This window comes from Barbus barbus (assembly GCF_936440315.1).
Source record: "Barbus barbus genome assembly, chromosome: 36".
NCBI classification, from domain to species: Eukaryota; Metazoa; Chordata; class Actinopteri; order Cypriniformes; family Cyprinidae; genus Barbus; species Barbus barbus.
In genome coordinates, this window is record NC_136714.1 from 27,418,720 (window position 1) to 27,490,808 (window position 72,089).

A 72,089-nucleotide genomic window follows, 5' to 3' on the forward strand; every position below is an offset into this window, starting at 1 on the left:
TTTTGCTAAGTCATGCCGGTGTTGGTCCAGTTCTTGTCCCCTGTTCACTCAGGTTTCTAGCGGGTCGGTCTGTGCCCCGTCAGGTGGGTGTGTGTGTGTGTATGTGTGTGTGTTCTCGGTTCTGTTGGGTTCGGCTGCAGCGGCCTCACACACACTCACTCACCCGCTCATGGTGAACTTCACCACGGCCAGCCTTGATCCGGCGCCGCTCAGCTCCGCCTGGAACTCGGAGTCATTCCCGATCACCTTCACCCCGACCATGACTCAAACACACGGGGAACGAATCGCTGATTAGCGCTATTAATCGCTTCTTATCGCTCAGATTGATCCAAAATCACTTGAGGGTCTCGGCGCGGCACGACGCTCCTCCCGGATCACACTTCCTGTGATGACGACGGTAGTCAGGCTGACCAATCACAGACGACTCTTCCCGTTTGTGATTGGTCAACCGGCCTGTTTTCGTCAAAAGGGGCGGTGCCTGGGAACCGTTCACGAAGTGTCGCAAAGCAACTGTCGTGAGGTCCAAATAACTTCAATTCGAAACGCATTTTATGTTTATTTATTTAAATCATTGTATGTGAATATTTTATGAATGTTTTTTATGAAAAGGATTAAAAAATATTATTATGATATTCATACTGTCGAGTGAAATGAACAAGCGCACTCAAAAACGGAGTGGACGACAAAAACAAAAGTAAACAAAATAAATAAAACTAAAGTAAAATAATAAATCTCACATTCTCCTGTTCCAGAACCATTTTTATTATTTTTCTTCTGGGTTGCCATGGTGACGGGCCGATTTAACGCGACCAAAACATGAGCAGGATCCGAACTTGGATGGTTTTATTCCTGATTTCATTATTTGCTCTGAAGCAGACGAGCGCTGAGCACGGTGTGTTTTATAGCAGATAACAGATTAAAAATCAGCTCATTTGGCTGATCTATCAACAATAGCATAATTAGGATGATTGTGTGTTTCTCTGCTATGAAACAGTATGTATATGTGAAAATAAAACTGACTTGAAGTGTTTATTTTTTGTTTGTTTGTTTGTTTTTCAGAGAAGAAAGCACAAAAAAGGAGATTTGACGTGGCCTGCTTACCTAAGAAAAATAAGGAGCTCACAAAGCTTTCTTCCTTGAAGGGAAGACAGGAGCAGGTATATTCATAACTGAAGATCAGATCATTTAATTGTTAATTAATGGCGTCATGTGTCCTGGAGTAATGCAGTCACTGTAAAAAATGTGTGTGTATATATATATATATATATATATATATATATATAAAATGGACTTTAAATATTAATAAGTAGATCATCTAAAAATTTATTTTATCCTATTATTATTATTATTAATATATATAATTTTAAATTAATAAACAATACATACAAATAAATAATAGCTAAATAAACTACATATAAAAATTAAAAAATAGTATAATATTTTTTTTTTTAAATATTACAAAATATTTTAATTGTACACTATTAAATACACAAATCTCATTTTGAATTATTAATAAAATAAGATTAAATTAAATTAAAATATTACAAATAAATAATATTTATTCAATCCAACTATTTAAAAAACTAAATATTTTACTATTATTATAATTTGATGTATGTTTAATTTATAACAATTTAATAAAAATGTAATTAATAATTAATAAATGCATACATACTACTAAACAATACCTACAGCACCCCACAAATATTATGGTAGTGAGATTTACACAGGTATTTCCTACAGAAAAAAATTAAAGATTGACTGTTTTACTGTGATTTTCTGTTGTTGAATAGTGCAATATGACTTGTTGAATGCATTGCTGGTGTTGTTTCAGCGCTTGGATGAGGATTTTTCAGTGCTTTTCGAAAGCACCTTTTCCTTGGAAATGAGCCTGTACTGTACTGTGCTGCTGTATGCCATCTGTCAGCTGCACTGCTGCCAACGTGTAAGACTTGACACAAAATAACCCTATAAAAATAAACGGTTTGACTGTTTGTAGTGAATCAAGTCTATTAATGAATGCATTTTCTGTTTTTGCCGAATCACAGATCTGCACGCGGAGGAAAGAAAAGCCGTGGTCTGCTTATGTGGAGCTGGAGATGGTTGAGATGGGATGAGGAAAGTTCACTTTTGTGATGAAGAGATGTAGATTGAATACATTCAGTACTGAATGAACACATCTGCACATTTGTTTAATAAATACTTTGGTGTTTTATAGTACCTAAAGTTTTCTAATTATGTATTTGATGTTTTATCATACAGACTTTTATGGAACATATCCTACATTTTTACTAAAATATTAAAGGATTTAAGGATTTTCAGTAGCAACCTGCATGCGTGTTGCTCATTTTTGTTATATTACTATTTTCCTCTTGCTCTGTAGTTCTTATTGCTCTTTAATCTCATGATTGTGAGGTTTCGAGGGATATCGTCTCCATTTTAAAGGTGGATTTTAACATCACAATGTTGTGAAGCAGTGATTTTGCTTTGGTATAATAGCACTAGTTGAATTTGGACTGGTCAGATGAAGTACGGGAGAAGTCCAGACAAAGTCTGAGCATTGAAACGTAGCTAAAATGATTAAATAAACCCTGCTCATTTTTTATAATCATCACATTTTCTCCTGCTTTTTCCTCTATAAGACAATTAAGGGTACAAGACAGTTTTTTAATGGTTTTGGGTATCAGCAAAACTCTTCTGACAGGTTTGGATACCCATACAGCCAAAAAAATAAATATATATATATATATATTTTATATACAAAAATTGACAAAACAAAAAAAGTTTTCTAAAATATGTTTCTAAATATTTATATATTTTTCCATTATATTTTAGCCATTTTATAGAATATTTTTGTTGTATATATATATATATATATATATATATATATATTATTTATTTATTATAAATAAATATAAACAAATATTTTTAAAGCATTATATATTTCAAGAAAATACATTTTTCTTCAAAAACTTAATTTACTTTATTGTTGTGTGTGTATATATATATATATATAATGTAAAAATCATTATAAATGCTGTTTTGATCTGTAGTAGGCTATCCACATTTGGATTTGCTTAAAGGGTTAGTTCACCCAAAAATGAAAATTCTTTCATTAATTACTCACCCTCATGTCGTTCCAGCATATATTCATTTATATTTTAAATTATGAAAAAAAAAACTGTCTGATTATTATATAATGTTTGTGCAGAAACAGGTTTAGTGACTGACGGACGTCCGAAAACAACCAACCCTACTCGCCCTTATTCAAACTCCCGCCCCCTCGCCTCACCCCAACCAATCAGCTTCCCCGAAAAAGCGTCATGTTGCGAACGGGCCAATCCCCGGCTGAAGCGACAGCGCAGAACGGCTCGCACCTGCGCATGCGTCTCCGGCGACTCGTGCGCGTGTGTGTGTAGTGACGGGACGGGAAGCGAAGCGACGGAACCGTTTAACGGAGCGTTTACCTCAAAACATCTTCCGAACCGAACCGGACTCCACTCCTCAGCGGTCTACAGCGTGATATGGCGGACGAGGGCGTCGCTCAGATGTCGATCAGTGAGTTTGAGGATGATTATGGTGATGATGATGAAGATGATGCTGTATATTGCGTCAGATCTTATTATTACTCTATACTATACTACACATACTATATTTATACATACTGCAGTACACACCGCATACTTTATTTATATGTGTGTTATTCAATAATGTTTTTATATAGATCGATATACTACATAAAACCCCAATGTTACACTACCGCAGTATTCATTTATATTAGCATGTAACAAACTACCATACTCATATACGTCATTATATTTATACTCTAGTGTTTAGATTTACACAATCTCTGCAGAGGGTTGCATCAGAATGTGCTGATTAATGACACCTTATTATTTTAAATATAACTTTGTTTATAAGCAATCAACTGAGTCAGACTAATTAAAGAAGAGTTTCAGTGCCCTAGCTAGCACACTAAAGAGTGGCTTCCAGAAGTGAAGTGGGATCTGGATCTGCATGTAATGTAAACGCTGCTGTTATTTCTCCTACAGAAGAGCTGTATGTGTCTGATAAACAGGGCAGTGATGTGGATGGAGACGGATCGGAGCAGAAGCCCTTTAAAACGCCTCTCAAGGTGCCTCGTCCTGGATTATGCAGATATCACTTTCATATGTTCATACTTGGGATGTCATTCCATAATGTTCTCTGTAATCTTTCCAGGCGCTGTTGTTTGTTGGAAAAGAACCTTTTCCGGTGATCAATGTGGACTCACAGAAGGAAGGAGAGGTGTGAAACGAACCAGCAACTAACTAACAGTAGCAAAAATAATCATATAGATCTATTGATTTGAAAGATTCCTGACATAAGTGTATACTTTTCATCATCAATCAGGGAAAAATGACAAGTATATAGAATTAAATAATCTATAAAATATTCCATTTAAAACTGATACAGTAACTGATAAGTGGTATTTTCAGAATTAGTTTTATTTTTGTATGCACATTATATACTGTTATATTTTTTAATTCATATTTTGAAATAACTTTTCTTTATTTCTTTCCATTTTTAAGGATTTAGTCATTTTATTTATTTATGTTTATTTTTTGTAAATATGTAATTTTTACTTTTAATTTCAATTATTTTAGTACATAAAGTTAAAATAAATGAAAGTTTAGTTTTTTATTTTATTCTATTATAGTTTATGGTTATTTTATTTCAAGTAACAAGTAAAAGTTTTTTTATTTATAGTTTTAGTAAATTAAAATAACTTAAAAAATTAACTAAATTATTTGTTTACTTAATATTTAAACTAAAATAACTAAAAATGTTATAATTATATGTAGTGTATATAAATTCACATTGCCTAAATTTAACAGCTTTTTTGTCAATTTAAATTAAATATCATATACAAATATTGTAATAAAGTCGTTATTTTTGTTTTCGTTACTGTTACAATTCCTAGCGATTTTAAGGGGTATAGGGAATAACATTAATTGCTGATCTCGACCCGATACCAGCATAAGAAATAAAAACCAAAGCGCTAAAGGCAACAAACCGGTGATTATTTACAATGTTTACAGTGGGAAAGCTCATTCAATATAATAACCATTCAATATAATATTTACATAAAAAAAACTAGAAAGAAATCAGCCCAAATAATTAGGGAAAAAGACGAAGGGAACTGGGCGGCAGTCAAATAAAATAAATAATCAAAACATAACCCTCTAACTCCGTTATCAAATCTAAACTTAACTAAAGAGAAACAAAAAGAAAAGAAAATCTTCAGTATCCAAAGATACCCTAAACTAAGCTACTCTCACTAGCAAAAACAAAAAGTACAACAAGTGAGCCTTACCTAGTGTATTTAACTAGACAGATGACATCATCTCCTCCAACGATGATTGGCAGGGAGCAGGACCAATGGCGTAGCACTAAAAAAGTAAAAACAACAGAGAAACAAAAAGACGAGAAAAAACAACAGACAACAACACCAAAAGGCACCAGCCGTAACACTCTTCCCCTTAAGAGTAAAAATATAATAAAAAAATATATGTTTGCATTCTTAACCTTTCCTAAACGCATCTGCTATTCTCCTGACCTCTTTTGTGCCTAATCTCCAAATCATAATTCTGTACCACCAGAGCCCACCGCATAAGCCGTTGATTCTGATTATACATACGGGACAAAAAAATGAGAGGATTATGCTCAGTAAAGACAACAATAGGTAGATTAGTAGAGCCAATATAAACTTCGAAATGCTGCAATGCAAGGAGAAGTGATAGAGCCGCCTCCTCAATAGTGGAATAATTAAGTTGATGTTTGTTAAAGTTCTGAGAAAAATAACAAACCGGATGATCAACGTCACATCCTCCTGTAACAAAACAGCTCCAGCCCCCACCGCAATGTTATATTAGCTATATCTTCTGTTCTGGAAAAACAGAATGTCTCACATGTACATTTTTGTTTTCATGGTGCATATACAATTTGTCCCTATTTCACTATTTTTAATATCATGCATTATTTGACAATAACATGTTAGAAGGTAGTAAATAATTTATCAAAGTTCATAGAAATAGAAATGTACCTGTAGTGTATCCTGTTAATAGCTGAACCTTTTATTTTAATGTTGTGGTGTGTGTGTGTGCTGTCAGCGTTGGGCCGTCATCTCTAAGACTCAGATGAAGAACGCGAAGAAGCTCTTCAATCGAGAGCAAATGAAGAATGAGGGCAAAGAGAAGAAGGAGGTTTGTGATTCTCATCCGGTAAACTGATCTCCACGTCAGCGTCCTGTATGTCTGTTTTAACCTCTGTCCTTCTGATCTCATGATTGACAGACTGAAGATGCTGATCGCAGAGAGAAGAATCTGGAAGAAGCTAAAAAGCTTGTCATCGAGAATGACCCCAGCCTTCCTGAACCCAAAACCGTGAGAGTTTTCTGAATTATGGACAGAATATATAATATATTGACTGTATAATGGCATTATTATGCTTTTAAGTAAAGCATTTTGAGCTGCATTATACATGAAAGGTGCAAAATAAATAGTTTTCATTATTATTTTTACAGTGTGAGGATGGGTAGGTTTACATTTATGCATTTAGCAGACGCTTTTATTCAAATCGTGAAAAGAAGAATGAAGCAATTCAGCAAAAACAAAAGTTTTGGCACACAAAATTCATCATTTCAAATGAGTTTGATTCGATTTCAGATTCTCAAAATTCTGTTTAAACGCACTGAAATACTCACATCTGCACCACGGCACATCCAGTATTTTTCACATCAGGTTGAGAAAGTAGTCGAATATAAAGGTTTATGGTTGCATGATAGCCAGTGAAGCTGAAATGAAATTGAAAGTGTTCCTCTTAATCTTGAAGTCAGTTTTTGTGGTTTATTTTCTGTCACGCTCAGGTGAAGATTGATAAACTGGAGGCTCTGAGAGAGCAGAGGGTGAAGGTGTTCGGTTGGGTCCATCGGATACGCAGACAAGGTGAGCAGATTTAGTTTTCTTCTACCGAACGAGCCTGAAATGAGCACCTAGGATCCTCAGCAGTCTTACTCTACTACGCGAACATGCATTCATAAAGCATAGTTTCAATGAAAATATAGTTTGTTTTAAAATATGTTTGCTTGTGTTTTCTCAGGGAAGAACCTCCTGTTTATTGTGCTGCGTGATGGAACCGGTTTCCTGCAGTGTGTTCTTACGGACAAACTGGTACTGTCTGTTTGCTGATATTTTACACAATTAAAAATGGGTAAATTAATTCTGTCAACCCTGTTAGTTATCAGAGCTGCTGGTTATTAGGATATTTTAAAATAAAATAAAAATAGAACCGAAACTGATATATGATTAAGGCTAAACGATGCCCTAATTACAGTAAATAAATAAATGCAAATATTATATAGGATTAAGGTTGAGTGATGCCCTAATTAAAATAAAAAAAATTAAAGCAAGGATGATATAGGATTAAGGTCACTACTTAAAAAATAAATATAGAAGAAGAAAATATATGGGAGTAAGGCGAGGCAATGCCCTAATTAAAAATAAAAAAAATGATCTGAAAAATATATAAAATATTGTATAAAAATATGTATACAATTTTACAAAAATAAAATAAATATGAAAATATATTTGATAAATTATGTATTAATGTACAACAATATATTGTATAAATTATATATTATATAATAATTAAATATTTCAGAATTTTAATGATATTTTTTGCATTTCTCAATATGATCTATTGTTATTTGGGTCATGTTGATGAATGTGTGTGCAGTGTCAGTGTTATAATGGCCTGGTGTTGTCTACGGAGAGCACCGTCGCTCTGTATGGAACCGTGAAACCTGTTCCTGAGGGCAAGCAGGTGAGACAATTACCCAGATAAATTAATTAATATAATATTACTTCCCTATATTAGTTCATCTAAGAATGAAAGTTCTGTCTTGATTTCTAAAATGTAGTTCATGGTTTTGTTCTGAAAGGCTCCGGGCGGCCATGAGCTGCACTGTGATTTCTGGGAGCTGATCGGTCTCGCTCCGGCCGGCGGCGCCGATAACCTGCTGAACGAGGAGTCTGACGTGGACGTGCAGCTCAACAACAGGCACATGATGATCCGTGGAGAAAACGTCTCCAAGATCCTGAAAGTCCGGTCCACCGTCACGCAGTGTTTCCGGGATCATTTCTTCAGCCGGGGCTACTACGAGGTCATTCCCTGAACCATGCGTTAGAGGATTGGTTCCCCCGAAAATGAAAATGTCCTCACTCTAAATTCATCCCAGATTAGGATTAGTTTGTTTCTTCATCAGATTTAGAAAAATATGTCATTCCATCACTTGCTCAGCAATGGATGCTCTGCAGTGAATGGGTGCCGTCAGAATGAGAGTCCAAACAGCTGATAAAAACATCACAATAATCCACACCACTCCAGTCCATCTGTTAACATCTGGAGAACACATAAGATGAAACAAATCCATCATTAAGACACTTTAAACTTCAAACAGTTCCTTCTGGCCAAAATATGAGTCCATAATCCATAATAACGCTTCCTCCATTGAAAAAGTGCACCTCCTGTTGTCTCTCACATCTAAATCCAGCCACATACAGTATTAGTTTAGAGCTGTTTTGTACTTTAGTTTTGGCTCGTAAGCGGTGCTTGATCTGTGCAGATTTCTCTCTGGTTTAGACCAGACCACTTTTTCACTGGAGGAAGCATTATTATGGATTATGGACTCTATTTTAGTTAAAAATGATGGATTTGTTTCATCTTTTGTCTTCTCAAGAAGTTAACTGATGGACTGGAGTGGTGTGGATTACTTGTTATTGTCATGTTTTTATCAGCTGTTTGGACTCTCTTGCTGATCAAGTGATGGAATGCTACATTTCTCCAGATCTGATGAAGAAACAAACTCATCCTAATCTTGAATGGCCTGAGAGTGAGGACACGTTCAGCTAATATAAATTTTTGGGTCAACTATATGCGTAATTGTGCAAAATCTCGTTTTGAGGCACAGGATGTTGTTTTAGTAAACACAGATGCTTGTTTGTTGTCGTTCTCAGATAACTCCGCCCACTCTGGTGCAGACGCAGGTGGAGGGCGGCTCCACGCTCTTCGGTCTCAACTACTTCGGAGAGAATGCGTACCTGACGCAGTCGTCTCAGCTCTACCTGGAGACCTGCATCCCTGCGCTGGGCGACACCTTCTGCATCGCGCAGTCGTACCGTGCCGAGCAGTCGCGCACACGCAGACACCTGGCCGAGTGAGTCTGGGAGCCTTCAGCATTCATTCAGTGAAACTCTTACATCCCTTCTTTAGCTATTAAAGGGGTCATCGGATGCAAAATTCACTTTTACATGTTGTTAGAACATAACTGTGTGTTGGCAGTGTGTGTACACTTCTACCCTATAATGATAAAAATACACCCAGCTGTTTTTTTTTTTTTAATCCCCCAAAATAATAACCCCTTTCTCGTGCAAGGACATAACAGAAACATACAGAAGCATGTCAGTGTAATGTGTGTGTGTTCAGGTACACCCACATCGAGGCTGAGTGTCCCTTCATGTCCTATGAAGACCTTCTGAACCGGTTGGAGGATCTGGTGTGTGACGTGGTCGACAGGGTCCTGAAGTCTCCTGCTGCGCAGCTGCTCTATGACATTAACCCGGTACGACCCCTGACCTCACACTGAGCTTCACAGTCACAGATAAAACCTGGAAATGTCATAATATTTTACATTTTAGGCCTGGATTATGTTATTCAGGCATATAAAATTTATGGAAATTAACTTCATCTTTGTAGAAGATTTATTTAAATATTTGTTATGAGTGTTTGTTTTTAAAAACTATTTCATTTTTATTTATTTTTATTCCAGTTTTAGTCATTTTAGCACTTAAAATTGGCGACGTTTTTTTTAAACTTATTCTATTTCAGTTAAGATTAATTTTAATTTCAGTTAACATAAATATTATTTTTAGTTGATGATAACAACATTGTCAGAAACTGGAAGCGTTATGGAAATTTATCCCAAAAAAAAAAAAATTAGAATTTTTTTTTTTTTTTCAGTTTTAGTCATTTTAGCATTTCAGTTTTAAATGAAAATGAGAAATGTTGCCTTGGCAGCTGACCAAAAATAAAATATTTGTGTTTTTTTTAGGTTTTGTTAGCAATAACAACATTGTTACAAATGACTGGAAGGGTCATAGAAAATTGATTCAAATCAAAAACTATGGAAGCTCTTAAGTCTGTGCAGTAAATCTTTTTTTCCTCCTCTCTCTCTTGCAGGACTTTAAGCCTCCCAAAAGGCCATTCAAGAGGATGAACTACACCGAAGCCATTGAGTGGCTCAAAGAGCACAACATCAAGAAGGATGATGGGACGTTTTATGAGTTTGGAGAGGTGTGTTTTATTGAGTTTCATTATTTCCAAGAGTGCTCAACTGCAAAAGCTTGGATATTTGACTGATGGTGTGTGATTTCTGCAGGATATCCCAGAAGCCCCTGAGCGACTGATGACCGACTCTATTAACGAGACCATCCTGCTGTGTCGCTTCCCAGCCGAGATCAAATCCTTCTACATGCAGCGCTGCGCTGAGGACCACCGACTCACTGAATCGGTCAGGATCCTCCTTAACAATTAGGCTTGCGTATCGAAAACCGGTTCCATTATAGAACCAGTTCCAAATTCCTAAGAGCTGGGTATTCAATAAGACGATTCTGTTTAATGATTCCTGGATTTTAAATGATTTAAGTGCAGGAACAGAAAGAACTTGCAGGTTCCCGGGTTTGTTTCCGTTCTCGAACCGTTCTGTGCATTTCACTGCAGAAAAGGTTGTTCCGGACCAGAACTGACGACTTTCATATTTATCATATTTATCGGCCAGTATGCAGAAAACTACGTCAGTATATCATCATAAACACGTGATAAATAAGTGAACGTAAACAGATGAGAAAGAAAACGCACAGTATTTTTAGATCTGCGTGCATCAGCCTAATAAACGCGCTGCCCGTCATTAACATTAATCAAAGAAAATCATGCACTGATCTTGACTGAGTATATTTAATAACTTTAATTCATCTATATTTTATTTTTAAAAGAAAGTATTTTTTAACTTTTAATTAGTTTCTGTACCTGAAATTTGGTTTAGTTGTATTTATTTATGCTATTGCTAATTGATTTGTTTGTTCCTATTTTATTACTGACTGTTTACTTATCTTTAACACTTTAATATTTGACATTCATCTTAATCTAGTTGTTTTTGCTGTGGTATTTTTGTTAAAAGCATAGGCAAAATTCCTCTTGCAGTGTTCTGTAGGCTGCTCATGTTATTCAGCTGCAACAGAATGCTTTGTAAAAAGACAGAATAAATGTTTTAACTTAATTTTTTTTTATCTTATTGGAATCAAAACCAGGAATCGATGAGAATCGGAATCGCTAAAATTCAAACGAAATCCAACCCTATTAACAATCACAACATATTCGGTGTTTAAACATGCGGATATATGGACCAATGAGATACCAGAACAAAACTCAAGCTATATACAGAAAAGACATTAATATGCAAAAGGACAAAAATGTCAGTATCGGTTGTGTTGTAATTGGCCGATGTGTGTGTGTTTGTCAGGTGGATGTGCTGATGCCTAACGTCGGTGAGATCGTGGGAGGCTCCATGCGTATCTGGGACTCTGAGGAGCTCCTGGAGGGGTATAAGAGAGAGGGAATCGATCCCACACCCTACTACTGGTACACCGACCAGGTAACAGCTTATTGGCTATATTTCATATACTCTACCATTCAGAAAGAGACATTTATAATGTTACAAAATATTTCTGTTTCACATAAATGCTGTTCTTTCTATTCATCTGTGAATCCTGAAAAATAAAATGTTATCCCAGTTTCCACAAAAATATTGGGCAACACAACTGTTTTCAACATTGATAATAATCAGAAATATTTGTTGAGCAGTAAATCAGAATATTATAATGATTTCTGAAGATCATGTGACACTGAAGACTGGAGTATTTCACTGATGCTGAAAACAGATATTTTACATTAGAATAAGTATTTTTGATCAAATAAATGCAGCTTGGTGAGAAAAGAGACTTTCAAATGCATAAAAAAAATATTACCGTCCCCAAACAGCTTGATATTTATGTATTTGCACAAAAATTGTCTTCATTTTAAGTAGACATTGTTGGCAAGTGGTATCACAAAGTTACATGTAAATGATAATTTATTTAATGTATTTAATAATGCATGTTTGCAGGAAAAATATTGAATCTTTTTTTTACATTCACATGCACCATTTTAACCTAGAATCAAGCAGCACTATTTTTTTTTTTCATAAAATATTTTAATATATGACATGCCACGTGGAAACTTCTATGCCTTTTTCTTTTTTTAAACAAAATGCTTAGAAATCGGTAATAAATTTCACAAATAATTACAGAAACAGCAAGTAACACGTTGAATTAAACATGAAATTTTGACATGGACTGAAATAATATTTTTCTTTGAAAACACTCTGATTATCTTTAACTTCATCATTTTACTTTGTAGTTTGACAATAATACTGTCGTTAAATTTGACAAAATGATTGCAGATGTTGTCCAGCTGTTTGTCACGACACATCAGCGTTCAGAGTGTCAGCGTGTGGATGCTTGTGTGTTTCAGAGGAAGTTTGGCACGTGTCCTCACGGCGGATACGGTCTGGGTTTGGAGCGATTCCTCACCTGGCTGCTAAACCGCCATCACATCCGGGACGTCTGCCTGTACCCACGCTTCATTCAGCGCTGCCGGCCTTAAACACACACACACACTGCAAGAGACCAACTAGGAAATCAAATCACTCTCTCATTGCCGGAGACCGTATTTATGTCATGTTTAGAGATCTAATCAGAAGACGGTTTGAATGGTGATTCGGTGTTGCGTTGTATTCTTGATATATTCATCTGTGGCATAATAAATCAATGAGATCATGCATTTGTGTTTGATTCCACTAGAGGGAAGCAGAGAAGCTCAACTGCACTGTGATTTGTCTTCATAATCATATTCAGAAGAAATTAAGGTTTGTAAGAGGCAATTTATGTTGAGTATTTTAATGTGCATTATCTAATCTAAAGACAATTGAAGCAGTGAGGTTGATTTGATGACAATATTCAACCCTAAGACGGTCAATCATTGAACAGAGACTGAAGAATAGAGATGAATCTGAACAGCAGTATTTTGTTGGTTTGTTCCAGTGAAAGAGAATAAGTTGATATGTTATGGCTTGTAGCAGAACCGGTTACAGCAGGAAACGCCTGTTAAAAGCATCTGTCAAATATAATGGCTTTGCTTTTACTTCCTTGTGATTCAAACACACTTTATCTGCTTGTGGATGAAGATCAGGACTCAAACCAATGATGGATTATTAGAAAATTTCATTTAAAATGTAATTTGCTTTCACATGCAAAGAGAAGTTAACCCTGTTCTATATATATATATATATATATATATATTTATATCAATTATTAGTAAATGCATGACAGACATTAAATATAGAGGCCCAAACCTGCAGAAATAAAAGAAAAGTGTTGTAAATAAAAAAAATAAAGAATGAAAAGTTTAAAAAATAATGTATGATAGCACTCATCTTAAAATTATATAATTATAATTTAATAAATTAACTAAATAATTTGCTTTAACATGCAAAAGGATTTTTCATTAGCCCTGTGCTTTTATAATATAACAAAATTAATTAATATTTGACATTATGGAGGCCTAAACTGCAGAAACTAAAAATAAATACAACAGTTTCATGAGGTTATTTATTTGTTAGTTCGGGTTTGAGCCTCCATCATTTAAAGAATAAAGACATTGCTGAGTTATTCTGCGTCTATTTTAAATAAACTATAAAAGCTGATGCATCAAAAGAAATACAGACCGATGTTTTAGTAAAGTTGTGTTTTCTCTGAATGAACACAGACTCACGCACGGCTCTCGTCATGACGTGCTGACGCGCGGGGGCGGGGCCAGTGTGCGTCATGACGCCGTGATAACAGTGACACCGATCAGCAGCTCTATATCGGAATTTGTGCGCTTTAGAAAGACGGAGGAAACACAGAAGCGCTTTATTCTGCAGTTTAAGCATTTCGCTCGTTTCTGCCGCTGGAAAACTAGGAGACTTTACGCCGGAGCGCGGAATAATGGCGGTTTTGGGAGGCGCGTGCCGGCTCGTGCAGCGTAAGTGTGTTATCCATACACTCATTCACTCACTGAGGAGGTTATATAATCATTTATATCATTAATCATGCGGAGTGAACAGTGCAGGGGCTGAAATGAGCCGTGTTTATGTCAGCTCTGTTCATGAAGGTTAAAGTGACTTTCCTCTGTTTTTCAGCTCTTCAGGGAATAATCGCGCAGATAAAGCGTATGTTTTCATATCTGCATTTAGGTTTACATTCGCGAATCGACAACAAAAAGCAGGAGTTGAAGTTTCCGTGGCGTTAAACATCATGTTACACAACACGCGCTTTAACAACTTGCGTAACTGCGCCAACAGCGACTCCGTGCGGCCGAGCGGCGCTACTGCAGCGCTCTCACTCCACAATACATGCAGTAACTTATTCATCAGATAATACATGCCACTGTGTCGTGTCCTGGTGCTTGGTTCTGTCTTAAAAATGTAGACTAAATTACATATAATAGTACTAATCAAGGTTTTGTGTTATAATAATATTATTACAATGGGGAAAAAATCATTTATCTTTATGCAAAATATAATTAGCTTTTTTTCCCTATAAAATTTGATGTGCAAGTGTGTTTAATATGCATTGTTTTGTCAAACTGTTTCATGCATCTTTGCTAACAGGATTGGTGTTTGTGTGTTTGTGCAGTGGTCAGGTTGAGTCCGCCGGCGGTGAGCTTGTGCAGGAGCCTGTTTCTCAGACGGCAGTCGACGGCCGCAGTAGCTGCGTTTTCCAGCCCAGCCGCTCCAGAGACTCAGGAGAACAGGTACAGTGTCTCCTGACCTCACTCACACACGGGCAAAGAGTGTCACTAACCTCCACAAACAACAGCTTATTCTCTACTTGTGCTCTGTGGAGCAGAAGTGCTCGACGTGTTTTGCTTCGAGTTGTTTTCAACATGTTTAATAAGAGAGTTTTGATGATCAGAACAAGTGAAGAATGTTTATTTCCAGAACCTTTCATGTACAAATGACACTTTTCACATTATTGCTTACTGTTGCAGTTAATTGTGAATATGGGCTTAACAGTAAAATATAAAAAATGAACTAAAAAACTTTGCCTTTTCTCAGAATAATGCAGAATTTATAACTGGATTATAAAAGATGTCTGTTTTTTAGCTGTAAGACATTCAAAGTCTTTCTGAAGACTTTCCTGCAGATTTGTATTGCTTTTATAATGCATCCAAGAAATGCAAAACCAGAAAAGATTTTAAATTCTGAAATATTTCCTCATTTGGTTGTTAACGTCCTGCTGTTCCTGTACAGAAGTCTCTTTGGGTTTAGTTTAATTTGGACTAGTTTTGAATCCAGAACTTCGTCTCTAGAGATCTGCTCGACTCAAAACCGTTGTTCGTTTCTTCTGCAGAAAACCCAAAACGGGGATTCTGATGCTGAACATGGGCGGCCCGGAGAAACTAGAAGACGTACATGATTTCCTCTTACGGCTCTTCATGGACACGGACCTCATGCAGCTTCCTGTGCAGAAGTAAGAGCGATGCTTTACAGAAACAAGCCCTGGAGTGATTATAACTGTAAAAGAGAAACCTGAAAGGCCTTTTATAGCTTCTGGCGTGTTTTTATGTCTGTTGCAGTAAACTCGGCCCTTTCATTGCCAAAAGACGAACCCCGAAGATCCAAGAGCAGTACAGCAAGATCGGAGGAGGATCTCCAATCAAAGCCTGGACCACCATGCAGGGAGAAGGCATGGTCAAGCTGCTGGACGAGATGTGTCCGGACACCGGTGAGAGCCAAGGGTTAACGCTTGCATGTGCTCAGAAATAATACAGAAATACAGCAGCAATAAAAGTTAAAAAACACACATATATATTTATATATATACATACATGCATATATATTAGTGCTGTCAAAATTAGCGCGTTAACACAGGCGATTAATCTTTTCAGTTTAATGCGTTAAAATTAATTAACACCGTTAACACAGGGGCGGAGCCTAGGGTTGGTTACTCCACACATAACTGCTACTTCTGTCTCTTTTTTATATATATATATATATATATTTATATAAATCAGTATATTATTATGATTTCTGAAGATCATGTGACACTGAAGACTGGAGTAATGATGCTGAAAATACAGCGCTGCATCACAGAAATAAATTATATTTTAAAGTATATTAAAATACAAAACTGTTATTTTAAATTGCAATAATATTTCACAAAATAACAATTTTTTTCTGTATTTTTGATCAAATAGATACAGCCTTGATGAGTAGAAGAAACTTCTTTTAAAAATCTTACTGATCCCAAACTTTTGAGCAGCAGAGTATATATGTACTAATATATATATATAGTTGTATGATAGCCTATGCTAATTATAAAGCACCAATATAAGGTAATATATTATTCTAATATGGTTATTATATTTTTTTATTGGCATATATAAGAGTGATCTCTACAAATTAGGCTATAAAACAAAAGGTAATGTTTAATTTATTATATTGTACATATTTATTACATTTTATAATATCTCACACATCATAGATCGGCATTTTCTATAATGTTTCTGTAATAAAAATACAAATCTGATATGACTTATTCTTAGCAACAAACAATATAATTCTTATTCTCAAAAAAATGATTGCACAATCAGCAGTTAGGTGGCGATATGAATTAAGTATGCATATAGCCTTTGAACAGAAGAAGAAAGAAGCAGCATGGTGCTCTTGTTCTTAGGCTGTGTCCAAATACCCACACTTGCAGTCTTTGCACTTGACTACTTAAATGACTTATTTCCTGTGTTTGGCCCAAGTGTTCAAGTGAGGATGAAGACCACAAGTGTGTCGAACTATTCATTACCTGATGTGTTTTCACAGCTTTATTTTAATTTTAAATACTTTGCATTTTAAAATCAACTTCTAAACATCTGTTCAGTTCATGAAACCACACAAGCATGAGATTGAACAACAATGGAAATACATAAGCAAGGAAAAATTCATAAGAAATATAAAATACGAAATATAGATAAATAAATAAACAATAAAAATACTTAATATCAAATAATAAATCATGTGAATGACTAATGATTATAAAATAATTATGTAAATAAATGATTGTAAATGAATAAAAAAAAAACATAATGAAAATACGACTCAATTTGCAAATGAGGAGCATCAAAAAGACTAAAGAAACCTAACCCTGCATTAATGCAGCACTGAATCCGTCGGTCTTTTGTAACGGATCATAGAATAATCCGAGTGAAACAGACAAACGGTCGTCAGTGTTGAGTGCTGATAAAGCCTGGAGAGTGTGTGTGTGATAGATGAAGCTCAGAGGAGTGTCTCAAACACGCCTGTTACACACACACACCTCTGATAAACCAGCATCTTCCTGTTTGAGAGGCTCCTTATTACTTATATCAGACTATCAGAAGAGGTAGTTTGCAGTAACCTGCTCCGATATATTTACAGAAAAATGCCTGAATTTCCCCCAAAACATCACATTAAATGAACAATTAAGCCAAATAATTAACTCAGTTTACAGTGAATAATAATAATAAATTAGTGTAATATGTCATACTAATAATAATCGTTGTTGTTGTTATAGCTAACATTTTATAATAAATAAAAATTCAGTTAAAAAGTTGTAATATCAACTAAATTAAAACATTAATTGTGCAAAATTAAAAACACAAAATTGTGCAGAATAAGCTAAGCAACTAGCAATCGACACGTTTAAGAAAATGCTACAAAGAAAAAAAGAGTAATTGACTTTATATAAACCAGTGCTTAATAAAGACAAGTGTGCCACTGAAATGAATGACTATCTGTGTGTGTTTGTGTTTGTAGCTCCTCATAAGTTTTACATCGGTTTCCGGTACGTCCATCCTCTGACGGAGGAGGCCATCGAGCAGATGGAGAAGGACGGAGTGGAGAGAGCCGTGGCCTTCACACAGTACCCACAATACAGCTGCTCCACCACAGGTCACACTCACTGCTCCTGACATATCTGTGAGATTAAGCCTTCGAAAGAGTTTTAATCAAATCCTCTGTCTGACGTGTGTGTGATCAGGCAGCAGTCTGAACGCCATCTACAGATACTACAGCAGTCGCAGCGACAGCCCCAAGATGCACTGGAGCGTGATTGACAGGTGGCCGACACACCCACTACTGATTGAGGTAACACACACACTCTTACATAAACCAGGACATATTCTTAATTATAATAATCAGTCTGTGTAGTGTTGGCAGTGCATGTGCAGATTTTGAAAATGTTTGTGAAAAGTCTCTTTTGCTCACCAAGGCTGCATTTATTTGATCAAAAATATTGTATAAACAGTGAAATATTATTGTAATGTAAAACAGCTGTTTTCTATGTGAATGTGTGTTAAACTGTAATGTATTTCTGTGATGCGCAGCTGTATTTTCAGCATCATCAGTCTTCAGTGTCACATGATCTTCAGAAATCATAATAATATACTGATTTATTTTTTTTTTTTTAGTTTTTCTGGACTTTTTGAATAGAAAGCTTGAAAGAACAGCATTCATTTGAAATAGTAATCTGTTGTTTTTATATAAATGTCTTTACTGTCACTTTTGATCGATTTAATGCAGCCTCGAGGAATTAAAATATTTATTTATTTAAAAAAAAAAAAAAAATCATACTGAACCTTTGAACACTGGTGTAACTGTAGAGTGAAGCTGATTTTGTTTTTTATTTATTTGCAAAGCAATAAAAATATTTAAAACAACACATTTTGGATTTTAATTAATATTGTTATATTTATGTCTCAAATTATATTCATTTATATTTTTCTTAGGTTATTTCATATTAATTCATAATTAAAACTGTCTCCTCTTAAGTTTGCAGTCATCCAGTAGTTTTTACTTTAGCACATCTCTAGCAGTGAGTAAATCTGGTTTGAGTGCCACATGCAGGCGTGTTATGATGCTTTTCCTCGTGTCTTTCAGTGTTTTGCTGAACATATTCGTAATGAGCTGGAGAAGTTTCCTCCAGAGAAGAGAGACGACGTGGTGATTCTGTTCTCGGCTCACTCTCTGCCGCTGTCTGTGAGTCTCACATTTGTTTATCAGCGTCTGCATATGTTTATCCCTCATAATGCATTCATAGTATGTTTGGACCTGAAGAGTTGTTATTTTATACAACATTCAGAAATTAATATTTTAAGTAATATAATATTTCAGTATTTTAATAATAAAAAAGTTTTGAAAAAAATAAATTATATCTTTAAAACTAAAACCATGTTTTACCTGATCAGCAACTTCTCATTAATGAGTGAATGTTACCATGTTATTACTGCATTTCCCCCCTTTTTGATTCATTAAAAAATTTCAAATTACACATGAACCACACCAAGTGCTCCATACATACCTGGGTCCAAAATAATCCCCCAGGTTATATCTCTTAAAAAATAAATCGTAAAACAATAAATGTGTATTTTGAAAATGCCAAAAATGCCACATTTAAAAAATAAATCTGTCAGGATAAACCTGAATGCATTATGAGTGTTATTCATTGTTTAGAAGAAAAAGTAAGAGACAAATGCGTCCTGTGTTTTAATTGTGTGTTTAGGTGGTGAACAGGGGCGATCCGTACCCACAGGAAGTTGGTGCGACGGTTCAGAGGGTGATGGAGCGGTTAGGACACTGTAACCCATACAGACTCGTCTGGCAGTCAAAGGTCACGATCAAAAATATGTGAACCTGGATCACAAAAGCAGTCATAAGTAGCATGGGTGTATTTCTAGCAATAGCCAACAATACAAAATGGGTCAACAATATGGGTCAAAAAGATCAATTTTTCTTTTATGCCACAAATCACTAGGATATTAAGTAAAGATCATGTTCCATGAAGATATTTTGTAAATATATGAAAACTCCATTTATGATTAGTAATATGCATTGCTAAGAACTTCATTTGAACAACTTTAATGGCGATTTTTCTCAGATTTTTCAGATGATGCATACATCTCAATAAAAAAAAAAAAAGGCCGTTATGACTGGTTTTGTGGTCCAGGGTCACTTTTTTTCAAAATGGAAAAATATGGTTTCATTTGCTTTGTGTGAAAGCGTTGTGTTTATAATAATGAAGAGCAGCTGGTAAACAGAGTCCTCTAGTGGTGATGTGCTGCAGCTGCACTCAGATCTGAGCTCCGCTGAAGGTGATCTGTGTCCCTGCTGGGCTCCTGTAGGTGGGGCCGATGCCGTGGCTGGGGCCACAGACTGATGAGGTCATCAAGGGCCTCTGTCATCGCGGGAAGAAGAACCTGCTGCTGGTGCCCATCGCTTTCACCAGCGACCACATCGAAACGCTGCACGAGCTCGACATCGAGTACTCGCAGATCCTCGGGGAAGAGGTGCGTGTGTTTTCTACTTTAACTACTTTAAATTAAGAGTCTTGTTGCATAACACTTCAATCAAGTGGCTTAAAAATATAAAGTGGTCAACAATTAAACTATTTTTAAAATGATTTTTATATATATATATATATATGCATGCATGCATGCATACACACACACGCATATGTGTGTGTATATATATAATATATCGGTTTGCTACAGTAAATGACAGAAGTCAGTAAATCAGCAGCTGCTGCAGACTGTAGTGTGTACTGTAGGATAGTTGTTTCCCATCACTGCAGTGTCTGTTATTAATGGTGAGCTGAGCGATCTTTGACCTTTGACCTCTGCTCTCATATCTGAAACTCATTGATCAGCGCTTCGCTTCTGAAGAGTGTGAGTGTGTTTCCCAGCCTCATGCGGTGTGTGTGTGTGTGTTTGCCCTGAGGCTAGCTTTAGCGTGAGTCTCTTCTGCCGGTTTCTCTCACCTGTCCATCGATCTGTGGCCCCGGGGCCGCAGTCTGCAGCAGGGGACTGATCTGATCCGGTCTGCAGTAGATTCCCTCCTCTCTGATCTTCTGGATCTGTGACGCTTCACGCCGGGCCTCCGGCAGATGTGGGAAACTGCTGTTTGATTGGACTGTGATAGTAATGGCTATTAGCTAAAAAATATTGAAATGTCAGTGCAGTTCAGGGCACATTTTGAGCAATAACATTATTATTGATAACTATAAATAAAACTTAAAAAAAAAAAATCTGAACTTGAAGAATAATAAATATGAACTAAAATTAATTTATTCATTTATTTTTATCTTATTTATTATTTTTTATTTAATTTTTAATTTATTTACACATCAACTTGTTCTCTGTCAAGGTTTCTTAGAAGTAAAAACATATTTTAATTCAGCTAATGTGCCGAGGCATCATTTCTCATGTTTTGTTTAGTTCAGGTTGAAGTACTAAAATAACCAAGACTAAATAAAGTAAAATTAAGTCATATTTAAAAACAACAAAAACTAATAAAAATGCCAAAAACACTCAACAAAATGACTAAAACTTTAGCTAAAAGTAAAAGTAAAATAAAATCTAATTAGAAATATTCACAAAAACTATAATAGCATCTCAATTATACTAAAATTACACTGAACATAACACAAAAGCATAAAACTTGATCATTTTTGTCCATTAACACATACTTGATTATGCAATTAGACACCTTTTAATGAAAAATGTAGTTTTCTGTGCATGTGGTCAATAAAGCAGATGTAATAGTGTTTCTGCAGATGTGCTGTAATGTTGACTGAACTGTGTGTTTCAGTGCGGCGTGGAGAACATCAGACGAGCCGAATCTCTGAACGGAAATCCACTGTTCTTCAGGGTAAGAGCAACGGCATGATCAGAGCAATGCATTTACCTCATAATCAGTGTTCAATCTTAATGATTTCTCTGTAAAAATGGCACATAAGTTTAGAATTAGTGAAAGAAAATGACTAGTCTTTGGTTGGTTTGTAGGGGAGTTAACGGTGGTTAGTTTTCTGCTGTGTGTTAAACTCATAAGTGTGTGTCTGAGAAACTCACTCGCTGCCCGCTGAGGTTATTAAAACCCCTGAAATCAATCAAGACTTCAGCTGACTGCACAGAACACACACACACACACACACTAGCTCTGCTGCTGCATCCTAACTAAAAAGTGGTTGAACTGAGCAATCTAGCAATGCATTTCAACAGAGTTTGATATTTGCATGTTGTTAAACTAACAATGCATTAACTCAAACATTCAAATATCGGATAAAACAATCAAAAATAGAATTACTTAAGATTTCAGCATATAATGTAAAACTAAAAATAAATACACAAATAATTAAATATGATTACAGTTATATTATAGTTTATATGATTACAAAAGATTACACACACATTTTATTTATTTATTTATTTACAGGTGCATCTCAAAAAATTAGAATATCGTGAAAAATGTAATTTTTTTTATTGTAACTTATTTCAAAAAGTGAAAATTTCATATATTCGAGATTCATTACATGTAAAGTAAAACACAAGTTTTTTTGTTTTGATGATTAGAGCTTTAATTCAGCTAATGTGGCTGAATATGTAATATATATATATTTGATTTTAAAATAAGGTAAAACAATTATAATTCTAATTATTTTAAAATAGTATTTTATTATTTTTAAATTAAAATTTTACCATCTTGAATGTTTTCCTAAGCTTGCTGCAGTGCATTCTGGTATTATTTTCTCTGTTAAATCAAGGCATCTTAGAAGCGGGCATCATGTTGCATCCTACCTTGTTGACCATCCTTCACACTGATGGTGTAGGGTGCTGTCTATGTAGTGGTCTCACTAGGTGTCTCTTTCAGGCACTGGCTGACCTGGTTCAGTCCCATCTGAAGTCCAACAAGCCGTGTTCCCGTCAGCTCACCCTCCGCTGTCCGCTCTGCGTCAACCCCACCTGCGCTCAGACCAAGGCCTTCTTCGCCAGCCAGAAACCCTGACCTCTGACCTTTCAGCAGCCGTGAACCCGGCGGCAGCGCTGGACTCTAGGTTAGCTTGAACCCGTGCGGCTCGGGGGATAAAGTCAAAAGTGCCGCCCTCATTGAAAACAAATGCAGTTTTGCTTGCATTACATCAGAAAACATCCGTTTCCTCTTCACCTTTTAGTTTCCCTCTTGGTCTTTCTGTCCGGATTTTTTCTTGCATGTGATTGAGATCGCTTGTGTCTTCCCTTAAAAAAATTAAATGCAGTCCTAAAAAATGCAAAAACAGTCAGCGTGGAACAAATTACACATTTTCAGAGTGCAAATGGCAAATAAACATGCTGCTAAAGTTGTGCATCAGATTGGCTTAAAATAAATCATTCACATTCATTCTTTCAAACCTGTATGACTTTATTTCTTCTGTGGAAATGTTGAAAAGCTTCGAAACGTACAAAAGCACCATTAAAGTATCATATGACTTCAGAAGAACTTCAGTTCAGTGTAGTGCACAAGTCAGATATAATATTAGATATATATAATGACTTATTTACACATATATAATAGAAAATACAATTTTAAATATAATTCTATTGATTTTATGTAATTTATAATATAATGATCCTTTTTATTGAATTAAAAAAAACATATTTACTAAAATCTAAATACAAAACAAAAGTTTTTTGATGATTAAATCCATCAGGCTTTTATGGCTCATATTGTCTGAAACAGTGAGAATATAGAGGAAAAACAACTCATTTTATCCAGAGACTTGAACTGAGCAAAAATATGCAATTTGCTGCAGATGCTGAAATTTCTATGATGAAATTCTGATGCTTGTGATGTAAATTATAGCAGATCCATACATAAACTGATGATTATCAAAAACATCTAAATATCAGTCGTCACTCTGTATCTCCAATAATAAGATGAGATGTAAATGATCCAAACATATCATGCAATGCAATGCTGATTGAGAAATTGAAGAAATAAACGCTCCTCAGAAGATGTGAGATGTTTGGGAGGCTTGTGAAGATCATTCCTCCGCTGAGGAACAGAGAAGGTAAAGCTTCTGGAAACAAATGCGCCTCATAAGATCCTGATGATCAGATTTGAGACGCACTGATTTTTCTAGAGAATGATTTGATGGAGAATCAAGTAAAGCTGAGCTGCTTCAGTCCAGTAAGAGTTCATCTGGAGATATAACTGCAGTTATTCTGACCTTTACTTGATCAAAATCAGAGAAGATTTGACAGGAGAAACACACTGAAGCAGTACATTTGTACAATTACACTAAAAGAGCAAAGTTTTGATCGTTTAGAGGCTTTTGCGTATTAAATCTGAAGGTTCAACAGAAGAATGAAAGTCGCACAGGTTTGATGACAGAATCTCCTCTGACCCCTGCGGTTCCCCTCTCATGTGCCTCTACGCTTGGATTCGTCTCTCTGCTCAGAGCCTTCGATCTCTCGTGCCTTCAGCCTGTCATGTGTGTGATCACAAACGTCTTTAGCATCTTTTGCCAAGGAGTCACATGATCTAGAAAGGCGATTGTGTCTTCCATTTCCTGTATGAGAGCCTTTGTTTTTTATTGTCATTTCCTGGTGTTTCTCTCTCTCTGTCACAGGTCTGTTCTTTTGAGGTGAATCTAAAAAAAAAAAAAAACGTCCATGCCATTTTTCACCTCAAAAATAAAATGTGTAAAAAAAAAAAAGAGCTTTTATTGCCAAGTGTGCTTGACACTTAAACAAATTCCTTGTATGTGCAAGCTTCCAGTTCACAGAGACAACACACACAGACAATAAAAATAATTAATGATGAATCACAATTAAAATGAAAGGCATTACAACAAATACTGTACAACTGAAAATTATATATTGATATTTGGTGTGTAATTACATATGTATGTATAAATTAGATTTTTACATATGTAAAAATACTACATTGTATAAATATGACTTAAATGTAAAATATTACACACGTGTATATATATATGTGTGTGTGTGTGTGTATACACACATATAGTTTTCTGTATGCTAAATGCAATTGCTTATTTCTTTTGTATGTTTTTGATATGAAATATGAGCTGGACGTGTTGTTGACGGGTCGGTGAGATTCGCTCTCGTAGCTCATGCTGCTGTTGATTAAGTGCAGAAAGATTGGCTGTCCTGCACCCAATAACCCTCCTCACTGAGCGCGTGTGTGCGTGTGTGTGCGTGTGTGTGTGTGTGTGTGTGAGAGATGCTCTGGGGGCCGCAGGAGCCTCCTGGTAATTGAAAAGTGGAGCGCTGCTACAGCGGCTCTGTGACCTCTAATTGAGAGAGAGCATTGATTTCTGCTGAGAGAGAGAGAGTGTGTGTGTGTGTGTGTGTGAGAGAGTGTGTGTGTGTGCGAGAGAGAGAGAGAGAGTGTGTGTGCGAGAGAGAGAGAGTGTGTGTGTGTGAGAGAGAGAGAGAGCTGGAGGAACGGGCCGATGCTGCAGAAAAGAGGAATGAACGACTGAGTGATTTTGTTGGGAGAGAGACTGATCAGATGGACGATTGGAACAGACAGATGTGGTGAGAGACAGACACACAGAGAGAGAGAGAAGGGAGTGCAGAACGAGAAATTACATTTCTTCTCCATCAACCTTTTTTAACACCCAGAGCGTTTGTATTCGGGTCATTCTATACGGCGGGCCTCTTGTGTACAGTAGAGTCACTGAGAACCTTCAGAATGCTTCTAGTTAATAAATAAATACAAATTATAATACTGCATAGATTTATACACACACAAACACACACACACATATATGTGTGTTTGTGTGTGTATATATGTATAATTATATATTATGAAATGTAACTCAAAATTAGAAATTGAAAGAAATAGTTTTTCAGTCTGTTATGAGTTTGCACAAGACAAATGTGCATTTATTGCATCCAAAATAAATGTTTTCATAATCGTTATATATTACATATATACATTTAAGAAATATATGTAATTCATATTTATATATAATATAAATTTTATATATATATCACATACACATGTAAATATTTCTTAAACGTACGTGTGTGTGTGTGTGTACATATAAATATAATTATGTTAGCACAAACTTTTATTTTGGATGCAATCAATTAATTGTAATTTATCGATTTGACAGCCTTTTAATGTGTTATTTTGAGTACATCGTACATAATTCTGGTTTACATAAAATGACTCTTGGACCGGGCTGTATACAGCATTTCTTTTCTTGGTGTTTCAGGTCTTTTCTTTGTTTTGTGGTCTCTCCCACAGGTGTGTTTCTAACTTTGCCTTATTATATTAGCAATTAGGAATATTTTAATGAAAACTAAATGTATGCATAAAGCACTTTGCATCGGTTTTCTCTCTGTACTTCAATGCTTTAGATTTTAGTCTGTAATCTATAAATGTTGTGCATCAACCTTATATTTGAGATTAATAGCCAACTACTCCATAAATGCAAAAAATAAAGCACTGTCATTGTGATCACTGAAAAGCAGATATTTATAGAAATATTAGCATTAATTTTCTTTCTAAGAAGCATTAGCCACAGACCCTGTTGATTTTCCATGTTGGTGTTTCTTCATTTAGATTTAGATGACAACATGCATTTTCTGGACACTGAATGTTTGAATCTGTCTTTCACGGCCGTTTGATAGAATGACCCTTTATTTTTCTATATAATCCTTATGATTTGATTTCCTCAGTTGACTTCCTCCAGAAACGCACAAAATCACTGCCCCATCTTCAGCCCCACATCCAAAGAAAATTAGAAACATTTCACATTAATAAAATGAAGCTTAGAGATATTGTGACATTCTTGTCATGACAGTTTCCTGCAGCGTTTCATTAGTTATGCATATTAGTATTTGTTGCACTATAAATGTTTATTTGTCATGACAGTAATGTCAGAATGCAAAATAGGCTTCATTTATTTTATGCAATTTTTTTTTTTTTTTTTTTGGGGTGAAATGTAACCCAGACGTGTTGTTTATGAAGTGCATCTGTATAAATCTGACTGATACATGTTCATCTGCCTTATGAATCATTCTCCATGTTTCACACTGAAAACACAGACTCTTTATTAAGAAGAAAATCGCTTCATCTTCTACACAGAATTCAATGCTTCCAGTAAAGACTTTCCCACAAGCCTCCGTCCCATCATCATCTAGAAACAAATCTTCATGTAGTTCTTGTGTTTCAGTTATAGTTATCATCTTTGAGAGTCTGGGCTTCTGATTGATTATTGGTGTGATTATGTAGTTTGTGTGGATGTAACTGTACAGCCGTCTGAATTTATGAAACATAGTATTAAACACTGAAGGCAGAGATGAATGAATCGTGTACGTATCTAAGATCTATGCATCTGTGATTATGGGAAATAAATGTAATTGTTGCAAATGCATTAGTGTAGTCTTTTGTCTTGAAAAAAAAAATAAACAAAAAAAAATTTTAATAATTTCAAATAAAGGAAATATATTTCAGGTAGCTGTCAAAGCAACATTTAGTTTTTAACTTGATATGCTAAATCTGAAATAAAAATGAATAAATGTAGATAAACTAATAAAAATGATGTAAACAACAAAATGACAAACTAATTCAAATGAAAACGAAGTTGTAAAATGCCAAAAAGTGCATCATATAATATTTGCAACAATAAAATACTGAGGCATTTTTAGAGAAAAAAGTCTCATATAAGCAAAAGTTAAAATCATTTTTCAGAAATATAGTCAAACAGCATTTGTTCACTTTAATCACAAATAAAAATAAAAAATATTACAAGCATCTGTATCTGCTACTAAACTAAAACAGAAATAAAAAATGACTATTTAAAATCAACCAATAAAATTACGTGCAAGAAAACCCAGAACTGCTGTGACTTTGTCAAAAGTGTTTATTTCTTCAGGCAGAAAACTTAGTTTCTTGGTGCTTTGAAAGAAACGCATCGACACGGTGTGAGCTTGAGTTGGGTTTTGAGCTTGAATCTTCTCTCTGCTGCTGTTTGGATGATTTCTGTGCCCTTTTGCAGCTGTTTTAACATGAAGCTCTTCAATGGCAGCTGTCTGACGCTCCTCATGTGAGGACCAGCGTCTCTGAATGTCACTCCTTATCTGTCGGCCCTGATCCTCCTCACAAGTGATGGAAAGCCAAATGCCAGCTGATAAGACGCAAACATGAACGGCTGTCGACCAGCAGAGATCCAGAGCAAAGAGTTAGACACAAATCACCAATATAAGCCACTTAGCAGAGGATAAAGGAGGGTTATGGGTGCAACTATACTATAGACTTGCATTTAAGCATTAAATAGAAAGTTTTATGTGAATTAAGGTTTTGGTCTTTCACATTCTCTCAATGTGCATTCAAAAGTAAGATTTTTATGCTTTTGAAAGTCTTACCAAGGCTGCGTTTACTTGATAATACAGCAAATATAGTAAAAAATGTGAAATATTATTACAATTTTAAACAGCTGTTTTCTATGTGAATATGTGTTAAACTGTAATTTATTTCTGTGACCAAAGCTGAATTTTCAGTGTCACATGATCCTTCAGAAATCATAATAATATACTGATTTACTGATCAACAAACATTTCTGATTATTATCAATGTTGAAAACAGTCGTGCTGCTCAATATTTTTGTGGAAACCGTGATACATTTTATTCTTCAGGATTCACAGATGAATAGAAAGTTCAAAAAAACTGCATTTATTTGAAATAGAAATCTTTTCTAACATTATACATTTACTTTTCTTACAATTTGCATGCATTAGCGCTTTCAAATTTTTAACAATAATTTTCCCTAAGGTTTGAAAAATGATAGTCATTTGTTGAATGAAAATGTAAAACGAAATTAAAATATGCATTTTTTAACAAGTTTAATAATTATGCTAAAAAATATATATTTTACATTTTCATTCAATAAGTTAAAATTTGCATGCACTAAACTTTTTTTACAGTAACTTTGCTTATCTACCCCAACATTATGAACCACAGTGCAAGTCAAGTCAAATGTAGAATGTCAAACTTTACATTTCTTGTATTTTTTTCAATAATGTTGAAGATGAAGTCTTGTGTTTCTTTTTGTGTTTAATCGATCCTGCTGATAGAATTGTGTGAAAATTACTGAACTCAGAATCACATTCACTAAGTGTGACTGAAGTATGTACTACATTTAATATATAATATACTGTTTGACGAAGTATTTAAAAAAAATCTGACATATGAAGATTTTTATTCTGCAAACAGACACTAAAGGTTGAAATTAGGATTGTTCTTTAGTAAAGAAAAGACAAATTGCACAGATTTTAACATGAATTATAGTCATTTATTGAAGAGCAATGAGCACAACACTACCATCTGATGATAGTGATCAAAAAAAAAGAGAAAATCAACACACATGAACCCTGCGAGCATGACGCTGAACACTGACGCCTCGAGCGATGGTCAGATGTAATCTGGTAAAAGATCAGCGCACAAACACACAGATGTGCTGGAAGAAAAACCACTTTTGACTTTCAAAGATCAGAAAAACTCAGAAACAGTCGACAATGACAATGTAGCTTTTGTAGCAATGTTTCTTCTTTTTCTTGCTTTTTTTATTTTTTATTCAAACACAGATATTAATATTGAACAGATGAGAGGCTCAAATACTATTTGGTCAGTCCCACCTGATCATAAGAGAGTTACACTGGAAGAGTTCGGACGATCCATCGGCTGATCAGATCCTGACATGAGAGTCAATCAAACATCAAAACAAATCCAAAGGCTTCTTCTCAGGTGTTTCATTTGTTCTTGATTTTCCATTAGAAATAAACATCTATTTGACATGGCAGATGTAAACTGGTGTTTGAAATTTGATGTTAATCAATAACTTTTCTTCTTGAAGTTTGAAAACAAACAAACAAACAAAAAAAATTAAAATGTAAAAAAACAAAAAAAAGCTAACATTTGCACACATTACTGGTTTCAAATTTTAAATCAACTTTTCTTCTTGAAGCTTGAAAATTGTATTAAAAATGTAAAAAAAAATTCTTTAAATTTGCAGACATTAATCGTTTCAAATTTTAAATAAACATTTATTCTCGAAGCCTGAAAATTGTAAAAAAAATAAAATAAATAAATAAAATTCTTTATAATTGCAGATTTTCAAAGTTTAAAAAAAAAATGACTAACTTCTTGAAATTTTAAAAATTATTCATTTGTTGAATGAAAATATAAAAACAAATCAAGTAACATTTTTATTAACTTTTCTTGAACAAAAAATGGTTCATTTGTTGAATGAAAATTTTTAATTTAAGTTAAAATATGCACCCATTAATGGCTTTGACTTACTAACAAACTAAATTAAAATGTAAAAACAAAAAAGTTAACATTTGCACGTTAATGGCTTCAAATTTTGTTGTGTGAAAATTAAAGATTTTCATTCAACAAATGAAATTTTTTTCCTTGAAATGTAAAAAATGAGATTGTAAAGATTTTCACATTTAAAAAAAAAAATTGTTGAGAAGTTTAAAAATGATTTTATTACATGAAAATGTAAAAAAATGAAGAAATGTATGTAATGTTTTCAAAAAAACAATTTAGTTCTCTTCATATGTAATGAATTGAACTAAAAACTGTCAAATATGCTTTCAAACTGTGCAAAACTATATGTTTGATTCTTCAGTGTCCATTATAGAGGATAAAAAATAGGCCTACAATCTTTGAACATTTCAATGCTTTAAATTACTAAAGTCGTGAAACTTGAGACAATGCAAAAATTACATTTACATCATAAGCCTGGTTTTATTGTGATTGATGAAACATGGTTTCGGAATAAAATCACTTGTTCTCTTTATTTATGGTCAAACATTTTGTGGAAGAACATGAACTTTGAATGTTTCAAAGACGTTGATCATGAATGCAAAACTCAAATTTGATCAATTTTCTCTCGTGATTTCAAACAACAAAAATCAATTTTTACATGAACGTGATTCAACAAACCCACAAATGAACAAAAACGATGAAAAAGAAAAGAATCCGTTTCCAATTTGAAAAAAAAAAAGAAGCAGATCTTTGGAATACAGTCCATAATATACCGCGAGCGGTTCAACGTTACATCGCGATCTTTGGAATTCCCTTCATATGAAAACACTCAGTTTAACAACTCCTGAAACGTCTGGGAGTCAGTTCTCAAGGTGTTTTTTTACATAAGTAGTAGATTGTCTGGTACATTTTAACTGTATTTGAGGATATTCCATGTTTAGTTGTTGTATTTTTGGACAGGATTGGTGTTGCATTTAGAGCATAACGATTCGGTAAAAAGTCAAATTTGGGAATCTAATTTGATGTTCAAACAAACACTGACTCATGTCCCTGTTCAATACAGATGATGGGTTTCCGTTTGTGAGAATGAAAGGTTAACAGTCACCGTGCACTCGATCAGAACCATTCTTTTCAGTCGGTTAATGAGCCGATTCGCTTCCGCCAAGTTTCACGCAGCTACAATCGCAAGCCGAACTGATCAAGTGCACGATGTTTCTATACACATCCGAGCTGAACTCTTCAAGAATTCGATCAGGCCGACATGCAAAAACAATGAGGCTCAGTTCAAATAAAACGAGACGGATCCAAACGCAAAAGCATCACACGCTAGCTAGAACCGTAAAGATACTCATGCATAAATCAAGGCTACGGCATTGAATGACGCTGCAATGCTATGTTTTCACACGCAATGAAGAATCGAAGGAGAAAATGTATGGTAATTGAAATCGAAGCTGTACAACCGACTGAAAACTGTAAACTCGAGGCTCATTCTAGCAACCAACCATTCCCGATCCAAAAATAATATCCTTGTTAAAAATATGAGCCACCCTTCACAAAAATAAAGTCATGGAAAAAACAAAAAAAGTTGCACCACAAAACATTTGTGAAAGTTGTCACATTAACAAGAGAGAAAAAGACAAGCATTGTGTTTTTTTTGGTAAGCGAACCTCAGCTATTACAACAAAAAAAATCACAACTTAAGATGTATAAAGCTTTTTTTTTTCTTGGTTTGTCTTAAGTCACAGTTACTAAAAAATAAGAGTAAGTGAATAATTTAATACATACGCTATAATAACAATACCCTAACACTATCTTCTATGAGGTATATCTGAGACAAATTTGGTAAGAAAAGCACGGTCTGCGCCCTCGACATGCCTCAGGGGTTTCTTTCTTTTCTTATTTAAAGCTTTGCAACCATTCAAAAGAAGGAAAAAGTAAAGCCTTTGGTATAGTTAGTCTTTTGTTCTTTGCAGGATTGCATTGCAAAGCACCATGAAAACCGCGTCTCGCAGGGTTTTCCTGTCGCTGAGGTACAAACAGAAGAAGAAACAGAGAGGTCAAAACTTCGCTTTGGTTCAAGCAAGGCACTCATCCAACAATATCTCATACTTTGCAACAAAAGCGCGCTCTACGTCTTTGTCGGGGTGGAAAAAAATATTACTTGGGACGGAAACCGAAGAGAATCTGTTTTGGTTTAATCGATGCAATGATTGGATTTCATCCACGTCATAAATACGGAATCACCGCTACGAATATTGACCTGATGACCTTCCGATCGATACGTGACAAGCTCGTGTCCCTGTTAACAGATGCTGTTTTTCACAAGTAAATGTGCTACTTTTGCAACAGGACGGAATGATGTACGACCTGCAGCAGAACGGATCAATACGATCCCATCTGCCGGTTGTGTTGCGTCTTTAGCCGTGTTTTCCTGAAAGTCGGCCCTACCGAGTCCCTTCGGTCTGCTATGAGATGATTCGATTTAGTCTTTGGTTTTAGAGTTGGTCGTGCACAGAAACACCAACATTGTTTTTGACAGAATGGATTTTGGAGAAAGAAAATACTAAATACTGCGTTCCTTTCAAAGTCAAATGGGATATTTTTACTTGAGGTTTGCTAGATAGGTTTTATCATCACGTGATGGAAGAACTTTGACTAATTTATATATTTTATTTGCTTAAAAGTGAACGTTTATCATCATCTATAACAAAATTGTGGAGTTGTGAATTTCAGCAAGTACGAATTGGCATTTTATTGCACTTAAAAATGCTGTAAAAATTATTCTTGGAGTATGTTTTAAACACTAATTCTATCTTTCTGTTTCAAAATTGTGTTTAATTCAATGCGTTACTAGTTTCTTTGTAATTGTAATTTCTCAGTAAAACTTGTTTCTACTCCACATTTCTTTAACACCAAATTTACACTGTAAAGCTGGCACAGAGGCGCCTCTGAGGTGGCATTTAGGCATCTTTACACGGACTGTATAATACTGCTTAGAAGTGGCCTAAATGCATTTGCACAGCAATCACAAGTGTATATTTCATAAAAGGACTAAGTCTGGCTTTAATGCAGCATTACTGAATTTCTGAGCAGGCATAAAGCAGCCTTAACTCAGCTGTGTAAAGCTGAGATAATTGTAGGCAATTGGAAATCTATGCAAAATACAATGCAGCACATGACATAAATGCATTTATGCCACCTCTGAGCAGCATCAAAGAGTCTGTGAAGACACTTATAAATGCCACTTCAAAAGCACTTCTGTGCCACCATTGCAGTATAAATTTGGCATAAGTATTAAAGTTCAGCGCATGCATTGTTCAGCAACTTTGATGTGCTGTCTTTACACGTTTAGGTGAGTTAAGGCTGCTCTAAGCCTGCATAAAATTTAAAGACACAATGCTGCATAAAAACAGATTAAATTATACCTGTATACAGTTGCAACTGCTTTGTAAATGCATTTATGCCTCCTCTAAGCAGCCTTGAACAGTCTGTGTAAAGACAGCTGAGTTAAGGCTGCTCTAAGCTTGCATAAAGTTTAGTGTAAAGATGCAAAAGAAAGGCTAAATTGTGCCTGGATACAGTATACAGTTGCAATTGCCACGTAAATGCACTTATGCCTCCTCTAAGCAGCATTAAACAGTCTGTGTAAAGACAGCTGAGTTAAGGCTGCTCTAAGCCTGCATAAAGTTTAGTGTAAAGATGCAAAAGAAAGGCTCAATTGTGGCTGGATACAGTATACAGTTGCAATTGCCACGTAAATGCACTTATGCTACCTCTGAGCAGCATTAAACAGTCTGTGTAACGACACCTAAATGCCACTTCAGAGGCACTTCTGTTCCACCTTTTCAGAGTAAATTTGCAGTATTAAAGCCCAGTTCATGCGTCATACTGCAGCATTTGATATGCTGTTTTTACACAGCTAAGTTAAGGCTTCTCTAAGCCTGCTTATAATTTGTTGCACAAAAGCCAGGCTTATGCCTGTATATAGTTGTAATTTCTGGGTAAACGCATTCATGCCACTTCTAAGCAGCATTAAACAGTCTGAGGAAAGTCACCTAAATGCCACTTCAGAGGCTCTTACGTACCACATTTGCGGTGTAAATTAGAGTTACTTTGACGAGAACAAACAATCAAAACTACAAATATTTGAACATTTCCATTCATTGATTAAAGAATATGGCTAATGTTAATGTTTCTGTGCAGGATAGGTCTTTGTTAGTGGGTTGGTTTTTGCATCAAGGTCTTTTACATTCTGACCGGTACGAGGCGATCAGAAGCACATAGCACTAAAGTCTACAGCTCCACGCGAGTCCCCTCCACTCCATTGCACTTATTTTTCTGAGGAGAGGAGGAACTCGTGTCTGAAAGAGGAAGAAGAGAAAAAAGAGAGTGGCGTTATCAAAATATCTAAAGCATGGTGTCAAGCGCAGACCGTACTCGAGAAAAAGAAATCTTTGGTATCTTTGGTTTCATCAACACGATTTAAATTACAAATGGAAAATTCAGTGAGGTAGCCTCTGTGGTTCTCACTATAGAGATAGAAAGACTTTTATACACACACACAAGTCAGTCTTGGAAGCAGCTTTTTCTAGTTTTTAAGGGATTCCTCTATGTCCTTCTACGAGTGAAGCAATGAACAAACGGCCTCTCAGCATCCGTGGGATTTATCTTTGGTGAGTTCTGCGTTGATCTCCGTTAACATGTGGCCCCGGTTGAACCATCCGGCTGAAATTCGCTGCTCGTCCTTCGACAGAACGCTGTAATTGATCGCAAATGCCCCTTCAGACAGATTGTTTTCATTCGAAAGAAAAAGACAAACAAAACCTAAATGATTTCCATAAAATCTCGACATACATACACAGAAATTACAACTAAAATCTGATCGCAAACACATTTCCAGAATTATCTTTCTAAGAAAAATTAAATACACCCTTTGTGTTGCTTTTTAAAGTAAAGCTAACTAATAAATTAAGAGGAGCGCTGCATCTGATGCACTAGTGGTCTTAAATAGTCAATTACATCTAATTAAATAACATTAAATAATTAAGAAACAAAACAATAACCTATTACTAGTCATAAATAAATACTTCTGATGGTGTCCAACATGCAAAAGAAGTAAATGTAAACTTTGGCAAGCTGTTTAGGACAAAAGGGGAGGTTTTTGGCAATTTAAATTAAGTTCAATCATAACAAATATAAATTACATAAATAAATCACATATTGCAAAATCTGGGTAAGACATTGTACAGAGGCATTAGCAAAATATAAGTACTAAGACAAGCAAAGGAAAGCTCTTTGGCCCATGTTCCTAAAGACCTGACTGTCGTGAAGAGTGGATGAAGCTCCAACCAAGTGGCGTTGGAGAATCTTTGGACTAGAAGCTTTTAAGGAGAGAAACCTAAAGGATAAAGCTATTCGACCTACAGTCTGCAGTTTCCTCTCTACAGAATAAGTGAGCGTTTTTGGCAGATTATTGGCTTTTTAGTTGGAATATAGTAAGTGGTGGAACCGGATGCAGCAGCTCTCTCAAACATGGGATTTGGGATTCAACGCTTGGAAAAGAACGTGTATATGTTGGGAAATGATGGATGGATGACGTCTGCATTGGTGGAACTGATCCGTCGTTGGACTACGATGGGATGTGAGCGCAGAACTACAAGATAATGAGTCGTTCGGCTTGGGAAAATGGGGAAAAAGTGAGGTTGCATGTGCTTAAAGGTGTTTATCTTTGGTATGCCCATCAGGCTGAGTTACACCTTTAGTTTTAGCTGCAAAACGGATGAAATAAGCCAAACGCTGAACCCTAGACGTCCCATGTTTGGAGAGAAGCACCGCTGCGACCCCCTCCGCGCCGGTGCGCCTGAACAGGCGGGATGGGAAACTGAAGGGAATTGCGGCGGGAGTAACTGAATCTTTGGTATTGTAGCTGATGAGGTTTTTGTTGTTCTTTCCATTTTGGTTGAAAAAACTGCATAGGCACACATTAAAGACAATCTTGTTTTGTTTTGAGAGACGCATCATTCTCCGTTGACATGGGAACAGCTCCGTCGCATTTGAAAACCCTTCCGATCCCATTCTGCTTCCAAAGTCTCCACCGATCCGAGCGCAACAAAGACAACGGCTCGGCGTTCACGCTTTGTCACCACCGTTTTTTTTTTCTTTTTTTTTTTTTTTTTTCTTTGAACAGTTTTCGTTTGCAGAACAGTTAGGTGCAGAAAAAGTTTCTTTGGTGTCGATTTGTCAATAAATAGAAAAAGTCTTTAGTGTCCGTTTTGAGTGATCCAATCATTACCCGGGAGAGAAGTGCTTACCGGCTCTGTTTGTCCATCGGTTCAATAATAAATGAGGACGAGGGATGGAATTTGAGATGAGTGTATGAAAGAGCTAGGAAAGTGAACTAAAACTACGAGGGAAGGAGTCATGCACACTTTGGGAAAGCTAAAATTGGTAGGCATTGGTGTGGAGATTGTCCTCTTAAACTCTTGTAAAGGCCCTGATCACCAATGCCGTTCACTTGTGTTTGGTTTCTTAGCTTAATACAGTTACAGTCATGACAACATACAGTGATGCATATGTGTGTGTGTATGTGTGTGTGTGTTTTGCAATGTAATTCATTGAGTGTGTTGAGCTCGTGAGATGCTTGTTCTTCGGTCGTATCATCCTGAGTTGTTTTTTAACCAAAGAAGAACAATCGGTGTGGTCCAGCCCCTGTTCTATTGCAAATTTAATGTGCTTCAGGATTGTGCTCACAAACGCCAATAACGGTGTGAGAGATCTGCGGTCGGCGTGTCCTTCACGTTTGTTGTGCTTTGTGCTTCTGATGGGGTTTTTCTAACGCACAGAGGAGAAACCAGGTTCAGTGTGTTAGAAAAACTTGCGACTCAATGCTATCTTAAACCTGTGTGGTTATTTACGCTGCTGTTTGTCTGTGATTCATGAATCTCACAAGGAATATCATGCAAGTTATATTTCACTCCAAAATGCATTAATATTTAGTTTGAATGAAAATGCATTACCATAAAATCCCGATTACTGTTATAAACATGACTGTATTACAGTCACAATAATAGGAGCAATAATTGACAATGGGAATTTTTGGGAATTAGGAAAAATTATTGTTGTTGCTGTTGTTGTTGTTTAAAAAGCTTATACGCCAATTACACAGCAAAAAATTATTTTCTTTTTCAAAAAAGTATTTTTGGTTTTCCAGTACAGATATTTAAAAATGCTTACATCAAGATATATTTATTTGAGAAGGAAAAAATTTAAACACCAGTTTTGTGTAAAATAATAAATATTATTGTACATTAGTATAATACATTTGTATGTTTTATAATTACATTTCAAATAATTGTTTTCCCTTTGAATTCAGTTTATTTTTCTGACCCCTTTGGCAATTTTGTTTTAAAGCAAAACTCACTTAATTTTGATAGATTTGTCAGATAAAATATTTTTTTGTTTTTCAAGTGTACTAGAAAACAAGACATACTACACAAGACTCGATTAGCAGTGTAAAATATAGCATGAAATGTGACCTGGATGTGTTTTTGTGAGATTCATCCTTATAAAGGATCTCCACACACACACACACACACACTCACTCTTCAGGAAATGAAAAGCAAAGCTAATTCGAGTGAATGCAGATGTGAAATGCAGACCCTTTGGATTTCTCTTCAGCGTTTTTCCTGACGTTTAGCTCTTTGAATGAACAGATCGGTGTGTTTTTGACTGCGACTCTAGCCGGTAAGCAGCTTCTCTCCTCTCGTTGCCCTTGGGAATGATTTTATCCTCTTAAAAAACTGACTGTCATCCCCCGTGCGGGATCACGCTTTGGTACAAGTGCTGGAGGTGGACGACATGTTGCCCGGACTCCCCTCGTCCAGCCATTTGTCCAGGCTGCGTCTGCGGGCGTTCATGAAGAAGTTGCTGACAGTGTTCAGTTCCAGACCCAGCTGCTGCGAGATGGTCAGCTGCATCTCTTTGGACGGACGCTTGTTCTCCTTAAAGATGGCCAGAAGTGTTCGCCGCTGCAGGTCTGTGAAAACCAGCCGCGATTTCTTTGGTGTATTGCTCCTGTCTTTGCTCGGGTCCAGCTCTTTTCTTTTGCACGCTTCGGGGGTTTCGTTTGTTAGAAAGGAGACACAAAAGACAGAGAAGAAACACGTTAGAATCAATCACACTTGTATTCATGCATTTAGCAAACACTTAAACATTTAATACAGGGTTCGAACCTACAACCTTTGGATTATCAGATTAGAATTACATAAAAAGGGAAAATATCAAAACATTTAGACAGTTTTATTTATGATTAGCACCAGTGTTATTATAGTATTTAGCTTTTATTTTTTATTAGCATTTGAAGTTTTAGTATTGTTTCATGTGCTTTTGTTGTTTCTATTTAGCTTTAATTTACTTTTATTTTAGTTCTAGTAATTTTGTTATGTGCTTTTGTCATTTTTATTAGTTTTTGTTCTTTAAAAGTTATTTTATTTCAGTTTTAGGCTTAGTAATTGTGATTTGTAACTTGTTTATTTTGTAAGATTTCTAGCTTAAATTTAATTTTATATCAGTTTTAGTAACTTTATGTGCAAAAAAGTATAATTTTTGTTAGTTTTTATTTCTATTTTATTTTATTTCTATTTTTTAGTTTTATTTCTATTTAATTTTAATAGATTTTTATCTCAGTTTTAATAATTTTGTTATTTGCTTTTGTCATTTTTATTGTTTTTTATATTTCTATTTAGCTTTAATTTATTTTTATTTTAGTATTAATTTTGTTATGTGCTTTTATAATTTTTATTATATTTTTTTTTTATATTTATACTTAGCTTGTGTCTATTTTTTTGTATTGTATGTGCATTTGTCATTATTTTTAGCTTCAATTTATTTTTATTTCAGTTTTTGTTTTAGCAATGTTAGTCCTTAGACTTATTTTATTTCAGAAAGTTGCCAAAATATTTCAAATGTTTCAGGTTTTCTTCTAAAATTCTTTTTTTTTTTTCAATTCAGTTATTAGTTTTAGTTTAGTTTTTAGTAAAGTATAACGACACTGCATTAGAACAAACCTCCCGAGATGCGTTTTAACAGATTCTGGTTCAGAAATCAGGACTCGAACAGCGCAACATCTTCTCTGTGATCAGTGCGTCTCACAGGAAAGCTGTAGATGATTTGAGGAAGCTAAAGATCCTCTCCAGGTAATTGCTTCTGCGACCACCACGATTCCCAAAGTAATTCCGCCCTGTTCATCTGGAGCTGCTGGCTTTATTTTTAGGGTCTTTTATCACAATAGACTCCAGAGACCAAAAACACATGATCACCTGATAATTACCAGATAAACCAGAGCGAGAGCCAGTCTGATCTACACCGACAGCATCAACAAATCAACAACAAACACCACAGATATCTAGAGAGAGAGGGGCGAGGGATTACATACAGTACACACTAGCACTCTTTCTTGATTGATACGAATGACTGGCAAAATTTACAAAAGCACACAAAGCATATCCCACAATGCAATCTATTCCATTTTATCTTGCATTTCTAATTCCTTGAATCCTGTACTTATTCCTTCAGGATATAATATTTTAACTAAATTCTAATGCAGTTGCTTTATATTTTTCATTAAATATAATGGCAGACTCTCCAACGCACAACTCAGGTGTGTCTACAAATCATTCACCTTTAAAAAGACAAATATTTTTATCAGTCCAACAAGTCTTTATCGGATCTGAATTAATTCAATACATCTCTAAAAATAGGTAAACAGTAAGTTAACCAACAGTAAGTAAAAGAACATAATCTAATGGGACATTTCATGCTATTTTACAGTACTTTTGTAATTTACAGTGAAAAATCTGAAATTTCCTGTGTCATAGTTTTTCATAATTACGTTTCTTTAAAAAAAAAAAAATTATAATCGTCTATGTACATTATTGCCACAAATCTGCACTGAAGAATCACATGCAACAACTCAAAATACAAATCAACAGCACTAATAATGAACTAAAACATATTTTCATCTGCAAACAACATAAACGCTACTGTTTCTACCAGGACTACGTGTGTGTGTGTGTGTGTGTGTGTGTGTGTGTGTGTGTGTGTGTCAAGATTTGATTTGATTACTTCTCTGAATTAAGTATGCACAACTGAGCCTGGGCCAGATCAATAGAAATCAGGTTAAGAGCTCAATTGAGTGCAAAACTATTATGTAAGAGGAAATGACGGTGTAAATAAAGGCAGACACACACGCCAGTGTGGTTTTACACAGTGTGTGTGTGTTTTCATTTCTGCTGCATTCACACCCTCATTACCAGACTTGCTTTCTCTTTCACACACACATACACACAGCACAGACCCATTTGTCATAAAATTAAGGCGGCAGCAGGCCAAGTGTAAAGAGTGTGAGAAAGCTCAGGTCTTGCACTCAGGCAGAAGAAGTTGTGGAGTGCTGCAGACAGACGTCCAAGAGACTTGTGTGCGTAAAACCGACAAAGCCCTTGCCGGCCCCTATCACAGTGCGCTTAAACTAAATATTTGATAAAGACAAATGCACAGCAGTTTTCCACACTTTGCATGTATAATTGATGCCGAAACAATGGCAGCATAAACGCAGAAGTGAGTGTTTAGGGATCTAAAACTCATTCAGTGCTTTATCCTCAACTTCCATTAATTTCCTGTTAAAGTTCAGGGCCCATATTCACAAAACAACAAGTAGCTCATAACTTGACAATTTAGGAGAAAATCTTAAAAATAATGGGCGATAATAATGACCACTGCTGGTTATACTCTGTATAATTGTGTATGTGACAAATAAAATAAAAAAATCTTGAATCTTGAAATCTCTCTAAATAATAGATAATCTGAGAAAGGGTATCATATCTGAATTTTAAGTAAAAAGTAAAGTAAAGTCGTGACGTATTGTCAAGTATGGTGACCCATACTCGAAATTGGTGCTCTGCCTTTAACCCATCCAAGTGCACACACACAGCAGTGAGTAGTGAACAAATCCACACACACACACACACACACACCGTGAACACACACCCGGAGCAGTACGAGTTGCATCTGTGAATTCACAGTATAAGTTGAATGCATGGAAGGAAGATTTGCAATTTGAAGTTTCAGATGAAGATTGGCAAGAAGCTTGTACTAGTGTTCACACTGTCAATAAATACATGCCTTAACCTTATACAGTATAACTGGATAATGTGGATGTATGTAACACCGGTGGAATTAAATAGATATAATAAAAACATACCAGATATATGCACAAAATGTATGGAAGCTAGATGAACTTTGGGAAGAGATAAGAGTCATCATTGAATAGATCATTTCAAATTAAAAACTCTTGAGATTTAAAATCTCATTTACGAGAGGGTCCTGGCCAAGATAGGCAGCACATTTAGTTACACATAAAACAAAATGCATTACAATATACAGTATATTATTACAGTATTAGTTCCAAAGCGAGTTTATACACACAAATGTTAATTAGAGGTGTTTGCTTTAGTCAAGCATCACTATTGGTCATACTCATCCAACATTATTTTGTGCAAGCACCAATCACATGCAAGAAAATGCAAACATCTAAAAAGACTAGATGCACTACCACCACAGATTTCTTATTACAATTCTGATTAATTTGTTATGCAGCTAAATGGAATGAGGCATTATTGTAAGACTCATCTGTTGCCATAGAGGCACATCATCATCGAGACAATCACCGATGCATATAATTTGGATGTTTAAGATCTCACAGTCTTGTGCTGAAATCATGCAAGTCCAGCACAGACACACAGAGCTGATGTGCAGTGTGTTTGATCAGCAGTTGATGGCGCTGTTCACCCATCAGACCCACAGTAACACGAGCAGTGAGCGCCATTCCACTCAAAGCCTCCATTACTGATGCTCCTCTGTCAAAACATCAGCCGTTTCATCTGCAAAACCCACAAAATGCTTTACTAAAGAGAGGTTTACTCAATTTAGATGCAGCGTCTCAATCTTTAGCATTTTCCAAAAGGTGTGCCATCATTTCTGCTGCTTAAACACCATTACTAGGTCCAAATCCATAATAACTGCAGGATTATCGGAATAATTTCTCATAAATAGAAAGCAATTTTGGAATCTAACATTGGGATTTAGTCAGAACAATCCTGAAGGAATACATACAGGATTCGAGGAATTCATAATTTGTGGCAAATCCTAAAGGATCCTATAATGAGATCAATAGGAATCCTATAAGAAGCAAATAAGATCCTACTGGATAAACTGAACCCTTTTTCTTCCGTAAAATCCGGTTTAGGATGCTTTAAGATAATGATACAAGATTCTATTAGCAGTCAAATAATTCTCTAATTAATATAGGATTTGTATCCTTTAGGACTGGTTTCAATTTATGATGGGAAAAAATCTATAAGTATTCCCTTCAACTATCAACTAGTTTTCATTTTTAGAAATTAATTCATCTGAATTTAGGGAATATTTTCCCCAGCTAACAGGGAACGTTCTGGAAAGGTTCTCTCAAAGTTATGAGTAAACGTTCCTCCTGTAATATTAGTAGACTTATGTTCTCAAAATGTTATACAAAAGCACTATTTATTATTATTACTGCAACATTTCAGTTGGAACATTTTTAAATGCAACTAAAATGATTGGAACATTCAAAAAAAAACATTCAGAAATAAAGTCTTCATTAACAAACATTAACAAAACATTCTTAGAACATATTTAATCATTTTCTTAAAATATTAGCACAAAAACATTTAAACTTTTTTTCTGAAGTATTTTAAGTTGGATGTTCAACACCGTTCACTGAATGTTTTCACGTTTCAGTTGGACGTTTGACTAATATTTTTAAAATATAATTAATTTAATTAATCCCATAATATTTGCAAAAGGCTCAGGGAATGTTCCCTCAATGTTCGCAAAAAATCAAAAATATGTTTTTAAAACGTTTAAAAGAGACGTTTGAATTAAAAACATTTTCCTATAATACATAATAAAAGTCATTTTAATAATCATTTTCTCGAAATGTTATCACAAAACTTTCCTAGAATGCAAAAGCATTCAAATAATGTTTTTTAAAGTTTTTGTTGGATGTTCAATTAACATTTTTTAAATGTAATTAGTTGTTCAAATGTAACATTCCCATAAAGTTTCCAGCTAATAGAATGGAATATGGAATATTTGCATAATCACGAAAACGAAACATTTAAAAAACTGGACATTTTAAACATTCAGATGTAACGTTTTCATAACACTCTTCTCTTTTGTTAGCTGGGTCAGTTGTCTTTGTGCACGAGGCAGCTGTACTTTCTCCTTTTGTTCTCTCTAGTAAAATAAAGGATCAATGTTTACTTCCTAAACCGAGCTCTCTTTACGAGGCCCTGATGGCTTTCTCTTCAGTGCTGCTCTGGATAAAAGCTCCAGACTGCTGCTTTTGTGGAGCAGTGAATTTCCCCGTCATCATTTGGTATTCTGCTTACTGCGGCCGAAAGAATCACACACACACACACACACACACACACACGGAGACACAATCTCAGCCGTCAATGGGCGTCCACGCAACACTGACTCCATCAGGACGGGCTCTTATGGCGCTTTACAGTGCAATCAAAAAAAGCAATTATATTATTCAAAGGGATTTACCATTTCCGCGGTGGGAGAGGGGTGTCAACTTTGGGCTTTTCTAAAAGGGGCAGAGTTCAATCAATCCGATCAATACCTCAGGTTTCCCTGGCCTTTCATCAAACGGGTAAGAGCAGCTCTCACACCTCTGGTTTATCTTTCCTCGCTGGCAAATGTAAATCAATGTGTGTGAGAGGAAACGTCCAGTGGAACGGTCCTAACCACATCGTCGTCGTTTGCTCGGATCTGAACGCTTTCCCCGTTGCCCTGAAAGACTCGGCCGTATGAAATCGATCAGTTCTTGCCTGTACTGAGCATCAGCTTACACCTTCAGTAATTAATGAGGAACCCACAGACTGTTTCATCAGCCTATATATTGAAATCTGTAAGAAATCAGATTTAAACAAGTATAAACAAATCCTAAAGGAATGCTGAAAAATTGGAAACACTACAACATAAATCAAATACAAATTTACTAAAATTATTTTCAATTCAACTGGATGAACTGAAAAAAAAAAAAAAAAATCTGTTTCTTCTAAAAAAAACATCAAGCAAAATGCATGGAAATGAACAAAAAAAATAACAATAATAAATAAACTATAACTGTGCAAAGGATTGCTAATGGAATATGCATCATAATTTGGAAGCAAAACTGAAAAAAAAATACTGTCTAAGATCCTCTAGATCTTCAGAAATTCAGAGAATAAATTAATATGTCCTTCATTTTCATTTTTGGATCATATTTGATTCTTTATAGATTCTCTGAGGATTCTTATGTGCAATAAACAAATTGTGTAAGAACATATATTACATGGTATATGGCCATATTAAGGCTATTGTAAAAAAAACTTTAATAAAACAATTATATTATTATCATACATATCAATATATTGGCTACTGATAAACACAGTAAATCTTATTTGTCATTTTAGGACTGAATCCATATTCCATTATCATTCCTGAAGGATTTTTTGCCCTTTAAAAGTTTTTATATTCACTTCATATATTCATAAAGAGCGCAACAAAAACAAATGCAACACACATAAAACATTAACATTAAGCAACAGCCCACACGGCCTACATGACGTCAGCAGATAAGGAAAGTCTTTTCAGAGTTAGAGCAAACCATTACATTTTACAGCAATAAGATGCACCAATTAATCATTCTCTATGAAACCAGGAGCATGCATTATGGTAAATTTCATGTTGACTGCAGTCTTCACATCAGACGCAGTCGTTTTACTCTGCCAGTTCTCTCGGTACATTATGTCCATGACTTCACAAAAACAAACCGCTGTCTGATCACCACTAAATTATACATGCGGATGCAGCTGAAGCTCGTTTCTGAAGACAAAAGCAGAATACCTTGACATCTGATGCTTTGTATGATCTTAAAAATGCAAGAAAAATCAAAACTGAGAATTAATGATCAGCCAAAATGGGTTCAGATATCTAGAGATTTAAACACTTATTTTACAATATTTACATAAAAGGTATTGAATTCGGCTGTCAGTTGTAGATTTCATATTTCAGGGTTATTACAGTTAACTAAAACTAAAACCAAAAAGCAGCTATGAGCAATTTTGTTACTTGAAACAAACATTCACTGAAAAATAAAAAAATAAAAATAAACATAAAAACTTAAACCTATTTTATTTCCGCTAGTTGGCAAAAAACATAGCAAAAAATAACATTACTAAAACTTTAAGGAAAAACAAAATGAAAACAACAAACTAACTCAATTAAAAAATTTATAAAATTATAATAGCATCTCAAATATATGACATGTAGCCCAAAATATTAATAGACTCAATAATCTAATCAAATAAAATAAAAAAATGAAAATAAGCTTGATTAATATAGCTCTATCACTAATTATAAGTTCAAAGTTTGCTCGTCTAAAACGAGTAAATGCAAATGACTAAAACTAGTTTAAATAAAATTCCCTACTCAATTTTTCTTGCTAAAGCACTTGTAATGGCATTTACAGAATCTTTAAATGTCCAGTCACATGCATCTTAAAGTCATCAGATTTACATGAAAAGCAAGAGATACAGTACAAAGAAAGCAAGAGAATGAGAGCCGGGGAGTGGGGGGGGGGGGGGGGGGTGACATCGGATCAATATTTCGCCACAAAACACGATCAGTAATGATGTTTTCACTTGTTCGCTGAAACCTCCCCATAACAGATGAGAAAATCATTCTTTTTTTAATTCGGCTAGTGTTTCATACTCTCACAGTCGTGCGATCTCTCGTGCGAACGCTGGGCCGCTCAAATGCTTCCAATCTCAACATCAACCATTTTCTAAGCATACGCTCCTCTGGAAGTGGCCTGTGTGTGTGAGTGTGTGTTAGAGCGAGAGGACTTGCTAAATGCATTATGCTGTAGTCTTGCACTTAGCTGTGTCATTCTGTGCATGTGCGGATATCCTTAATGTGGAGGCCGGACACCTCGCTGAGAGATGGAGGAGGGGAAGGAAAGAGAAACTGAGAGAGAGACAGAGTCATGTGTTCTCTTCTCTGCAGTAGATCATCTTGCTTGAGCCAGAACTAAATACAAAACCCAAAAAGTATTTGTTCACATGCATCACATTTATAATAAAGAAATCAAGTCTGTGCATGTCTGAAATACTGCAGGATCTTTTCTGCAATAAATGTATTTTTTATCAACTGGGGATTTTTGGGGAAATCGTTCTATCATTTCATACTACACTTTTAAGTATTTTGGTTGTAAAGAGTGTTTATCACACTTGCTGTGATATTTGATATCTAATGCAGTGACATTCAGACAATTTTAAGGCAACAGGGTAAAAATTCTAACAAATAGATTATACATACTTCCCCAGTTGAGTAATCATGGTACATTAAGACAACTGTTTTGTAGTACAAGTTTTTGACATGTTCAAATATGCAAGAGAGGCCTTATGTAATTAAAAATGCAATAATTTGCATGGAATTCCAGAAGATTATTCAGAGCACTGGGTAAAGCCAGGTACAAAACTCTTGTTTTATTTTGCTGATACATTAGAGGTGAAGGTTTTTATAGAGGGGATTTTGGATCTATCTTTTGATCACTCCAGAAATCAGAAAATACTGTCAACAGTCAGAAAAAAAAAGTCCATGTTTTTAAGAATAAAATGTTATAGAAATCAAAGCAAATGATATATGAACAAACCCCTCAGTAAAATATTTCAGGATATAGAGAGGAATAAAACTGCAAGGTTTGGTGCACATAAGTTTCTTCTGAAGTGGAGACAGAAACTCTAGGCCTTTAAAGATATGGATTTACGCCATGTTTTTAGGAATAAAATGTTATACAAATCAGGGTGAATGATATATAAACAAACCCCTTGGTACAAATCTTCAGAATATAGATAGAAATGAAAGTTTGGTGCATGTAAGTTCTGCTGAAGTGAAGAAAAAACTTTTAACATATGTATTGATGCATTGAAATCTACAGACGCAAATAGGTAAAGTTTAATTAAAATGATTTTTTTGTATTTTGGATGTTTTCTTTCCGATTGTCTGAAAGACATTTTAAAGGAAGAAAAACAGCCCAAAATCTTGACCAATGCATGAAACAAAAACAGTGGTTTTGCCTGAAGTGAACATGAAGTGAGACACAATTGTGCAGAAACTTTCAGGGTCACTGTATCTCTTGATCTCCATGAGGAACAGAACAAATGTTCTCTGATCAAGTGAATAAAAGGTCAGAGTTCATCAGGGTCTGAAATGATGACATCAGCGGTACAAAGGTTTGTTGCCAGACAGAAACATCAGCACACTGATAGAGCCAATCAGAACGTTCACAAACGGTGTGTTGAAACAATGCTGATGAGTAACCCTCGTCAACAACATCAGTCAATGATCCAATCAGCTTCACAAACACACTGAATGCTTACAAATGCACAAAAGTGCCACAGGTAAATAAGCAACACTGATTACTTATTTTTGTTATCCGTATCTTTGTTTAGCAAGAAGCAACCTGTCTTAAAAATACACAAATCTGAATTGCATCACATCCTAAAATAGAAACTCTGTCATCCTTTATACAACCTTCATGCAAATCAAAACCTGTTTGTTTGTTTGTGTTTAATGCAATTTCAGCTTCTGTGGCTATTTTCATGGTGAGAAATATATAGCTGAATTATATCATGTTGTTATAATTCATTTTTGCTAAAAACTCCAAAACTGTATTTGGCTTAACTCTGTTAAAAATCTCTTTAAAGCATTGATCCAAACCCATAAGACTTTTTCCATCCTTAAAAGATAAAACAGACAGCCTATTCATGCAGCTTATTTCCATACAAAAAGAGACATTTAAAAACTTTTAGCTACTGTATCCATTTAGCAGCTCCAATAGTAAAAAGAACACTATATCATATCATTAATTCATACACTGTAAAAAGTGATGTTGACTTAACTTAAAAAGACTGAGGAAACCCATTGCTTTAAAATTATTACGTTACATCAACTTACCACTTTTTACACTGTTTTTACACATGAATGTTTTTACAGTATGGTTTTCTGGAGCTGGACAGAGAGAACCATGAACTGTTTTATGCAAAAGGCTTGTATAAAGATGCAGGATTTCTCTTTTTCCATTAAAAGGAATATATTCCTAAAGTTTTTATTATTATTATTTTACAAGTATTTTTGTAATACCAAAGTCATGGGTTCCATTCCTAAGGAATGCAATGCAATGATCTGCCAAAGGAATAAACATAAATTAACAAAATAATAAAACGGGTTTGGAACAACATGTAGGTGAAGAAATGATGGCAGAATTTGTTATCTATTTCTCTAACAAAAGCTCTATTTAAAAGAACATAAGACCCAACTGTAAATAATGGCCATGTTTTATTACGTAAACTCTTATCAGCTTCTAGAAAAGCAAACATGAACCTTTCTCTTTCCTCATAGCTGAAGTTAAAAGTTGCCTATTCTTTTTTAGCAAGCCACAGCAGAGTAAGAAACATGATGGTGTATAAACTGAAGAAAAAAACCTTTTTACATGTTTTAAATTAAATAAAATGTATCATTCTGCCCTCACAAATTCATTTACATCATTCATCTACGGATCACTAACATGAAAACCGCTGGAACGCAAGAAAAAAACCCAAATAAAAAGAAAAACTGACAGACAAATTAATCCCCCAAAGACTCGCTCCATAAAAACATGTTTTGGCTCACTGTTCGTTTACTGACAGCAGCATCATGGGCCGTTTTGTGGGGCTGAGAGACCAAAAACTTTGCCCTTTGCTCAGGCCAGTGCTGACGGCGATCCCCCAATCACAAGACATTTCAGCCTAATACTATAATACAGGTAATCACTTCACCTCAAAACTAAAAAAACAACCTGCTACTACATGAACGCACGCTTCAGAGATCTGCTGGAAGACATACTGTGAGACGCACAAGTCAGAAACATCTGGGATTTAAACATGGAAATACAGTTTTTGAATATTTTAAAACAAAGCAGTTCTGACTTAAAATGAAGGTTTTTCCCTAGCATTTTCAACTTTTCATTAAAAATTGCAATGCTGGTATCATTTGCGATGACAAATGTTTAAGAATTTAGAAGCATTTTCAGACTTTTAGACCCCACTATGCAGTTTATCTAAACTGTTTAATCAAATGTACTCTTTTTTTTAATTATCTGAACTGTTCAGACAGCTATAGAGGAGTAAAATACATACAATATATATATATAACATGAAACCATATTAATGTGTCTCTGGAATATATAAGTGATGTAAACATATTCAAAGGCCTGAAAACTGAAATCTCAGTACTAAATTATCAAGATTAAATTTAAATTAATCTACTTTAATGTCTAAAATATTAAAGAAAGCTATCAATAAGGTCTCACAGTGAGCAATCATCTTTAACAGCATTTATTACTCTTTCTTAATGTTAGTTAATAAAAATACATTTTTTGTTTGTCAGTTCACATTTTTTAAAAAGTATTTTTAAATGTTGAAATTAAGTGCAATAGAAGTATTGTTCATTATTAGTTCATGTTAACTAATGAAACCTTATTGTAAAGTGTTACTGCATAATCTTAATAATACAACAGGCAATGCAGGGGTTTTTTTCTTCATAAAATAATGTTAGGACATCTTTCATAAGATTGGATTAGTCTGCTTTCTGTATCAAAAGCAGCTTGACCACAATAACAAGAATATCTGATAAACCAGTCGGGCTCAATCATATTTCTGCCGGGATTATTTCACTCTCTTGGCACATGTCACACACTTATTGGGTTGAGAAGAGAATCTCATCACTAAAAGGTCCCTCAAAGCACCGCAAAGCCATTATAATTATCAGACGTCGTCCTCTCTGGAGCCGCAAGGCACGTCGCCCCGGTCTGTGTGTGAAGGTCACCGGGCGCATCGTTTTAACGCCGGGCTCCTCCACACAGAGCCGGAGTGATTAAACATCCTCTGGAAAACATCTATGCTCGGTTATGCGTTGATTTCGTGTCTCATCCGGGTGGCTTCATCAGCTTTAATGATCCTTTTAAACAAGCACGGCTCAGAATAGCCCGCCAGGAGTCTTTTTAGCACAGAGTCAGTCGGCTTGCTGGGAACGTTCTTCCAGCGTCAGCTTTACTGGAACAAGTTCGGATCAGGTTCCAGATCAATGCGAACTGGGTGCACACGTTTATGTTATTGTTGCCAGCATTAATGCCCTTTTAATCTTTAAGAGATTACCCGAATTGATCCACCGTCATTCAGCAACACATATTTGTTTGAGAAAGTGACATAACTCACACACATTACTGAACGACAGGACGAAAATAAACAGCAGCGCTGGCCTGGGATTTTGATCTCTTTGTCCTGGTTCTGCCCTTTGAGAAGTCCAGAAAACAACACACTAACAACAATGATGCCCGATTGGCCTAGCATTAAAAATATTGCTGTTTATATAGCCTTTGTTTTGTATCTTTGCTTTCACTTTATATTCAAATCTTACAAATTCAAACATCAGATACAACCTCAGTGTGACAGTATACATATTCCAACTAGATATTCTAACTTGTCACTTGCCGATATATCGGCCAGGTCATTTGGGGTCTTCTAAGCACTACAAAACTCATAATGTTTAAGAGAATTTCATATTATGTAATAAAAAGTTATAATTTCATAGTGATTTAAATGGTTAATATTATCGGTTATCATGTACATCAACGTTTATCGGCCAACCTCTTCTGTAGATATCGTTATTGCATTTGCCATTAAAGAACCATATCGGTCAACCATTACTATATAATATACAGTGGTGCCCAAATGTCTAAGACCACACTGAAAAGTCAGGATTTTTTCATGCAAATATGGAAATAAATAATAATTTACAGTGTTGTCCAAATATCTGAGACCACATTGAAAATTCAGGGTTTTTCATGCAAACAAACAATAATTTACAGTGGCGTAAAAATGTCTCAGACCACATCAAATATTTGGGATTTTTGACATGCAGACTTGAAAATAAATAAAAAAAGGTGACCAAATATCTAATATGTAAAATGTTTTCCCATTCAAATGAATAAATAAATAAAAAGGGAAAGGGGAAGTGGTGTGTGGCTAAGTATGGTGACCCATACTCTGAATTTGTGCTCGAACTCGAACCCACGACCTTCAGGTTACAAGTCCAACTCTCTATCCATTAGGCAGTATAATGATATACAGTAGTGTTTAGATGTTTGATACCACAATTAAAATCTGGGATCTGGAAATAAATAATTTAGTGACAGCCTGTAAATAAATATTTTTTGGATATAAAAAAAAAAAAATGTAAATGATGTGAAAATGAAGTCGTTGCAACATTAGGATCAAATGTTAGTAAATGGGTGTCATTGATCATGTGTGACTCTTTGTACAGATGGTCAGATTTCCTGAAGATGCTCAAGATGCTCTTTCATGATGGAGAACATGATCATCAAGTTTTGTTGCTCCAATGCACTAATGCAATTAATTTTTCATTTCAACTTTCACTCAAATTGGTATTCTGTTGATATACTTTGTAAATAAACATTTTGTATTAAATGACAAAAATGCAAGTGCTCTCAGACTTTCAGATATTTCATATCTTCCCTGTCTGTCTTCAACTGGAAAGCGAAATAGTCATTTGCAGAAGCCCAAATCAGGAGAGACGTCTCTCCAAATGCAGTCTGGCATGGGTTGGAGGTATATTTATCCATCTCCAGAGCTCTTATTTACGGGCCGGGACCCCGTGTTTCTCCAGCACTGGCAGCACTTTTTCAATCTCCTCTGTCCTGACTCGTATAACAGCGCTTGTCCCCTTTGATCATTTACTTAATAAAGTTGTTTGTCCGTGGCGGACGGCCCAGGCCGAGGTTCGTCTCGATAGCTGATTGCCTGCGCCGTGTGACTGGAATGAGGTCCAGTCAGACGTCACGTTTGATTCGACTAAATAAATAGTGCAAAGACAGGCTCGTTTTCTCCTGTGACATCAGGCACCTGCACTGCTATGCCTAAAGAAGACCAATAAGTCATTAAATCGCTATGTACCTTCAAGTGTGAGTATATAATGGGGTTCAAAATTTTTTACATTTTCTACATTATCTAAATAACATTTAATGACATTACTTTAATGACAAGTTGGACTCTAAAAGTGCAAAACCTGAAGATCATGAATGTCTTCAATCAATGCAAGGAAATCTGACCGTCTGTACATGAGTCACATGAATGACACTCATATACTTACATTCAATTAGTCACCTAAATAAATAACTACTTTTGTTTGAAATTTTCCACAAAACTTTATTTATTTGCAGTTTAAATATTGTTAAATAGAATATTTTAATGTTTTGTTTAAATTCACTGTTGTCTTTGGTGATTTTTGGACCTCACTGTAACCCTAATACGAAAATAATAATAAGTATTTGAATCTAAAGTCAGTTATCAAATGTTTATTATCATTATGTTACGCTTATTAATATGCAAGAAGTTACTAATTTAACTCAAAACTATAAAGGTTCTTTAGTGGTTCCATGAAGAACCTCTAAATCAATGGAATCTTTTCATTCCACAAAAGGTTCTTTAAAGTGGAAAAATGTTCTTTAGAATTTTAAAATGTTCTTCATACTATTTGAGATGGTTCTTTGAGGAACCAAAAACGGTTCTTCTATGGCATCGCTGTGAAAACCTTCATTTGTAAGAGTGTAGCTCTGAGTCAACATTTACATGCATGAAATTCAAGCATGAAAACAATGCGGCCAGCAATTCTCTCTGGGTCAGACATTTCTGATGTCATGACGTGCAACTCCTCTAACAGACTATTTTTGCTTCATTATTTGCGTCTCCTCTCTCCTCCAAAACGCCGAACAAAAGGCAGGTGCCGGGCTGCACATCTCTGCCTGTTTAACCCAAGACAAGGTGATGTTTTGTGCGTTGAGCTGAGGGTCACGCAGAGATTTCTATCAATAATTCATCGAGCCGCTGCAGCCTCTGTTCTTCTTTTCAATTCCCCTGCAGATCACATAATACCTTCCCCCCAACCCAAAGCCATCTGTGAGACCAGAGCCCTGCAGGGAAACAGCATTAAAGCGCCTACGCCAACATCTCACAGTTCTGCTTAAAATCACATTCTTGATGAAAGAAAATGCATTTGTTTGCTTGACAAAACAATGGCCTTCTGTGGCCGATCACATAGTGCATTTCATTAGCTGAACGCATTATATGCAAAGAATCAATGATGGCATGTTTTGACAAAGATGCTCATGTTTTGGTATGTGATTTAACAGCTCAAACACACACTCCGTCTCTGAACCTTTTGTTGACACTCAAATGCATTGATCTTAAAGGGAGAGATGCACAGTTTGTGTGTTTTCCCCAGCTGAAGTTAATGCACAGGCTCGTACACTTGTGTTGCACAATGCATGAGGCATCGGAGCTGTCCATTATTTCAGTGAATAATTGTGCATCACCCTACAAATTAAAAATCAATATGCACCAAGCTTTTATTTTAATGCACTGATAGGATGCTCTTCAACAACAAGACACCGTCTCTGACACCTCGCACGCCAAACTACAAAATTCAAGTCTTGCTTTTTCTTCTTCCGAACAAAGGAAAAGGGGGTCCTGCACCGCCCATCGCTAGAGGGGGTAACACGCCTGATGTAGAGGGGCAGGAGGGGAATAACAGTCCAGTAATTACCAACACATCCCTATTCAGCACCTCTCTGAAAGCTTTTCTTTGACTGAGAGAGAGAGAGAAAAGAGACCGAAGCGGCTCTTCCAAAGCATGCACTTGCAACATTTCAAAAGTAAATAAAGAACGGAAAAACTAAAAACGGAAGCGGAGCGATACATTGTTTCACTCTTGACGTTTGAAATAAAAGAAAATCGCCGCGCGTCTGTACATCAGTGAAACGTTGTACACAACAAATGCTCGCGCCAAAGCCTAAAAATCGCCACAGGAGATGTTCAAAAGCAGATACCTTGTCTTACCTGCAAGCCGAAGGGCCGACATCCTCTGAAACTCGGGCTCCTGTAACCACTTCCACATGCGGCGAAACGTTTCGCGGCCGGACTTGAGTTTACTCCAGGGCTTGGGGTTCCGCAGCAAGTCGGAGAGCGTGCCCTGCGAGCGGCACAGCACCCGCTGCGCGAAGATGGCCTGCGGGATGCTGTAGCGCTTGAGCTCGGCCGTGATGCGCTGCGCCACTTCCTTGGTGTTGATCTCTTCCAGCTGCCCTGAGCCGGAGCCCGGAGCTCCGGAGGAGGAGGAGGAGGAGAGCGGTCTGTCCCGGTTGGAAGCCAACACGGGCCCGTGGGATTGAGGGTGGCCCGGATGCCCGTGCATCCCGTTGAGGTGCGGCGGGATCATGCCCGCCGCGGGGCCACCGAGGCCTCTGGAGAGGTGCTGGTCACTTCTGGCCAGCATGGCAGTGTGCGCGTCGAAGTTGGAGCTCAGCATCTTATCGTGGCTGTGCGCGCCGTAGTTGTGGAGCGTCTGCTGCGCGTTGTGGATGGAGCCCAAGCCGTTGCCCAGAGGGGACAAGCTCTGCCCCATACCGGTCATGTCTTTGTGGTAGGGGCTGTAGAGGTTGTTCATGGCTGGTAGAGTCCTCTCGTCCCGCATGAGGGTGAAGCTGCCGCTCACGTTCCCAGAGAAACGCTGGTGGTGATGGTGGTGATGGTGCGGATGGTGGAATTTGTCGGACACGGTGGAAATCGGCGGCAGGGGCTGCAGAGGGGTCAGGGTGGTGTAGGTGCCGCTCATCCCGGATGGGGAGGTGTCGCAGGGCATGCTCATGGCGTGATGGAGCGGCAGCGAAAGCTCGGGACGGTACTCTCCTCCTGCGCCGCCGCCGCCGTCCAGAATCGAAGCCATGCTGGAGACCATCGCGGAGCGTGACGGCACCACGGTCAGATCCTGGTGTATCCGCAAGGAAGCCCCCGGATTGCGGTTGTGATGGGGGCTGTGGCTGCTCATCAAGTCCTGCTCATGGCTGAGGCTGCCAATGTCCATTGTCATCTCTGGGTTCATGGCGTACGCATCCAAATCCTTGGCCAGGCATCGATAGGCGTTATAGGCAGTCTTCATTCAGTCCATTGATTTATGTCCAGCTTTGTGCCAGGGATGGGTTTCTCTCCGTATTTGTTTTGCTTTTTTCACCCCCCTCTCTCTCTCCTAAGGCCTCTCCGGTTTTTTTTTCCTCCTTTTTTAATGAATAAAAATCACCGATCTCTATCAGACGGGCCAGTGCTGATTTCTCCCCATGTCCGAGCCCTCTACTCCTCCTGCGTCTTCTGTTTGGGCAGCTGGAGGTGTTTGGGGTGGGCTTGCTCCGCGCGCAGCCGACCCTGCTGAAAGGGGAGGAGATTTGGCCTTGATTGACGCGCCGGCGGTCCAATCGCGTTCCTCGCCAGCGCGCCTCCGGCCAATCGCTGACGCTTCCACGAAGCAGTTCGGAGTCTCTGGCTTTGCATCTGGAATCGCGCGTCAGACGGGCGCTTCGCTGTCATTGCAAACGCATCGTTAATCCGGTTCATCCTCTACAACACAAAAATATAATCATATGAACAGGTCAATTCAAAATCCTTAATATAACTGTACACAAAAAAAGCTACTAGGGGTAAAAGGCACATCTTTGTATCTTATTTACCCCCAAAGGGCACACATTAGTACCTTAAAGTTACACTTTAGTTAGTGTACACATTAGTACTTAAAAAAAAAGGAAATTCTATATCTTTATTTTGTGCATCGTCGTGCATATTGAGCAATTTACTGATTTTTTTCTTTCTTTTCTGTTTTTACTTCGATGGATCAATATCTATCTCTCTCTCTCTCTCTCTCTCTCTCTCTCTCTCTATCTATCTATCTATCTATCTATCTATCTATCTATCTATCTATCTATCTATCTATCTGTCTCTCTCTCTCTATCTATCTGATTTCATCCATTGAATTTAAACACTGAACACCTGCACATACAGTGCGTTTCCATGTTGCGAATTAACCATTAATGTAACTCTTCCTCATTACATGCGTTACATTAATATTTACAAGATTAATTATGCATATTAATTGTGGGCTCTGTAAATATAAATGCACACACTGTAAACAGGATCCGATCATTCTCTTGTTTGTATTTGTAAAATTTAGGTTGTTTTAAGTCTTTATTCTGTTTACAAACATAATTTTACAGCGCGTTAAATTCTGATGTCTAAAAAAGAATCCGAATTTGCAGTGCATGACTTTTAGACAAAAGAAGTGTACTTTTTAAATTTTAGTAAGCTCTGCGTGTTTGTTTTAAACCTCAGTCTAAATCGATCAATCCACTCGCGCAGTAACTTCTTTTACGCGCATTATGGTCTGATCCGGCTTGCAGTGATTCAGAAGGAACAGATTTCTCCTCGAATGACGGTTGCTATTTTGTTTGGAGGATGCGCAGATGTTGCTTTTGTTTAAAGCGACTGTAATTAAGGATGAGCGACAGAAGTCTGAAAAGCGTGACCTATTTTTCTTTTGATCAGCTGTCAGAGGAGGAGCAGGAGGTGCAGGGGGCCCAGTGTCCTCCTCAAGCCTTTCAGCTGCCACAAATTGGAGGAAAAGTGTCTGTATACCTGCTGCAGGAGATGCAGTGACGGACACACACGAGCTTGATTTCTGCTCTGATGTTCTGCGAGAGCTTTGGCGCACTCCACCTATAATACGAAGAATCACTGACTGAAAAAGGCCCTTATTCATGTCAAAGAAAATCGATATTTGAAAGAGAGAGAGCGAGAGAGAGAGTCTCCAACATGGACGTTGTTTTCTTTGCGTATCAAAGACTAACGCCAAACTCACTTTACTAGCTTTACACTCAACAACCGCAAATTAACAAACATTCACTCTTAAAAAGAGCGTTTTTTATGATATCAGTTCCATTTAGAACAATTAATATTTTTATTATATATTAGCCTATTTAAAAGTATTTTTTAGGCTTTTATAGAACCTAAAAACACTTACATTCACAACAGTACAATCACCAAAACACACGAAAACAGAAAATATGCATATGCATTGACAAAACTGTTGCATGTTTTATAAATTGTTTCCTAATTTTCTAAATTGTACAAAATAAAGAAAGATAGAAAAATGCCAAAATTTGAAAATTTAATTTACACTTTGTGGGCCACTTTAACTTGACTTAAAAAATAGATAATGGAGTAGAAATTATTACAAATATGTTTCATTAAATGACTGGAAACAGATGACAATGATGATAAACATTTTTTTTTTCTTAATTGTCAAGTGGACATATTTACTGGCCTATGCAAAAAAAAAAAAAACTAAAATTCTCAAATAGCCTCTCAGTATCAGATAAATATCATTTAAAAAATCATCATACACCTACAATATACATAAAACAGTTAAAAGCCAAAGACCTGGTTTCACAGACAGGGCTTGGACTAAACCAGGACTAGGCCATAGTCCAATTAGGACATTTAAGTAAAACAACATTACTGGTCTTCATCTTGAGACTAAACAAGATCAGAGCAAGTTTCTTTCAGTTGAAACAGCTCAGATTTAGATTTTAGTCTAGGACTAGGGTTAAACCTTGTCTGTAAAACCATAAAGATTTGACACTATTTAAATCCATTTAGTTTATTTATTTTTTAAATGCAAAACAATTCGTGTATTCTGTGAGATTTTAGATATGCATCTAATTGCTGATTGCAATATCAAACAGATAAATACTTTGATTAATGTTTGTATTTAGGTTTTTAAAAAAGTAGACTATAAAGACTTACAGTAACTAAACGCGTTAGTTTCACGGCAAACGTGCGTTCATCTAAATGTATTAAGTGTAAATGAAACACACTTCAGATTGTTATTATGATGCATAATTTCCTCTTTCAAGCTAAAAGCTGAAGAAGCCCGAGTGACTCTTCGATTGGGACAGTGATTTTTTTTCTTTCCTCATTTCTGTCTCTCTCTGGCCATCTGCTGTGTAAGTGCAGCACTATTGATCAGAATCAATGCGCCTCGGACCCCATGATGCTGCCGCTCCGTTCCCGTCCTGCGCTGCATCTGTTCGGGGCGCGTTCGGGGATCCGGCGGCTCTCGGTAAGTCTCTGACCTTCCTCCAGCACTAAAGGCGGCTGAAATGCGCTTCTTTTGCTCGTAAACGCGCTTTTATCCGAACCTGCGCGGCGCACATCACATTACAGAGAAACGTCCAGGAGATACGTCTGAATTAGTGTCGGGACGAACGGGTAAATTCACCCAGTGTTTTGGCTATTACAGACATTTAATATTTATATTGCGCTGCAGCTGCAAATATGACAATCCAGTCTTCGGGCTCGGCGAACAACATGTTAACCTGCTCTTACAAAACACTTTTGGTTGGACTTTTTAACTTTTACAAAGATGAGGTTTGGCTTCTGATATTCTCAGTGATTTTTGCGTATTTAAAATGTAATTTAATTAGAGTATACAGCGTTAAGAAACATGTTCATTTTTATTCTCATTCTGTGAATTTTATTTACATAAAATATCAATATAATTCTGAAGGCAAGCAAAACGATAACTATCAGATCTAAGTGTATTACTATTTTTTATTGTAGCTAGTTATATTATTAATATTATGCATTATTATTTATTATTATATTTTACTTGAAATTAAGATTATTTTAATGCGACTAACTGAAATAAACGTGCTGTATCTCAAGGGGCTTTGAAATCTGTACATATACTACAAAACTAGACAAAATCACTTTTTAAAGGTTAAAACAAGAGATTTGAAAGTCTGTGGTGAGTTTACACGTAACAAGACTTTCAGAAAACACACACACACACACACACACACACACACACACACACACAGTCTGTTGTTCGGATCTTGTCGTGCATGAAATGCTTTAACAGGTGCTCAGAGATTATTATTATTTTTATTCTCTAATTAAGTGTCACAGGCGTGTAAACCTGTCTGTACGACTCATATCTCACATGACAATAATGTTTTGAATAATGTAATACATTAGTGAGAGATTTGTGTTTAGAATGCGTCATTAATTCATACAATTTTCGCTTTTTTTTTTAAACGTGAAAAATCAGTCTGAAATTAATTATGCATAATTTTAAAACTTACATACACGAGGATCATTTATTCCCTATTAATTATTTATATTTGAATTCTAAATTACTTAAAATTCTGTAGATTTTTTTGATGAGCAATTTCAAAATAAACACTCATGGCATTAGTGAAACCTAAACAGGCCTAGATTTGAAGCTATTTATATTATTTTGAAGACTTAATGTAAGCGTATAAAGGGTTTAGAAACACAACACGACGTTAATATCTGACATAACAATACCTTCTGTGGTTTTATTCTTCCTGAAGTTCACACGACATAAGTAGCCTTTTTTGTCACGTGATTAAATATTGTTCACGTAATTGTGTTGTTCGAATACCGACCTCGCTTTGAGACAAAATATTTATGTTCATTCTTTGGGAATGAAGATTTCAGGTTTAATGCTCTGTTAAACGCATTTTGCATTGAGATTTTTGAGGAAGCAGATTTGAAAGGTCACAGGAGATCAGGTGACCCCTGACATCTGACCTGTCAGAATAACCTGATCACTGGGACAAGGATGTCAAACAATGCAAGGAAAAAGAAAGGGGGCTAAAATTAAATAATCCAACTACAGTTATTTAAATGATAACCAAAAATCCAAAATGTAGGCTATGTATGTTTTATCCTAAAACAAAAATGCATGGTCCCTAAAAAACGTGTTAAAGGAGGTCTGTGTGAAAGTGTGTGTGCTGGTGCAGAGAGGGTTTGTTGAGTGTCTCTGATGATCTTATTGATTGTTGAGTGTTCAGGGTTAATTAATAACTGCTCTTGCTTTGCATGTGTGAGCAGTTTAACATGGAAGTGCTTTAATGATCATGTTTTCTCTAGAAGAATGCTTCAGTATGGTCTCTATTGCATATTCCTCCATGATATCTTCATCGTGTCTCCTTCTCTGTTGCTGAAAGGCTGTATTTTGCTTGCTGTGTTTCAGGCGCTGTGACCTTTAACCCTTGACACGTTCACCTCATTGTGTCCATGAAAGAGACGAGCAAACACGCGTGGACGACGCCACTGATACCTCACTCTGAAACCCTCCTATTATACACATAAAACCAAATAAATGGAATATAACAGAAATTAGTGTGTAAAGGAACTAATGCATGTAAAAACTACAGTAATCTAAAATATTTGAGGTATTTCTGTAAAAATACTTTGTTTAGCTTCTGAATTTTGACATTTTTATAATGGTTTTCATCATTTAAATTTATTAAAGAAAATAAAATAAATATAAGACCACATTATACAGCCTTGCTGTAACTAATAAGTCATATGTGGGGGAGGGGATATTAATATATAAAAATTAAACATATAACCTATAATCCAAAATGGACTAAATTAAAATAATTGGGGGGGGGGGGGGGGGGGGGGCTGAAACAAAACAACATATTCCATATACTGTATATACGTTTAAAAATTCTTATTTTTCAACATTTAATTTAATAATTATATGTCAACAATGCATATACAAAAAAAAATAGTTTAACTTACTATTTGAATGATTTTGACATTTTAAATTATTGTAATTAATCTTGCTACAAAAATAAAACAAAATAAGACTTTAAAGCCTTGCTGTGACTAATAAGACATATATTAAAATATAAATATAAAACACAACCAATAATTCAAAATGGAATAAAAATAATGAAAAACAAAAACAAAAATAACATTTAATTAGAGAGTGTGTGTGTGTGTGTGTGTGTGTGTGTGTGTGTGTGTGAACTATATATATATATATATATATAACAAAAATTAATTGTATTTCAATTTAAATTATGCATTTGTTGTTGTGTGTGACAATTCATACTAATTTAAATTGCAGTTAAACAGTTTAATCATCTAAAATGCTTGAAAATATGGAACAAATCATGCTGTGTTTTACTGAGATTCAAATGAAAACATTCCAGGATAAACACTATAATAAAACAGTTACTATTGTAATGACCACACACACATCTGTCTGTCCTATTCTTGTGCTTTTCTGACACTCTGCAGGAGAAATGAGCACTTTTCCCTGCTCTCTCAGCAGGCCTGTGTGTGTGTGTGTGTGAGTGTGTATTGATTATCTGAAGCTGGTTTGCATTTCTATCTTTTGCTCAGAACCACAGAAACAGTGTTCTGTACAATCATGTGCATGTCACTGCTGATGAACATCAGACCATCTGAGACGACAAACCAAACCATATTCATTTACTGAATAATCCCAGAACCTAAACTAATCAGTTTCTAATAAACTCAAATCTGCTTTTGTTCCATGCAACCAGCAGACGACTCTCATTATTACGATTTTTTCACTTACAGTATAAGAATAATAGATGTGTTATATCAAATCCTTTCTATTGCACATATCTTACAGCAAAAGCCAATAGGCCTATGTTTGACATTATTATAAATATTGTTATAGCAATATTCATTTGCAGGCTTTGGTTTTAAGTTTAAAAACATCATGAATCATAAAAGAAGAAAATGTGCAAAATCTTCAGAAGCAGAGAAAGGAAGGCAAATGTGCTGCTTTTCCTTTTTACTTCCAAAATTGATTTTCTATGAATCACCAACACAAGAAACACAAAACGGCAGAAATGTGCAGCGCACAAATGAAATTATACTAAACAAAGCCTCCGCTTTAACACAAGACTGTGTTAGTCTGTCTGCAGCTCTGTGCTGAAATGAAGAGAAAAGACTGATGAATGCTGTCAACACTGTAGAAAAGTCACTGCAGTTTTGACCTGAAAGAACTGTTTCTGATCTGATTCTTAAGGCAAGACACAAACCATTGTTTTTCCATGCACTGGTCAATTTTGAGATTTTGGGCTGTCTTTGCGTAATCCATTTTTTAGTGGAAAGAAAACATCCAAAATACACATGTGTTGCAAATGCATTTAAAGGCACGTTTTATTGCACTTTTATCTATTTGCATCTGTAGATTTCCATTTCAATACATTTAAAGAGTTTTTCTCCACTTCAGCAGAACTTACAGTTTTATTCCTACACTGTAAAAAATGATCGTGATTTTAACGGTAAAAAACTGTGAAAATGCTACGGTAAAAACCTGTTACATGGTTAACGGAAAGTTCCTGTAAAATTTACAGGGAAAAACCGTAAACTGACGTTCCCAGAATTCCCTGCGTTCCATTTCAAATTCTGTTTGAATTTGACGTTTTTTTCTTTGAAATAACTGTTTCTTCTTAGTTTTTTCTTATCGGTTATGTTTATTAGGGTTGTATGTTACATCTAATGTTGTTAAATTAATGTTTATAGCATATTTCAGTTTAATGAGTCTCACCATGATGGTGTTTAGTGCTTGTGTGAATGACACTGTGCACCTTCTATATATTCTATTGTTTAAAAGTTGCTTGTGATGGGCTTTGGCTCATCATGTGACTTTCTCATCATCACCGGCATTTGGTGTTTATCAGTGTATTTCAAAGGAACAAAAGAGACTTCAGTATTTTAATAGGTTGGTATATTACGATTATATCAGTTAAAGAAATTACGGTATTTAACTGTAAATTTAAGTTAAAACCGTAAAACCTAAAACGTGGCTACCGTATTTTTTACGGTAGAATTCTGGTAACCACAGCTGCCAGTTTTTTTCCGTAAATTTTTTTTACAGTGTATCTATATTCTGAAGATTTGTACTGTGGGGTTCACACATATCATTTACACTGATTTATATAACATTTTAACCCTGAAAACATGGTGAAAATGGCTTTTTTCTGATTTATGGAGTGATAAAATTCCAAAATCCCCTCCAGAAAAACCTTTAACTCTAATATGAAAAAAGAAATTAAATTAATCTGGTTTTATTCAATGTTTAGATTTCTGTTCTGGGAAATTGGGCAAATTAGTGCATGTTTAATTAGACAATGGTTCATGTGCATGCTTAAACAACATTTCAGAAAAATACTAACAAAGTATTTGCTATTCTAAATACAATCAGTTAACTGGGGAAGTATGGTGATGTCTATTAGTTAACATTTTTACCCATCTTGCATTAAACATTTCAGCAGAGAAACCAAAATACAGTCATATCAAATGCTTTTTTTACTTGAAAATAACACAAAGTAAATTTTAATCTATTTATAGCTAGACACAATTGCATTTTTTTGTATACAACATCGGAAAATGTCAATCAAAAAACACCATAAACAGTCAATAACTTAAACATATCTGTAAAAAGAAAAGTAAATAAAAAAACACACATTTCTGCAAACAGTAATTAACAGATCTTAAGCCCAAAACAGGGCCCATGATGACATTTTTTCATTTTTACCATTAAAATGTAAAAAATAAAAGTATTATAAGTAAATTTTATAAAAAAATTGTTATTTAAATTTTTGTTGAATTATTTAAGTTTTAAAAAATGTAATGCATTTTAATACAATATAGTTGGATATAAAGCAACATAATATTGGCCCACGGCCCTGAATCAAACTTGATTTTTGGACCTTCGTACTAAAAAGTGTGGACACCGCTGATCTAAAGAGAGAAAGCTGTTACATCATTCTGTTTAAACTTTGACCTCTCTTTTTAGGAACAAAGGTCGAAGGTCAAAGAAGACATGCGAGCATAAAACACATAAAACAAACTAACTTTAACATAAAAAACAACGTATGTATTTAGACAGAAAAAAATGGCGAATATGTTTTTTTTGTATAAGCTGCTTGTTTTTGTCCTTTGTTTTGCTGTATTTTAATGGCAAAGCAGTTTTATGTAAGCATGAAGTGCATGATGGGATATGACATTAGAATATAAAAAGGATGTTTTTTCTCTAACGGCGATCAATGTTTTCTCTTCCTCCGCACATGGATTATCAATAACATATCACTCGTGTTGTTCTTCTTGATTGACGTTTGTGTTTTAAATCATGTTCAGAAGGACGTTTCTACTTAAACATTGTCACGTGACATTCTTTAATGGTGAAGTATTGAACTTTCCTCACAGATATCACCATATAACCTGATTTATGATAACTGTAAACAAATCACGGCTAAAATGACTGCTTAAGGAATATTTCTGCCGACCATTAGACTGTCAATCGCAGCATCCGCAGATAAATCTGTTTTAAGCGCAGGACAGCAAACTGAAAACAGACCAACTAAATCATAATGTTCAAAAAATGTCATTTGTAAAAATATAATAACTGGCACATGTGAGACACGTTTGATGTCTGAAACGGAAGTTTATTTGTTTGCTCGATCTGAAACCATCACCATCATCTCTGTTTATAATCATACATTAAAAGAAGAAGAAAATAACATTCACTCAGTCTTCGCTTCTCTACTCTTAATTAGTTTTGCTTAAAATTCACTGAAAAGTCGAGATCTGCCGGCAGAAGCACCTCGTCTTACAATCGAAACACATTCAGAAGATGGAAACAAAGACAGATACAATCAAAAGAATTCGGTGTTATCAAAAGAACTGCATTCGACATTCACAAAGAGCCCAGAAGCAGTCTCTGGGAGAGCTGGGTTCAATCTGAAGAGCTCAATATACAGATGATGTCTGTACGGTAAAGAATGAAAGAGTCAAGATTCCCATTAGCTGATAAACATAACACATCAATGAAAAAAATAAATAAAATGCAGAACATGTCTATACTGTAGGTTGTTTTTATACAGTTGCTTCTCATGGGCTGCATTTATTTGATCAAAAACACAGCAAAGACTTAAAAAAATTGTGAAATATGATTACTATTTAAAATATCTGTTTTCTATGTGAATATATTTTATAATATAATTTATTTCTGATGCGCAGCTGTATTTTCAGCATCATTACTCCAGTCTTCAGTGTCACATGATCTTCAGAAATCATTCTAATATACTGATTTACTGCTCAACAAACATTTCTGATTATTATCAATGTTGAAAACTGTTGTGCTGCTTCATACTTTTGTGCAAACCGGGATACATTTTATTTTTCAGGATTTTTTTTTCCAAAATCTTTTGTAACATTATTAATGTCTTTACTGTCACTTTTGATCAATTTAATGCATCCTTGATGAATAAAAGTATTTTAAAAGTATCAAGTACACACACACACACACACTCACACTCACTCTCTCACTCACACTCACTCTCTCACACACACACACACACACACACACACTCACACTCACACACACACACACACACACACACACACACACACACACACACACACACACACACACACACTCACACTCTCTCTCTCACACACACACACACACACACTCACACTCACTCTCTCACACACACACACACACACACACACACACACACTCACACTCACTCCCTCACACACACTCTCTCTCACACACACTCTCTCTCTCTCTCTCACACACACACACACACACACACACACACACACTCACACTCACACACACACTCACACTCACTCTCTCACACACACACACACACACACACACACACACACTCACACTCACTCTCTCACACACACACACACACACACACACACTCACACTCACTCCCTCACACACACTCTCTCTCACACACACTCTCTCACACACACACACACACACACACACACACACACACACACACACTCACACACACACTCTCTCACACACACTCTCTCACACACACACACACACACACACACACACACACACAGAAACACACACACACAGACACACACACACACACACACACACACACTCACACTCTCACACACACACACTCTCTCACACACACACACACACACACACACACACACACACACACACACACACGTATATATTAGTGCTGGGCAACGATAATCGCATCCAAAATAAAGGTTTTTTATATATAATATATGTGAGTGTTCTGTGTATATTTATTATGTATATATAAAGACACACACGTACAGTATATATTTTGAAAATATTTACATGTATTAACATGCCTATATTTATATTTACATGATTTATATTATTTATAAATATTTAATATATAAACATAACATTTTTCTTAACAAAACTTTTATTTTGCATGCGATTAGCACCAGCACTAATATATATATATATATATATATATAAAACCCACAATATCAAAACATTACATTGTAGCAACAAAATCTGGAGCGATAATATTAGTGTGAGCAATAATATCACAATTAAGTTTAGATGTGAACACTTTTATAGTGTTTTGCATACTTTTAAAACAATTTTACAAACAAAACAAAAACTCCTTGCATCAGAAAAAGAAATCCTGATCCACGAGACGCTCAGACTCCTGCGTGTGAAGCTCTTTGGTAAATGGCATTATGTTGTTCAGACTGTTTCTGGGTGTTAAAGACTTTTAACATTTGTTTGTTTTTTGTAAAAACATGACCATTTTAGATGTTTATACAGTATATGCATCATACATTGAAAATAAAATGACTCAACAGCATTACTGTCAGTGATAGACACAAGAGCGTAATCAAACAAGACACAGGGTTCAGAGAAACCTGCAAATGCATCCTCAGTAATATGATCAGGCCAGAACTGTCTCGGCCAATCACATCGCTTGTTAATCATCTCAGCCAATCAATTTGTTTGTTAATCCACTTGGTCATGCAAAAACAAATTTGCATGTGGACACCATTTTAGCAAATCACTGTCAGACTAAATAACCACACGTTCGGCTAATATAGTGAACAATTTATGCTGGATAACTATAAAACATTAAACGCATATACAAATAACGATTATGAAAATACTTCTGCTGCATTTCATTAAATGAAGTTTCATATGAAAACTTACCTATACGGCAAAAAATATATTTTTTTTCTGGCTAAAATATATGCTGTAAACAGTGAAGCTGTTTAGAAATTTAAAATATATTTACTTTCCATTTTCATATCCCAAAATATTTCAAAATGTATTTCAGTGGCAGGAAAATAAATTTCCAGTAACCTACATTTAGGCTTTATTTTTATTTAAATGTATCATATGTTCATATGCGTTACATGTTTTTCGTTAAATGTGACATGTGATGTGTTTTCTTGGACTGAAATATATGGAGGGCAAAATAAAATGCTTTAAAAATATATTTATATTTTTTAAATATATTTTCCGAAATATACCAAAAAAATGGCCAAAAAAATAATTGGTAGAAAATATATATAAGTAAATATATTTTGAAACATATTTAAACAAATATATTTTTTGGCCATTTTTTTTGTACATAATTTGAAATATATTTCAAAATATATAAAAAATTATATTTTTTGCCGTATGGGTTCAGAAAATCCAGAAACAAACAACTCTAGTATAATCTTCAGCAATACATATGCTTTTATATTATCATCTATTAAATAAAATTCTGTATATTAAAAAGAGAGGAATAAATGTTAAAGACGACGTGACACCTGGTTTTCAGCACACACAGAAATATTAAACATTCATGAAGACAAACTGACATCATTCATAATCATAAACGATATTATATGTAAAGTAAACATTGATATTTCTGCAGCACTCACGAGCCAATCACAGCCTCTCCTTGAGCTTCACACTGGTGCAATCTGATTGATTGACACAGGCTGTGTCCAATTAAACGCTTTGATTAGACTTAACTGTGTCTATATAATAATTCAACAATATAACCTTGTAACCCATGCAGAATATAAGCGTCATCCTTGCTCTTCTCTATTTACAAAACTAGACTTTCTGAAGAAAATGTGTTTGATTGTGTTGTGGGTCGTTGGCTCGGGTTGCTAGGGTGTCGTCGTTGGTTGCTATGTGGTTACTTACTCGAGTCCATCTGGTCTGTAGATAATAACTCAAAAGAAACCTTAATTAAAGCATTTCTCTGATGTGCTTTATATTTGCATTATATTCTAGTTATTATACTGTATTATGACGCTGTTATATTGGCCATTTGATAAAATGAACTGACAAAAGCTTTGAGCAGATACAACTTTACAATAAGATTCCATTAGTTACCATTAGTTCATTATATTAGTTAAATGAACTAACAATGAAAAAACATCTAAAGCATTTATTTAAAAAATCTAATTATTAATAGTAATAATAATAATAATAATAACAGATATTCAAAGAAAAAAAAACTGGCTAAATATATGTTGTAAAGTGTGAAGCTCAATTAAATATATTTTTGAAATTGAAATATTATTTATTTTCAACCTTCATATACCAAAATATATTTAAAAATTTATTTTAGGTACAATAAAATACATTTTCAAATATATTTCCTTTTGCTACATGCAAATATTCACACATCTTATAGACAACATTTAGTTTTTCTTCAAATGTAAGATTAGTGGATTGAAATATATGAAGGGCAATACTTTTTTAAAATTGTTTTAAAAATATATTTATATTTTTAAAATATATTTTTTAAAAATGGCCAATAAATATATTGGTGGAAAATATATTTACATATATTTTGAAATATTATTATTTAGGCATTTTTTGTATATTTTAAAATATATTTTATTTATTTATTTGCTATATGGGTAAGCTAACATATTAACAACGAACAACTGCATTTTTATCAACTAACAATAATAAAAGTTATATTTTCAAAAAAAAATTGCCAAAAATATATTGGTTGAAATTATTTACGCAAATATATTTTGAAATTATTATCATTTTTGGGCTGTTTTTGGTACACTGTAAAATATATTTACAAACATATATTTTGAAATGATAATTTTGTGGTTCATTTTTGTATTTTTAAAATATATTTAAAATATTACATACAGGTGAGCTAAATCTGAATAAATACTGCAGCAAAAGTGTTAGCTGATATTAGTTAATGCATGAACTAATGTCACCTTATTGCAAAGTGTCACCAGACTTACTTTTTATCATTGATGGCGCCAATTCTAACACATTAGCTATCAATAACACTACTGAGCTCAGTGTGGATAGTTTCAAAAATAAAATCCAGAGCAATCACGACAAGCGTCCATTAGCGAGACCGAACGACCCAGCATCCTGACCGCTGACCTCTGACCCTGACCTCTGAGCTCAGGCGCAGTGGGAGAGGCTGAGTTTGAGGATGCCGTCTGCATGCATCTTGAAGAGCAGTTTGAACTCGGTGGGCAGCTGGTGCGACTCCTGCCACTTGGTGGTGAACTTGGTGCCCTTCTTGTCGTAGTAATGGTAGGGCAGCTCTTTGCCTGTGTTGGGGTCCCAGCCGAAGGGCCAGAATCCGTACAGGTGCACCTGTTCACACATAGACGAGGCCAGCGTGAACATCAGGATCCCTGTGCTCAGACGCTTCGGGGAAAGCTGCTTCGTTTTCCAATACCTGCAGACAGCAAGAGCGGACACTTCTGTTTATGTCATTTATGACCCTGGACCACAAAACCAGTCACAAGGAACAATTTTTCGAAATTTAGATTTATACATCACAAGAAAGCTGAATAAATAAGTTTTCCATTGATGTATGGTTTGTTATGATCGGACAATATTTGGCTGAGATACAACTATTTGAAAATCTGGAATCTGAGGGAGCAAAAAAATCTAAATATTGAGAAAATCTCCTTTAAAGTTGTTCAAATGAAGTTCTTAGCAATGCATATTACTAATCAAAAATTAAGTTTTGATATATTTACGGTAAGCAATTTACAAAATATCTTCATGGAACATGATCTTTACTTAATATCCTAATGATTTTTGGCATAAAAGAAAAATGGATAATGTATTGTTTGTTATTGCTACAATTATACCTGTGCTACTGATGACTGCTTTTGTGCTGCAGGGTCACATTTAGACATAAACAGTATATATTGGTGTTTCTAAATAAAATTGTCTTTGGATATTTTGATATTTTGCAAAATAGGATGAACAAAATCAGTGTGTATTAGCTGACATTCTTTAAGTCTATTTGTAGGCTTGATGAGCATTTGTGTGTATCTCGCAAAACCTGTGCTTATTTATTTATTTATTTTGCACTATGGAATTGATTATAATGTGAAATATCATTCTAATGCCCTTCATTAAATTATATTATTATATTATTAATAATATAGCATTTTATTAAATTTTTTCATTCATAAAAACCTGATTTTTCTTTTCTTTTTTTCTTTTTTGTATTATGCTAATTATTATGACGGCAACAATAATAATAATAAAAAATTCTAATGCCCTATAAAAGTTATTTTATAAAAATATGATGAATATAAAATTTCATTCAAATTAACATTTGAATGCCCTTTATAAAATTATATTATACATAAAATTATATTATATATTATAATACATTTTACATTCATCAACCAAGGAATTTATTTATTTATTATACATAAAACCAGTTTTTTTTTAAATTACGTTAATCATAATATCAACAATAATGTGAAAATTAATTAATGAAATCTTTTATAATCTATCTGTCTGTCTGTCTGTCTGTCTGTCTGTCTGTCTGTCTGTCTGTCTGTCTGTCTGTCTGTCTGTCTGTCTTTCTTTCTTTCTTTCTTTCTTTCTGTCTGTCTGTCTGTCTGTCTGTCTGTCTGTCTGTCTGTCTTTCTGTCTGTCTGTCTGTCTGTCTGTCTGTCTGTCTGTCTTTCTTTCTTTCTTTCTTTCTTTCTTTCTTTCTTTCTGTCTGTCTGTCTGTCTGTCTGTCTGTCTGTCTGTCTGTCTGTCTGTCTGTCTGTCTGTCTGTCTTTCTTTCTTTCTTTCTTTCTTTCTTTCTTTCTTTCTTTCTTTCTTTCTTTCTTTCTTTCCTTCTTTCTTTCTGTCTGTCTGTCTGTCTGTCTGTCTGTCTGTCTGTCTGTCTGTCTTTCTGTCTTTCTGTCTGTCTGTCTTTCTGTCTTTCTTTCTTTCTTTCTTTCTTTCTGTCTGTCTGTCTGTCTGTCTGTCTTTCTTTCTTTCTTTCTGTCTGTCTGTCTGTCTGTCTGTCTTTCTTTCTTTCTTTCTTTCTTTCTTTCTTTCTTTCTTTCTTTCTTTCTTTCTTTCTTTCTGTCTGTCTGTCTGTCTGTCTGTCTGTCTTTCTTTCTTTCTTTCTTTCTTTCTTTCTTTCTTTCTTTCTTTCTTTCTGTCTGTCTGTCTGTCTTTCTGTCTGTCTGTCTATCTATCGTAAACCAGAATAAAAATCAATAACTCTGGAATAACATCAAATTGCATAAAAACAAAAAAAAACAAAAGTATTAATTATGTAATTAACATAAACATTAAAGTGTTTCCAAAAGAGCTGATCTCAGTACATTCTGCACTTTGGCTCAAATCCACCATCGTGTTACCTGCAAAACCCAAACTCTTCCAGCACAGCACTTCAGCGGGAATTAAGTCAAATATCTTCATATAGAGTTGATGGCAGTGGACCAGCGCACACTGAACAGCGTTTACCCAGAAACCCCCGGGAAACAAAACTAATGTGTTTCACCCAAAGTGGCACATGTGTCTGCAGGAAAACAGTGACAACACACCCATGAAGGTCAGTGGCTCCTGTGTGTGTGTGTGTGTGTGTCTGTGTGTATGTGTGTGTGTGTGTGTGTGTGTGTGTGTCTGTGTGTGTGTGTGTGTGTGTGTGTGTGTGTGTGTGTTCAGAGGTTTCGCTCAGAGCAAGGTTAGTTCAGCCAGCATCTCTAATACAGAGACACTGAACACAACACTCAAC

The 72,089-nt window shown here is 35.4% G+C and overlaps 6 protein-coding genes across 8 annotated transcripts in view; 3 read left to right on the forward strand and 3 right to left on the reverse strand.

Annotated features, from left to right (window-relative positions):
- LOC306856430 (thioredoxin-like protein 1) overlaps positions 1–390 on the reverse strand; it is a 10,231-nt gene extending 9,841 nt beyond the window's left edge. For both annotated transcript variants that reach the window (XM_079395724.1, XM_079395723.1), the window contains exon 1: positions 164–390. In XM_079395724.1, the coding sequence (XP_079251850.1) occupies positions 164–261 (98 nt within the window). In that variant the 5' untranslated portion in view covers positions 262–390. The remainder of the gene's footprint in view (positions 1–163) is intronic.
- Positions 391–493: 103 nt separating this feature from the next.
- Positions 494–2,607, forward strand: LOC306856431 (uncharacterized protein). The gene is made up of 4 exons (XM_079395725.1): positions 494–892; positions 1,060–1,157; positions 1,835–1,945; positions 2,049–2,607. Exons 1-4 carry the CDS (start codon positions 817–819, stop codon positions 2,115–2,117), a joined length of 354 nt encoding a protein of 117 aa, XP_079251851.1. The 5' UTR covers positions 494–816; the 3' UTR covers positions 2,118–2,607.
- A 743-nt stretch (positions 2,608–3,350) lies between these two features.
- On the forward strand, positions 3,351–12,973 carry nars1 (asparaginyl-tRNA synthetase 1). Its single transcript, XM_079395161.1, has 15 exons — positions 3,351–3,558; positions 4,053–4,135; positions 4,222–4,287; positions 6,153–6,245; positions 6,336–6,425; positions 6,908–6,986; positions 7,141–7,211; positions 7,777–7,863; positions 7,982–8,203; positions 9,057–9,256; positions 9,526–9,661; positions 10,279–10,392; positions 10,478–10,609; positions 11,618–11,749; positions 12,667–12,973. The coding sequence occupies exons 1-15, from the start codon at positions 3,525–3,527 to the stop codon at positions 12,796–12,798; spliced, it is 1,671 nt and encodes a 556-aa protein (XP_079251287.1). The 5' UTR covers positions 3,351–3,524; the 3' UTR covers positions 12,799–12,973.
- Positions 12,974–14,002: 1,029 nt separating this feature from the next.
- fech (ferrochelatase) lies at positions 14,003–23,583 on the forward strand. The gene is made up of 11 exons (XM_079395162.1): positions 14,003–14,217; positions 14,871–14,988; positions 15,588–15,707; positions 15,814–15,962; positions 18,026–18,160; positions 18,249–18,355; positions 19,148–19,246; positions 19,770–19,877; positions 20,389–20,553; positions 21,854–21,913; positions 22,913–23,583. The coding sequence occupies exons 1-11, from the start codon at positions 14,181–14,183 to the stop codon at positions 23,045–23,047; spliced, it is 1,233 nt and encodes a 410-aa protein (XP_079251288.1). The 5' UTR covers positions 14,003–14,180; the 3' UTR covers positions 23,048–23,583.
- A 5,789-nt stretch (positions 23,584–29,372) lies between these two features.
- LOC306855633 (one cut domain family member 2-like) lies at positions 29,373–55,737 on the reverse strand. 2 transcript variants are annotated; one of them, XM_079394408.1, is made up of 2 exons: positions 54,430–55,737; positions 29,373–38,438 (listed from the first exon to the last, which is right to left on the reverse strand). In XM_079394408.1, exons 1-2 carry the CDS (start codon positions 55,526–55,528, stop codon positions 38,152–38,154), a joined length of 1,386 nt encoding a protein of 461 aa, XP_079250534.1. In that variant the 5' UTR covers positions 55,529–55,737; the 3' UTR covers positions 29,373–38,151. The 2 variants fall into 2 exon arrangements, with proteins under 2 accessions (XP_079250534.1, XP_079250535.1); XM_079394409.1 differs by having other exon boundaries at positions 54,420–55,737.
- Positions 55,738–69,499: 13,762 nt separating this feature from the next.
- LOC306856035 (alpha-N-acetylneuraminate alpha-2,8-sialyltransferase ST8SIA3-like) overlaps positions 69,500–72,089 on the reverse strand; it is a gene marked incomplete at both ends in the record, with an annotated part of 12,225 nt that continues 9,635 nt past the window's right edge. Inside the window, one exon of the mRNA XM_079395002.1 lies at positions 69,500–69,782. Coding sequence (XP_079251128.1) covers positions 69,500–69,782 — 283 coding nt within the window. The remainder of the gene's footprint in view (positions 69,783–72,089) is intronic.

Excerpts from the sequence above, each read along its gene's own strand:
- LOC306856431 (XM_079395725.1), top strand. The coding sequence starts at position 817 with ATGAGCAGGATCCGAACTTGGATGGTTTTATTCCTGATTTCATTATTT. Across the intron at positions 893-1,059 it reads GCAGACGAGCGCTGAGCACG|AGAAGAAAGCACAAAAAAGG; the intron begins GTGTGTTTTATA and ends TTTGTTTTTCAG. Across the intron at positions 1,946-2,048 it reads AGCTGCACTGCTGCCAACGT|ATCTGCACGCGGAGGAAAGA; the intron begins GTAAGACTTGAC and ends GCCGAATCACAG.
- nars1 (XM_079395161.1), top strand. The coding sequence starts at position 3,525 with ATGGCGGACGAGGGCGTCGCTCAGATGTCGATCA. Across the intron at positions 8,204-9,056 it reads TCAGCCGGGGCTACTACGAG|ATAACTCCGCCCACTCTGGT; the intron begins GTCATTCCCTGA and ends TGTCGTTCTCAG. Across the intron at positions 9,257-9,525 it reads ACACGCAGACACCTGGCCGA|GTACACCCACATCGAGGCTG; the intron begins GTGAGTCTGGGA and ends GTGTGTGTTCAG.
- fech (XM_079395162.1), top strand. The coding sequence starts at position 14,181 with ATGGCGGTTTTGGGAGGCGCGTGCCGGCTCGTGCAGC. Across the intron at positions 15,708-15,813 it reads ATGCAGCTTCCTGTGCAGAA|TAAACTCGGCCCTTTCATTG; the intron begins GTAAGAGCGATG and ends TGTCTGTTGCAG. Across the intron at positions 20,554-21,853 it reads CGCAGATCCTCGGGGAAGAG|TGCGGCGTGGAGAACATCAG; the intron begins GTGCGTGTGTTT and ends TGTGTGTTTCAG.
- LOC306855633 (XM_079394408.1), bottom strand. The coding sequence starts at position 55,528 with ATGAAGACTGCCTATAACGCCTATCGATGCCTGGCCAAGGATTTGGAT. Across the intron at positions 38,439-54,429 it reads GTCGGCCCTTCGGCTTGCAG|CGTGCAAAAGAAAAGAGCTG; the intron begins GTAAGACAAGGT and ends AAACCCCCGAAG.